Here is a 63,924-nt window from a genome sequence, read left to right on the forward strand (position 1 = left end):
TTAGTTGGCAGGTTTTTATCATAAGATGAAGGAAAAAATTGCCACATTCAAAAAAGTAAAACCTTTTTCACTGCTCAGACTGGTCAGACTTTGATAGTTTTAAAGAGGTTTTGGTCAATTGTCAGCAGATCAGCTAAACTGGCCGAACACCAGCTTGGACAAGCTGGGAGATCATTTTGTCCTGAAAACCACCTTGGTCAACCTCGGAGATCAGCTAAAACAGTTTAAACCAAGCCAGCAAATCCACAGGCTGGTCTTTTCGACAAATAATTTTCAAGTTTGGTCTGAATAGGCCTTGAGACTTTCATTTATCCTCACATTCTCACAGCACAGCATTCTATTAATGACCTCAGACCTGTCCTAACCAGAAGACTCCATCAGTGCTAGTGCAGATTTAAACCTATTGAATGAAGAGAATGTGTTGTTTGTGTTTGATTTGTGTCCCTTTTGTTCTGTGTCATGACATTTTCTCCAGATGATAGGAAAAATACATTACAGGTGGCAGTAATGGCTCTTCACCCATTCTTTGACCTCCTTAAACAGTCTACTAAAACACAAACATTCGGGGAAGTTCACTCTTCTTCTTGGGAACCTATCAATCAGTAAAAGTCTGAGTTCTTAACCTGTAATGAGTCATTAATTATCAGCGGCAGCGGCAGATATGCTTTTAAAGATAAACACAAACACTTAACAGGACAGAAACATTGACTCAAATCACTTTGACCTCAATGTTACCAGCATACAGTGTCTGGATAAAGGATCTGATTATGACATTTTTCCAGAGAAAGGGAGGGAGGAACATGCAGGTGTACACCTATTGCACGTCCTCACAGTTAATGACTGCTGAAAGCTCTGTGTTTTTCTGATCACCAATTATCTTGGATGAGGTTTTGAGTCACATAAGTTTGCAAATGTAATGAGAAGCTGGTGCAGGCTGGTACTATCCAGAGTGATGCAGTCTCAGCAAATGAATGATTCACCCATGTCAACATGGTCCTGAAGGGGCGACCTGTTTCTGATGTCAATGCATAACACAACCATTTTGAGAATCTATTTCTGTTTTGGAGGGGAAAAGAGAGTGTATTCTGTTTTTAAGGATTTTTAAAATAATCGATTACCCAAGATGACAATTCTGTCTTCATTTACTACCTTGCCACGAAGACAAGCTTAATTCCCAGTTGCAATTCCCATGCTGGTCTAGGCTGGTTTATGCTGGCTAGTGCTGGTTTGGTGCTGGTCTAGCTAGTGGATCAGCAAAGCCATGCTCTTCACCAGCAGAACCTTGCTGGTGAGGCTGGTTGACCAGCATGTTCTTTCTGATGAAGCTGGCTAAGCTAGTTTAAAAGCTTGGTGGGGACATCAGCATACCAGCATCCCATGATGGGGGACCAGCACCCAAAACACAACACAAGCTGGTGACCTGCAGTGATGGTCTTTTCAGCAGGATAACCCTGATGTTGTTCGAACCCCATGCAAATTTCTGCCTTCCATGGAACACAAAAGGAGAAATTGTACAAAATAAAATAAAAAATTCATTTATGCTGCCCCGAATACTAACCCCATCTGCAATTGGTTGTACAGTTCTACAGTTTGTAAACTAGCAGTCCTTTCCCATTGGTTGCACCAATGTTGCTATGTTGTGCTGGTTGGCATGCTCAAATAGAGAAACTTTTTAATAGTGCCACAGGGTCACAGTGTTTACACTTTTGGGGGAATCAACCTACAAATGTTTAAAACTGGGATAGGAGGAAGTATTTAAAAATGTATATGAAATGCTTTGAATGCTATTTTTTGGTGCAAGTGTTACCTGTTTTAATCTGCATCTCTGCTTGTAAACAGACCATCTGGTTGACAGTGACAGTATTTTGAGTGCCCCAAGATACAGAATACAGAATGTCAGCTGGTAATGAGACTAACATGCACACATTTCACAGGCCTGGTGCCAACTATTTAGAGGCTTTTATTTTGATAACATCACACCCCTGATGGAGGCATTCGCTAGTGGAAATGTTGACCTCATGGACACACAAAACACATGCATGAAACGCATACAGCATAAATGGAATTAAAAGAATTCAGTGAGGGAGGAATAGTAAAGGGGAGAGAGAGAGAAAGAGAGAGAGAGAGAGAGAGAGAGAGAGAGAAAGAGAGACATTTCTCATTACACACAATGACACACAGGACCCCCCACCCCAAACAAACACACCTCATTTAACCTGTAACTTTATCACACCCAAGTATTTCTTTCCTGTAAAAAGGCAGACGTGCAAGACGTTCAGTAGACACACAGCCCCTGCACCCAACAAAATAACAGTGCCATTCTTGTTCTTCAGTGCTGAACCCTGAAAAAGTACTGTGGTGGTTCCATGGTACACTTAGGGTGTAATACCACAGCGATTAATGCATTTACTGTTAATACAGCATAAACCAGCACTGATTAAATGATGGGGAAAAGATCTCTTAATGCTAATTGTTGTACAAAACAAGCCTAGATGGAATTTTTGACAGAAATCAAGTATTTTTTAGCCTAACTAAGGTGCATTTTAATTACCACAGAAGCACGTCAAGTCTTAACTATCACCAAAGTGCAGAATGACACGTTTTTGACTGCAAGTGCTTTTCATGGTGAGTTCAAAGTGACTCTTGATGGTGATGCTCTGATGTGAATCATGAATGCGGCTTCACGATTGCTGTAACAAAGGGGATAGCCATAGCCAAAGGTGTATGTCTAACACATGTTTACATAAAAATAATTGAAAACAGCACAGACAGATGCAAAAATATAGTCGGTGTGAACAACCCCTAATACATTATTGAGAATTTCCATTGAGAATAAAGGGAAGTACTAAAAGCTCAAAATTAAGATAACCGGACACTTTACACTGTAAAAAGTTGTAACCTCCAATTGCTACCATAAGGAGCTATTTCTTCCAGATCTAACCCTTAAAATTTGTTTTGTTGGTTTATCATTTTGATGGTATAACATTACCATTTTTTTCAGTGTATGATGAGAGATTTGGGAAAAATGTGTTTAGTTTTCATGAAAATAATGTCACAGCAATGTCAAAATATCTTAATGGTCCTTAAAATAGGCTTCATTTTCTTACTGAAATGTGACCAGGACATGTTTTCGTGACATTCACCCATATAACAAGAGCTCTCAAAGCTTATGTGCACTTAACACACAGGTCAATTTCAAAAAGATACATTAATAGAAAGTGTGAAAATGGAGGAATTAAAGGTGAGAAACAGAGAGAGAGAGAGAGAGACAGAGAGAGAGAGAGAGAGAGAGAGAGAGAGAGAGAGAAGTCAAGTGTTCTGTAATAGGACTAGAGTTGGGACTGACTAACATAACCATACACAGAAGAACCTCCTCCCCCTTCACTTCCAGCCTATAACAGCCCACTATGAAGCCGGAGTCCACAAACAGATGAGTGTTCTTCCACACCACTAACACTCTGGACACCCTCTGGCTGTCTGTGTCAGCCTAATTTTAACCTCTCCATGCTGGATACTATCTTCTGTATACTTTTGCTTTCCTGTTTGGCACTTGTGCATGGATTACTGATATAAAAATGTGTTTCCAGCAGTTGTTGGATGAATTCAGCCATGGTAAGTTATTTATTCCCACCTCACTAACTTGCTGAATCTTGCTGCTTTTGACACTTAGTGGAAGGACACTGATGAGGTGACTCTTGCAAGACCACACTCACTTTGAAGGACCTTTCTCATGGTGTCCTTCTCTCTTTGAGGACATGTAAAATAGACGTATAGAATGTCAGGCCGATTTATGATGACAGGTTGTGTAGAGTCCTGGGAGCAGGGTGCACACAGACAGCTTCAGGATTTAGGAGCTGAAATGAATAAAAATTCTGTCATCAATTTACTCACCCTCATATGGTTCCAAACCCATATGAGATATTTAGTAGACTGTCCAAGCTGCTCTTTTTCATATAATGAAAGTGGATAGGGACCGAGAACAGTTACAGTCACCATTCACTTTCAGATAACTTCTTTTGAGTTACGCAGAAGTCATACGTGTTTGCAACAACATGAGGGTGAGTAAATGATGACAGAATTTCCATTTTTGGGTGAACTATCCCTTTAAAACTCCCCTAGAACAGCACCGATGCACTGTTGCAGCTTCATCTGAACATTATTAAGTGAACACTTTTGCCCTGCGTATTTCCTAATGTAATTATAGCACATAATAATCAATGATTTGCTATATAGAGCCCTGTCTTCCTAATAAGAATCTATTAACAGGTTGTTTGACAGCATGTATTCACAGACAGTAAATAGAGCGTGGTACACAGGGCTGTTGGATGGAGCTGTCCAATCATCTAACAGTTATGTAATTGATGGTGTCGATGTTGGTAGTCTATTGTTTAATGTTCTGGGCTGCTTACACAAAGGTTGCAAGTTTGATACCAAGTAGGGTGACCCAAGAACTATAGAGTCAAACTATCAACACTGTGCCCTTGATCAGTGACCCCTGATTGCCCCAGGGAGACGTCCCCTGCAATTACTGTCTGTACTGGTTGCTCCGCATAAAAATGCTTGTTAAATGATGTGTAAACGTAAATATGTTACACATTTCTTCAGATTTTGTGTTTAGATTGTGGATGGAAATTGATTTAAAAACTATTATACATTTTGAATGGCCATAAAAATGATCTAGATTTTGACATTTTCACAAGAAAATGTAAGCGGTGGTTGCCCTTGCAGACCGATGTTGGAGTTGGCCTGACAACTGTACCACTATTTGTTAGCCAATAGCCCATAAAGTGGTTTCTAGGGCATTGCTAGTGTGTTGTGGGGTGTTGCTAAGGAGTTCTGTGTGGATTCTAGCGCGTTTCTAGGGAGTTTAGTGGAGTGCTGTTGTGCAAGCGTCCACAAGCCCGAAGAATACAGAGAAACCATATATTAAATGAACTGTCTATTTATTGGCAGCATGTTTCATCTGTCCTAAACATTCCTTTATGTTCTCCATTTATTAACAAAAATTATAGAACATGAATCAATCATTTCACAACGTATGTAGTTCTAAGTTATATAAAACACCACAAAAACCTCTTACTAACTCTAGATGATGTTTCTCTGTGTGTTATTCAGATTTGTTCAATGATTCGTTCAGTGGCAATTTTTGTAAATCACACCTTAACCAGTAGGTGGCAACAAATGAACATATTTAATGTGTTTTAAGAAAGTCATTAAACCACTGACCACATTTATATGCACTCAAGAAAACGGTTTATTCCAGGGTTTTTGCCGAAAGCTTACGCCGTTTAAGGGATTAAGAGAAAGCGGTTTAACAGACCTAGGTTTCTCCCGGAGAATGCGGCTTAATGTGGCCATGTAAACACATAAGCGGCTTTCTAACAGGTTTTTGAGGAGTGCGCATGTGCATGGAACAGACTGTGCATGGAACAGACCGTGCATATGCATGGAACAGACCGGATAACTAGTCATAGGATGGAGCCCCAATACAAGTCAACACAGCAGAAAGAATTCAACATTTCTGGGACTACAGTGGGAAAAGCACATACACTATAAACCATACCAATTTAGACACACCTATGTAAAATATCGACGGACCCTCATGTCTGTGTATATGCGCTCATTCATTGAGGGAATCCCGGAGTTTTACGTAAGAGGGAAACCCCACTATTACAGCGCAATTCTGCTGCAGGTTGCGTTAAAAAGTTAAGGAAACAAACACAGCAACAACTCTGGAATATCTGGAAATAAAGCGAAGCAACGGACAATAACATAGTGAAGCCTTCCTCGGATGCCATGGTTTTTATTTACACTACAGTCGCAGGGAAATTACGTTGCTGTGGAGAAAGATGCTTACTGACCGAGCTGCATGTATACAGGAGTAAATATTATGCAGCTTATACAGTTCATTTAAACCGGAACATTGCTTTCTGGCAATAAGCCACTTTCTGGTGTCCATGTAAACGTAGTCACTGATAAAGCACTGAGTCATTCACATCACAACCGGAACAACTGAGCAGATTTGTGTGTCTACAAATCTACTCAGAGAATTCAGCAGAGTGTTAAGCATCATAAGCGTTTTCCCCACAAATGACAACAAAGCATAGCTATAATTTTTAAACTGCTGTGAATGACTATACAAAAAGGACAACAATATTACCTTAAAAATACAGTAATTATAAGTGATACAATAACGTCCTGATGTCATTGTAATGTCATCCAGTCTTTTTTTCTCCTTGTAGAACGAGATTACCAAAGTAAATGAATGACAAACTGAACCTCTACCTCTCCTTCAGTCAGTCAACAGATCCTAATCCTCATTCAGTGAAGGTTTGCATTTGTTCAGTAGGTAAAACCAATGATATGCTCCTTCACAGCCCACACTTGAATGCTACTGGCTCACGCTGTAGTCAGTCTTTACAGTAATGAAAAGCCACCAAAGCAATCTCGTGCTTCAAACTAGAGCTCATTGGCTTCGAAAAGGAGAGACGTCAATGAATGTGAAATATGTGTCAGTGTATGGAGGTGAACAAGAATGATTTGTTTACTTAAAATATTCAATTTATAAGACAGAACAGTTTACATCTGAAACAACACCACTGCATGGAGTGTAAAGAAGGCACTGCTGATTGGGGCTAGCAAGTGTTACATTGCGTCAAGAATATTTATGAACTATATGAAATTTCAGCAGCTGACACATAGGGGAAACACTGTGTTGCTAAGGTGTTTTGAATGGCTTCAAGAATGTTTCAAGAGTGTTTTAGCTACAGTAGTTACTAGGGTGTTGCTTAGCGGTTGCTAAGGTATGACTGGTTTCTAGTTTGGGGTAGTTGCTTGGGTGTTGCTAGGCAGTTGCAAAGGTCTTCTGAATGGTATATAGAGTGTTCTAGCTGGATGCTAGGGTGTTGCTAAAGTCAATGGTTTCTAGTGTGTTTCTTGAGAGTTTTGAATATTTGCAAGGGTATTGCTAGGTAGTTGCTAAGGTTTTCTGGTCTTATAGCTAGTTGCTATGGTGGTGCTAAGCGGTTGCTAAGGTCTTCTGTATGGTATATAAAGGTGTTCTGAGTAGGTTCTAAGACATTGTTAGATGGTTTCTTACTGCCCCAAGACAAAAGAGCCCAACACCAAATATATATGATATTCTGGTCTCCAGATATTGCTCGGGTCCCTCTGTCGATGTTAGTTTATGGGAATTTTTTGTTTGCCAGTTTTATCTGCTGGCAGGCGAAAATCAAATCTGATTGCATTGAGAAGAAATATCACACCTCCTCAACAAGGCACATGATTTCATTCATGTATCTTTCATGTCCTTAGAACAAACGACGTGGGACAAGTTATACTTCAATGTTTAATAAAGCAACAGAAATATGCTTGCCTTAACGGATATATATATATATATATATATATATATATATATATATCCGTTAAGGCAAGCATATTACTGTTGCTATTATTAGTATGCTAGAAAGTATTATTATTTTATTAATTTTTTTTTTGTATTTATTTTTTTGCCTGGTAGCTTCTATTATATCTATAAAGTTGAACCAGGAAAACCACATGTGGGATTTTGGGGAAATGTCATCACTTTATAAATGATAAATGGTTGGTTGTGAAAGTGGGTTATGAGCACCTGTTTGTTTAAGACAGTCTGATGACAGTTAGAGGGTCATAAACCTGCATGTTTGAAGTGAATGAGGGAATGGCACACCTCTGTTACCCAACGTGTACTGATCTCCTTCTGCATGCTGCAGGTAGATACAAAGTCTACATTATCACACCTATTTGTGTTTATTTTTATCGACATTAAAAGACCCTCTCCAATCACAATGTTTGCAGAGGTCACACTTGTGTTGTGTGGGTTCATCTGGGCTTCTAGGGTGGCTGACCTATAAGATGTTTAGTGTGAAGCAGGGCTATGTGAAACTCTTCCATCATAAAATGTTAATCAGGAGAAACGCTATACGTCTGTGAGTTACACAACATCTTTCTTACTGTTGAGATGGATCTTTATTTCCACATAAGAATACATTGCAAATTATATTAATACATTTTTGACAGTTTGATATGGCACAGATTTGGAGGAGCATCATATAATTACTATATGCAGTACATTTTTAAACCTGCTATAAAGACACACATTTGCAAAACCTGAGGGACAGACAGATCAACAATCAAAGACAAGTATATCCTACATAATAGGGTCAGAAATGAACCATAAGATAAAAATGCTCCATGCAATAAAAACTTTTATAACATTAAATAATTATTTGTAACATCTGATGTATTTCTATTGTAATTCTGTTCTGGGAATAAATAGTGTCCTGGTTATTCTCATTATTCACATGGAGGTTTTATTTTAATTAATTGATTAAACATTTGATATATAGTAGTTATAAAAAAGCATAACATACAGTATGCCCTAATAAGTTAAAACCTGAAAATCAACTCTAGGAGGCAAATGTTGCCCCTTAATAATAATAAGAAGAAGAAGTAGAAGAAGAAGAAGAACGAAGATGATGAACAACAACAACAACAACAAAAACAACAACAGCAATTATTTGTATTAATATTAATATTATTATTTAATTGTATAATTATATAATAATTGTAATAATAATAATAATAATTATGATTATTATTTAATTAATTGTTACAATAAAAATAATGAATAATAATTATAATTATAATAAATATAATTGTTATTGTTATTGTTGTTGTTGTTATGATTATTATTATCATTGTTACTATTATTATATTTAAAAGGTTAATTGCTGACACTGCTACAGTGGACCATGGATATTTTTTTGTTAATACCTCTGAGACCATACAAGCCACTGTGGGTTAGTTCACTCAAAAAAGGAAAATTGTTGTCAGCATTTCTAGGCTGTTCTTTTGCATACAATCAAAGAGGGTTGTGACAGGTGCTCTCTCTAGGTCCAAAAAGGAAGGAAGGAAATGTTTTTAGATACTTCTGACTTAAATTTCTGTATTTTACTCACACAAAGCAATTGTATGGCTTTACAAGACTTGGAATATTGCTCATGAGTTTTTTGGGCTACATTTATTACCTTTTTATCCTTTGTTGCACTTTGATAGCTGCAGTCACCATCCATTTTCATTGTGTGAAAAGGGCCTGGACATTTTGCTTGATAACTTGTATTATTATTATTATTATTCTACAAATAATAATAATAATAATAATAATAATAATAATAATAATAATAATGATTATTATTGTTGTTGTTGTTGTTGTTGTTGTTGTGCAATCATTTTTTGAGATTTTGGGGTGAACTATTAAATCATGATGTATCTTACATGGGACATACTGACATTGTTTTTAAAGCAAATGTTTTGTAATAATAAAGTTAATTGAATACTTACATAATGTGTTAGTAATTTTATAATAAATTAGTGATAAAATATGGATAAAATAAAAACAAAATCTTTCTAATAGCCCTATGTTAATGCACCTAACAAGATGCAGAAAATTCAGCAAAAACATTTTCATGCTGGTGGTGAAGAGGATATAGTACATTGTGTAATATATGATGGGTCGGGCGCACATGGCAGTGCTGTGGTGTGAGTGCGCAGTCGTAGTGCGGCACAGACACGAGCACATGGGGATTCACATGATGCTGATGCTGCGCCACAATCCATCCATTCAGCACTAGCGCAGGACATGCAGTCCTGATTATTCTCTTCCAGCTCATGTAGCTCTGCTTAGCAGCATTTAGTGTGTCTGAACCGTGTTTGGTGACTAATCAGTCAGTGGACATATTGGACAGCGTTTTGGACTTTCAGATGGCTTTTGAACAGCTCTTATGCGCTGATGCAGCAGCATCCTGCAGTCTTCTGATGCAGTCCTCTGCTCGAAGCCATATGAAGATACTCGGATAATTTATAATAATTATTATGATTATTCTGCAAGCGAGATGGGGAATGCAGAGCAATTAATCGACCTAACTGCAGTAAGTAGAGCTGGATCACAACATGCAGTCTGCATAACAGATTTTTTTGTCTCTAAAGGCTATTTTAACCCCCTGTTACTCTCTTTTCAAATACTTTACAGTTGACGATGTTATCTGAATATTAAACATTATTTTGTAATTCCCCTTGGTGCTGAAAGTGATGCAAAAAAAACCCCTGCATTTTAACCCCTGTACAAATACTGACCAAAGAACTCCAAACTGACCTGACTAAAGAACTAATAAAAGAGTGATTATGATACATAAAAAAGCCTATCATTCCTGTGGGAAATCAAGTGTATTATTAAAAACGACATTTCGATTCAAATAAAAAAAAAATATTCTGAAAAAGAAAAAAAGAATACAATAGGCTACTAGTTCTGTGACAGGAAATATTAGGAAATGTTTAAAGCAATAATTGTGTTTCCTGGACTGTTGCAGAATTAAAATGTATTTATCCCTCTATGGCATATACCTTTTTGGACCTCACACCGCCCCTTTAATTGTTTTTAATTTTTTTTTATTTTTTAATTAAAAAAAATAAAAAAATAAAAAAATATATATATATATAATATCACCTGACATGTCTGTGTTCAATGAAATGAGGGGCTCAAGTGGGTGTGTCCTTTTGTCTGGGGGTGGAGCAGGCCTTTCAGGAAGCAAAGCCACATGGGACACAGTGCCACCAATTGGTAAGATAAATATCACTTTTTAATATGTTTAAATTGAAATAACTTTATATAAAAATAAAAAATTAAATTTAAAGAAGTATGTTTAATTGTTTAAAGACCTTTTTTTATTTATATACTAAAACTGTGTTTTTGGTTTGTTGCCTCAGGGCAACATTGTGCAGTTAGACCATTTTTGTTCAAGCAATATCATGCTAAAGTGTGGAGATGTGCTCGGATGCATAATTAGGACCATATGGTGCATTCAAGTCCTCCTGGGAAGTTCATTTTTATGAGCTCGGAAGTTGTAATTACGGCATAATGTGCGTTCAAGTGATTTTGGTTGGGAACAATTATGCACTGGGCAATTTCATATTTCTGTCTTATTTTCCCCCACTTACTGACAAATACAGGAAGCTTTTTAGTGCTACTGCACCAACATGAAGAGCAAAGAATGCGCGTTATGTGTGTAATTGTTGAATTATGTTTTTTATTATTCTTATACTGTCCCAATGGGTGAGAAGCTGTCTGTTGATGAGCAGATGGTCCCATTCAAGGGAAGAAATAGATTGAAGCAATACCTGCCATCAAAACCAAAGAAATGAGGCTACAAGATACTCGTCTTGGCTGGCTCTGATGGTGTCCCACACAACTTAGAAATCTACACAGGGAGAGTTGTTCAACCCCCTGAGCTATCAGATGTGGGAGCAAGTGGCAACGTTGTCCTCCGTCTGGCCCAGCCTATACCCAAGCAAGAAAACTACAAGCTTTTCTTCGACAACTGGTTTACGAGTGTCCCTCTTGTGCTTACACTGGTTCAGCAAAGAATTCACTGCACTGGTACTGTTCGTGGCAACAGACTACCAGGCGTCGACTTGATGTGCGATGCTGAGCTGAAGAGAGCAGGATGTGGATCTTTTGAACAGAAGATGGCCATGGTTGGAGAAACCACCTTGCACGTTTTGAAGTGGTATGATAACCGCTCAGTGACCCTTCTGAGTGACACTGGAGCCCACCCAGTCACCGAGGTTGACAGGTGGGATCGCAAGCGAAAGATGATCACCAAAGTCCCCTGCCCTGCTGTGGTGAAAGAATACAACAAGAATATGGGAGGGGTGGATCTGCTTGACTCACTGATTGCATTGTACCGGAACAAAATCAGATCAAAGAAGTGGTACCAACGGCTGGTGTTCCACTTACTGGATATGATCATCGTGACCACCTGGCTGCTCTACCGAAGAGATTGTGAAGGCACTGGCATAAGAAAGAAGGAACATATGAAGCTGTATACCTTCAAGTCATACATCGCTGAAGGCCTATGCAAAAGTGGAAAGAGCCTGGAGTGCAAGAAAGGTCTTCCCAGTCCACAATTGCTGGTGAGTATGAGGAGAAGAGGAGAAAAGGACCCGCTGCTCCATTTCCAGTCCGTGATGTGTGCCAGGATGCCACAGCCCACTGGATGATTATGGCTGAAAAGAAGGGGAGATGCAAGGTACTGGGGTGCACAGGTACACCAAAAGCCAAGTGCCGGAAATGTGATGTCCACCTCTGTTTCACATCCACTAGCAACTGCTTTCTGAGGTTTCACACAGAATAGGAATAGGACATTTTATGATGGATATATTATCAGGGACCCCCAAGCTCCCAAAAAAATGGGATGAAATATTTTTTTCCCCCCAAAATAAAAATTCATGCCATAGAGGGTTATTTAACTATTTATTTATTTACTGTGTAACATTATAATTTAATTATTCAAAGTGCTCTGGTTCTCTCCATAGATTATGTGGTAATAGAGCTGTTCAGCTTGTAGTCCAAAAACTCGGAATAGAATTCGCCATGGGTTCCCTCTGGATTTTCCTATGGGGTTTTTATAATGAACTTATGAGTTAAATAAGGTCTGTGGTAAACATTATTTTGCGATAAGTGGATGCTTTGTTCTACAACATAAATAACACACCGTCATACCTCAAACATGGCAGTTTAGACTTCACGGTTCGCCTACAAATTGACGTCACAGCTGAACAGCTCAATTCAAAGTCTTTCTAGCAAGTCAGTCCACTGGCGGCCATCTTTGGAACGCTCCTGGGTGACTGTTTCCAGTCATGACAGTGCTCCTATCTACTTAAATGGGGGAACATAAAAATTTCAAAAATGGTTAGTCAAGATTACGATAAAAGAACATATTTCAAATCAGCAGTAAAATGTGACAACGCTAGTATCATAAATTGTGCTCCTTTGCCTCAGATAACGCTGAAAAACGCAATTTTCCTGGCATGTGCGCTCTCTAGATGATTGACAGGCGATGTCTGTATCTAAAAGATAATTGGCTCTTTTACCTGTAAGGTGGGACATCCTTTCTTCATCCGTTGATCTTTGGGCACTAGAGCTTCTTGGTTGGGCGTTCCAGTTTCTCACATTCATTTCAATAGAAGTGGCCTGTCTCTGCTGAATAGTATGGCGTCATTTTTATATAACCAGAACTTGAATTTGAAAAAGCCTCCGAATTCATGATCTTGAAAAAAGACTGGGTGTAATTTGATGTTATCGAAAGTTAATTTTAAATATTTGAAAATATTTGTGTGAATTCACCTAAAAACAAAATTCAGGTTGTGAAATTCAAGTTTTTATTATTCAAGTGGTGGATTTCAGCTTGTTGAATATGGGTTGAAAAATTCAGGTGGCAAAATTTGAGGATGACATCCGGGAATGCAAGGAAGAGCAAACGAGCGTCAATGTAATCCATCTCTCTCTCTCTTGGACAATCGCAAAGCGATGGAAACAGCTCAAAAATAATTTTAAACAACTGTGACAACAACATTGTAAAAAAACAAAAAGGGTTACAGACCTATGGCTGACTGAAACAACAGCCACCATTACCCATTTTGTAAGTGTGTTGCATGTCTTGGCTGTTTGATAATAATTATTATATTTATTATAATTATATTTCACTTTCTCTTGCACATCTGTACTAGTGTTGAATGAAAATATAGTGAACTTTGAATGTACAACAAACATTCTGTTCCTAATTGTTTACATCAGTCTGGATTGCTTGAGTTAGCATGCCATCTGGCTTTTTAATATTTTTATCCAAATTCTGGATAGTCGTACCTCATATGTAGATTTGTACACTACTGATGATTTGTCAGTGTCTTATTTATTATGTTTATTTTCAGGCAGACCACGTTACCTTCATGATAATATAAATCTGGGCTCCATCTATATACTTTACAGAAGTATTCTGAAGTATGTGCATTTGCATTGTACACTAAAATCAGACAGCAGTATTCCGTTATAGTTTCTTTTGTTTGGCAGGTAATGCATGCGTGAAAGATCAAAAGTGATCATCACACGAGTCATTTAACCTTAAATGTCAGTCTTTTTCTTCCTCACATTTTCCTTTCAGGTATTATTATATTAATTTCCTATACACTCAATTCGTACATATACCAAAAATAAAATGCATGAGCAGATTGATCTGTTGCATGTGACATCACTGTCAAAAGCCAGCAAAATTTTTGTTTTTATTTATAAATCTTGAAAAAGTGATACTGCTGTTTACTTACCAGAGCCAACATTTTATTTTTCTTTCATTAAAGTTTTATCTTTCAGGTGACACGGCTTCATCTCACCCAAGTCAAGCAGCGATGAAGAGGGAGAACGGAGATATAACACTTATATGTTTCTTCTTTATTTAGACATTTCAGTTATCTGTGTATCAAACACAGTATATACGTTCATTCATGTATATAAGTTCATAACACCCAGACTATGGTATGTCATGATTGTAACACATTATAATAATAATAATAATAAAAGCACTATAATGTCAATTTACAGTATATTATTTTATGTGTATATACTAATGTTGGTCATGTTATGTACAATGTTGGTAATGTTGAAGCACAGACTTTATTCACACCGCCAGATTACAATGTAAACATTAGTCATAAACACTGCCTCGATTGCTTTCACTTATCAATGTATTCTTCATGAGCTAAAAGCAGCTCTTACATTCATACAGACGTTTTGTATTTTAATCAAACCACAAAACAACACAAAAACTTCTGAATGAGAGATGTTTACGTTGATGTACCGCTGAGATTGGCCGGTTATGGATCAACTGGGGATCACGTGTTATCTGTGCACGTGCACGTGAATAATTTTATTTGCCTTTTCAGCAGATTCCTTCAATGTGAATTGCCAAGGAGCAAAGAAAAGACGTTCTGCACACTATTAAAAATGTATGCTATATATATTTACAGCTATATATGTATAATATACTGTATATATATTCATTAATTCATTTAAAATGCCTTTTGAGCTGTTTCCATCGCTTTGCGATTGTCCAAGAGAGAGAGAGATGGATTACATCGATGCTCGTTTGCTCTTCCTTGCATTCCCGGATGTCATCCTCAAATTTTGCCACCTGAATTTTTCAACCCATATTCAACAACCTGAAATCCACCACTTGAATAATAAAAACTTGAATTTCACAACCTGAATTTTGTTTTTATAGGTGAATTCACATAAAATGTTTTCAAATATTTAAAATGAACAGCAAATATTTTTGATGACATCAAATTACACCCAGTCTTTTTTCAAGATCATGAATTCTGAGACTTTTTCCAATTCAAGTTCTGGTGATATAAAAATGACGCCATATAATAGTCTCTGGCTCTATTGCAGTGAGTTTTAATTTATTGAGGAAGGGAGGAGCGCAAAAGCTTTCAACACGCATGCGTATTAACGCATAGCAGCTCAAGCGGTTAGTAATAGAAACGAACAGTGCGCATGTGCGTCAGGCTTGAACACTGCTGTTCACACACAGAGCAGTCTTTAAGGAAGGCGCGTTGGAAGCGCACAGATGCCTAGCCAAAAGCGGTTAGGATTAAAGCATACATGACACCCGCGAGAAGAGTAAGTTAATGTATATTGTTTTGGTTTTATATACGAATATGTCTGGAGAGTAAATGTGATTGTTTTGCAAGGTTAAAAGGGGTTATTCTAACAGTAAAGGGCGGCGCGATGATCAGACGCGGTCAAAAAAGCTTCTTTGTTCAGGTGACGCGCCGAAGCGCCCCCAAAACATACAGATTTTACACTTGAATCGTGTAAAATTTATAACACGTTAATTTGTCATTTTAGTAGTTGTATTTTACAATTAGATGGTTTATTAAGACGTTTTCATCTGTTTAGGTGAAATAGTGTTGACGTTGGTCCTGGTTTCTATTTGTTGTTGTTTTTGTTTTTATTTTAACGTCAGTATGATACTGCTTATGTATCTTGTATTTTTCCTGTTTCACTGAGTTATTGGTCGTATTTGTGTGCTATGAATATATACAGTGACTCTGAGCATGACAGTAAAATGGAGGACAACTGATCACCACCACCTTAAAAACACACAATACTACCAATATTACTAGTTTATTGTTACTTAAGTTTACAGCATGATTATTAATGTCATTTATGCACACATATATCTGATCCTGTCAACTTTAATATTGAATAATACATTAGTCTGTGCTGTTATTCCTGGGTATTCATGGTTTATTCAAGTCAGTAGTGTTTATTTGTGAATGAATAGAGTTTGTATGTTTTGGCCCATAACAGAATCATGCTCGCACACAGAAACACTTTCTCTTTGTTCAAATATGATTCATAGGTGGTGTTATTTTATCAGTACCTGATTAATTTAGTATCTGTTGGCTCCCTCCTTTAGTTAACAAAACCGGTTGGCCATCATATTCCTCTCTCACACACACACACACTACTGCAACGTGGCTGAATCATCAACTGGGACATTAATCCATTTCACGTGTGTTACAGTCAGTGTGTGGTGTGTTTTACTGTCTGTGGAGGACAAACAGGAACCCATGACATCAGAGCGTAGGGACATCATCGATATAGTACACACAGGAAACATTGCCCAAGGTTGCTGTCTTAACCGCGTAAGCTGGAACGATTTCATTCAGAAAGTTCATAACTGAATGTTGTGTCCACTTCGGTATCCTTTAAACAGTCTTGTTTGGCTTGAACGTGGCTCGAATTCATTCCAGCTTGGCAAGATACTTTTCACAGGGTTTGTTGAATTGAAAAGGAAAAGTGTATAGTAAGTGCTTGTGACGAATGGAATTATAATCAGCTTTGTGTTTTGGTCTTCAGAGATGCAACAAGTTGCTAATCTGTTGTTTTTCTGCTTTGTTTTTTAGGGTACCCTTGTGTAAAATGGAGGATAGTTTCGATTGCGACTGTGGTGAGCTGGAGCCACCTGATCATTGAGAAGGAACTGTCTCACTGAGAACGGCCATCCCTTCAGATTTCCCCACATCAGGTGCTTGGAACAGTAAAAAAGGAAAGAAAAAAAATATAGAATTATCATCATTTATTTGGACCGTCTCAAAATGCTGCTGCTCAGGGCCAGTCATACACTGAAATTTTCTGCACTGTGACGATGGTTTTATTGGTAGTTAGTTTAATTATATCAGTTACGTTCAGAGATTTTTGATTGGCCTCCAAATTCATTATATTACGTCCCCAGTAAACGTTGAAATAAAGAAGAAAATCTCCCACAAAATACGTAAAAAGCTGCTGAAGACATTTTGGATGATGACAACATATCTAAGTTGCATATCTCAATCAGTTCCCCTCATCTTTTTGAATACGCTGTGACAGCCGGATCGGATGCCGCTTGAGTGCTTATTTCTTGTAAGTTAGGTTTCTCAACTAGCTATAGTATTTGCAAATAAGATCTGCTGCATATCAGTGAAATCAGAAATCCTTCCTGCCAAATATCGGAAGAATGGCAGAGAAATTCGAAAGCCTTATGAACATTCACGGCTTCGACCTGGGCCCGCGCTACATGGATTTGAAGCCGCTGGGCTATGGCGGAACTGGCCTTGTGTTCTCTGCTGTCGACACCGATTGTGACAAGAGGGTTGCCGTGAAAAAGATCGTCTTGACCGACCCTCAAAGCATCAAACATGCGCTGCGTGAAATCAAGATCATCCGCAGGCTCGACCACGACAACATTGTGAAAGTTTTCGAAACGCTGGGGCCTAGCGGTCGGCCATTGACAGAGGACGTTAGTTCCTTGACGGAGGTTAACTCGGTCTACATCGTACAGGAGTACATGGAAACCGACCTCTGTAAAGTATTGGAACAGGGCTTGCTGTCTGAGGATCACACGCGGCTTTTCATGTACCAACTGCTGCGGGGACTCAAGTACATCCATTCGGCAAACGTGCTTCACCGCGACCTGAAGCCCGCCAACCTCTTTGTCAACACCGAGGACTTGGTACTGAAAATCGGGGACTTTGGACTTGCCAGAATTATGGACCCCCACTATTCCCATAAGGTATTTATTTTTCCTTAATATTTGTTTATTTCAGTGTCTATTCCCTCCCTTCCAGATGGCGTCTTGTGTTTGGCTGAGATATGAATGAGCTTCCATTCACTGATTCATTGTGTCTCAGGAAGTAAAGAGTAGTGCTGCAAGAATCCCACAGTTCTCGAAATAACCTCTCAACATCCTGTTTCTGTAAAACCCTTTCCCGTACGTTAACTTCCAGTGTGGTTTCCGCATGCAAGAAGTTGTATTCCCCAACTGCGCTGCTGGTATGTGCGTGTCTTGTGTATTCTGAAAGGAAGCAGATAGGAACACTTTAGAAACATCATGAAAAGAACGCCACAGCTGTTCCTTCATCATACACGATGGAATCAGAGTCGAATTTCTGATGTTTATTTCACATTCTGAATTTGGAAATCTGAATGGGGTTTAGAATTCGGCAATCTGCTTTACCGTTCATGTCAGTGTGTCTTTTATTCTCTCTGTAGTTTTTTTTTTTTTTTTTTCCTATCTTCTGTTTTTTATGGACGTTGTGGCGAGAGCTGGCAGTAATTTTGTGGCTGTATCCAAGTGTACACGTGTCTTAAATTTGTCATCGGTTCTCCTCTGTGGCCTCACGTGATCCATATGACAGCCAGATCTCCTCTCACGCATGTACTCCCTCACCTCCTCCGGAGCCTTTTAGAGAGAGAGACGGAGCTGTTCCTGCTTAATTTCTATGAATAGCTGCTGTCTCTCCACCACATATATTTTCCTTATGGGTTTATGGTATTAACATGGTATTTGTAGTAAAATCCATAGAAAACACAACCATAGTTACTACAGTCATGGATACTACAATGTTGCTATAGTAAAACCATGGTAAGTTTGGTAATACCATGGTAAAAAATTTAACATTTTGTTTTAAAAAGGTTGAAAACATTTAATTGAACAAATTCATACTTAATATAGGCCTACATAAAGAGCAGCAATACCCTAAATATTTCGCTTAAAGTCAAAAGTGGGAACAGATTTTCCAGCCATCTGGGTTCTTGAAGTATTTTTCCCCATTTATTTCTTCCATCAACTTGTAATAAAATCCTACATTAAAGAGTTGTAACGCATGAACCAAACCGACCAGCTCTGAGGTGAATTGCAACAGTACAGACTTTGTTTTAAGGCAAAAAATTATTTTAAAATTTTATTTCTATCCCTTTTTCTCTCTCCCTTTCTTGGACATCATTCATAGAGTTAATTTTATAATGACATAATATTGTCAGTAGTGATAAGCGTACAGGTGCTATAAGGCTTTATAAGGCAGTCTTTTATGTTACTGCTGAACACATTTGACCTGTAATATTTAAATTAATATTTCCATTAGTTTCAGATTACAATGTCTATGAAGAAGGTACCAGTGTGGGACAAAAATGTATAAAGTATTGCCATTGAAAGTGATATTTACTAAAGTCCAACACTATATTTTATATTGAGTGGAAACTTTTCATTCATATTATACATTTTAAAAACTATTGGCCGATTAATGGGCTATCGGCCTGTTTTCCCACCTTAGTTATCGGTATAGGCAAAACCCACTATCGGTCGAACTCTAATGGGTAATGTAGTTGTTCAACAGGAATTCTGCTATTAAAGATGATTTTTAATAGGGATGCTCTGATCAATAGGCCACTGATCAGTATTGGCCGATATTCATGTCCTATGACGTGATCGGTAAAAATAAACCGATCACTCATGTTGCAAGAGATGCGTGGCTCCTTTAAGACTTCAGCAACACTGTCATGACATCACGGAGTGTGGGGAAAACTGGCATAGTGTTGTAAGACGATAATCTTGATTCAGCAAAGATGCAGTGGGAGAGGTTTGGCGAATATGAAAAGTTTGTGTACAGTACTGTTAATGTGGCGTTTCACACGTGACAAGGCGAAGGAAAAACAGTGCGAGCTGTGAAACGGTCCTTATTGTCGTTCATGGCAGCAGCTTCTCAGTCTCCCAGCTCAATAATAACGCGAGTTACACGATGTGATGTTATTCAGACATCTTTATTAAATATCTCCCGATTAAATGGCATTAACAATAGTAGCACCCTCATTAAAGTTCAAGCAGCAACAAATAAAAAAGAAAATATTAATGCAGTCATCCAACTAAATGAAAAGGCAGGGAAGGAATTTATAAATATAATAATTCTTTATACAATATTAAGATATCATAATATAGGGGGCCTGGGTAGCTCCGCGAGTATTGACGCTGACTACCACACCTGGAGTCGCGAGTTCAAATCCAGGGCGTGCTGAGTAACTCCAGCCACGTCTCCTAAGCAACCAAATTGGCCTGGTTGCTAGGGAGGGTAGTGTCACATGTGGTAACCCCCTCGTGGTCGCTATAATGTGGTTCTCGCTCTTGGTGGGGCGCATGGTGAGTTGTGCGTGGATGCCACGGAGAATAGCGTGAAGTCTCCATGGTAATGCGCTCAACAAGCCACGTGATAAGATGCGCGGATTGGCGGTTCACTACGCCACAGCGAGGACTTAGAGTGCATTGGGAACTGGGCATTCCAAATTGGGGAGAAAAGAGGGAGGAAAAAAAGATATCATAATATAATGTATTCAATATATGCAAAAATAAAATAAAGAATAAAAATAATTATATGAAATGATGACAGTGAATCAATAACCAAAAATGTCACATTAAGTTTTATTGCACTTATGGGTTATTAGTTTGTATTCAGTTTCACACTAAGCTTTTTTAAAAAATTTTATAGGGCTATCTATCTTAATATAGAGAATATTTTGTTAGCCTATACTTGATTTAAAGTCTTTTTTTAAAAAAAGATTTTTTAATAAGCTTTTTGAACTTTTGAAAACTTTTTTTTTTGTCAGCAAAAACTAGGCAAAGTGATAATACTGGGAAGAGGAAAATTCAGTTTAAAGTGACAGTGTGCAGAACGCTTGCATATAGCCAGTTATGACAGATATCTTGATAAAAGGTGAAATGATCGGGATTGGTATTGGCTGATCAGGTGACAAGACGATTGGTGATCGTATCGCCTGTAAAAATCCTGATCGGTGCATCCCTAAGTTGAAATAACACAGACAGATGGATTCGCCCCAATGGTCCCTTTAAGGCTGCTCTGGGCTCAGGTGAATCTGAATCATTTATATGAACCGTCTGAAAGAAATTATGCATTTAAATTATTTGGTTTTCCCAGCGCTACACGAGAAAGGACGGTTTAGGATTGATTACTCTCTCAACTCCATTGCTGCTTTCACAATATAAAGTGACTAATGTAGCGTTTTGTGAAGCTACTCATAGGAAAATCTAGCTCGTTATTGGAAAAGCTACACTATTGTGAAAGTAGCTAAGCTAATGTCATGCTACTGAAAAATGTAGTTAAATTGGTAGTGCTGCTACTTCTAGTTAACTACTTCCCAATATTGGTCTGTTTTATCATCCACCAGGCGAAATTGTAAGTCTGATTGCTTAGACAAGTAATTTAGTAGACTTCTCAATTAGCCACACAATTTGAGGTTTAATTCATGTTGGTGGCACAACCAGTGCAGGATAAGAGATGCTGCAAAACGTATTTCTTAGGCTTAGGGAACACTCAATTATGCACAATGGTAATATGATGCTTTTCTTAGAAGTACCTCCAACAAATGGTCCAGTCTCTCTTTGCTACTTCCATTTCTCTCTCTCTCTCTCTCTCTCTTTGCGGCGGTGTATTGTCAAACTGCTGTGTGCCCACTTTTGCTGACCTGTTTAAGCAGTTTTGTGCATTGATAGATGGAGAAAGGGAGTGTGTGTATGATGGCTCTGCGAAAGTGACCCATTCCTTCAGTCAGCCATTTAATTGTGGCTTGTGGAGGTTTGTGGAAAGCAAATATCAGCCCTAATGCTGTCTCTAGTATTATTTTCACACATCTTACTGCCAATGCATCTGTTTTTCAATTGCAATTCCTAGAATTCCTCTACATTGGGAGATTAAGGAATAGTTCATCCAAAATGAGAATTTACTCGCCCGAATATCATTCGAACCCATCTGACTTTCTTTCTTTCATGGAACAGAAAAGGAGATGTTTTGCATGGAAAGAACAGCCAGGACATTCTGTAAATCTCCTTTTGTGTTCCTTGAAAGAAAGTCATACAATATCTATTGTCAGTTTGAGATTTAGATAAAGATGTAATTAGATAAAGCCTGTCTTCTAAATGGCCAACCTCCAGGTGGCATAATTTTGAAGGGTAAATATGATCTATAGGCAAGCTATAAATTCAGACAGGCCATTTAAGTGCTAAACATATGGTAAGGCTCTCTGGCTAAGAAATATTCCTGCTTGGAGCATGGCAGTATGGTTGCAGTCAGAACTGGTGAAAATGTAATGAAAAAAAGTTTCTAAGACCTGGAGAGAGGTAATAATTCACCTATAAAACCCTTCCATGTTCAGACTGTGGGATATGGGAAAAAAGCGAATTGATGTGTGTTGGATGGATCAATGTATAATGTGAAAGAATGTTTTATAGTTGCATCCATATGATGTTTTTTGACTGTCTGACTTTTGAAGAGATGTTTTAAGAAAATGAATTTCCTGTGCCAAAGACATGAAATGGTCTTATAGGTCATATAGGGCTGTCATTATTATGAAATTTGGCTGACAGTTAATTGTCAAAAGTAAAAATTGCGATTATGACAGTTCCATTTGGAACCCAGCCAACCTGAATAGCTTTTATATTAAAGCAATATCACATGAGCAAGGGTGCTGTATGTACATCTATCAGCACGGCTGTGATTGTTATATTAAAGTAAGCAATAGTAAAATATCTGTCCTAAATTCTTCACTTTCACGTGTTATTTTAAGCTCTCCGATTAAACCCACGAGTCCTTATTTCACATGAAGACCGTTTGAGATTCTTTGTTTCTTCATTCTATCATCTCCACAGAAATAAAGTGGGTGTCTTCTCCTCTGTGTCACTGTGTATCATTAAAAATGCATGTATGAACCCCAATGACCAAGTACATTTGACATTACATGAACGTTGAATGAAAGTGAAACCGGAGCGCTTTGCGTTCACTATCAAAATCATTTGCGGGAGTTTGGCGCGTACCTCCACAGACCGCGCGTGCATCAGAGCACACTTCTGACGCAATTAATCATCACGCACTCCGAGTGCGGTCCTCTGTGCGGCTCAGTGAGCCGGTCGGAGTTCAGTTGAATAAGGCACAAACGCTCCGCTCATGGCATTTATATATTTGCTTAAAATTCCCTTCATTTAGACAGTAAAATGTGATTGGTATTTAAAGTGCACAATAATCGCGGTTATCTCAAAAATAACAGTTAGGTCAAATAACCACAATCAGACGATTATTTAATAATCGCGACAGCATTGGGGTCATATCATGGAAACCAGGATTTTTCTTACTCCTAAAAAGAAAAAAAAGAGTTCTATGTACTATGTAGACATAAGCTCTGTCCCTAAACATAATGAGCTGCCTTGCTGTCTACTGCATACATAGTTGGCTACAAGAGAGTAAAATATTGCCCTTTTTAATAATGCGAGAAGGTTCCTGTATTGAAGGGCAGCTGCTTGTTTTTTGAAGGTCTTTTTGTGTTTAGCTGCTCTGCTCTAGAAATCCGACCCAGTCTGAGGAATGTTTGGAATTCACATTCGGAGCAAATCAACCCCCCACTTCCCTTCCCCCTCTCTTCTCTTCTCTTTGTCTGGGTTTAGCTAAGCGCTCTGGATTCTGGTCTTCCTCCAAGTGCTGTGTTTGATGTTTTGTGTGTCATTGGGTTCAGACTTGTTCTTCCTCGTCATTGCTGCTGTTTAAGGAGAGTTTTTGTCAAGCTACCAGAGTAAAATAGAGGCTCCTCTGTTAGTGTGCACGTGTGTGTGTTTAATGTAGTTTATGAAGACTTGATGTTTGACATACACAGCATAAATCAGGCCTGGCATGTCACGGACAGTATTTCAACTATTTTTCCCACATTGACCTCGTTATTTTACAGAAGATCGGTCTGCAACATGCACTGAAACCAGTCTCAATCACTAGACCTAGAGTCTGACCCAATTTTGTGCTCTCTGATGACCCAAACAGAAATGGGTTTTGTATCTACAGTCTACGTACTGCTCTCTCATGAAACACCAGATCAACAAAAGGAGGTGTTACTTCCTTCCTTTTCTTTCTTTTTATGAAATAAAGTGTTAAAGGGTAGTTCACCCAAAAACGAAATTCTATCTATTTCTGGATGAGTTACACACAATAGTTTAATAGTTAGGTCAGGGGTTTGTTCAAAACCCTAACAATAACTGCGAGCAAAAACAATAGTGATTCTTGCCACTCATGTGCTAAATATGAAGTGTGTCATGTCTGTCTGACATTTAAATGTCCTGCTGGTTGGTTAGGAGCCCATATCACGGTCTGTGTGAGTCATATGCCACCTCACGCCAACAGCGAGGGTGGATTTAACATTCAAATGAGTTGCCTAAAATGTGTCATGACTGGTTTGCTTCTGGTTCTCTGGAAGCACACTCTCTCACAACAGTGTCTCGCTCACGTTTGTATTTCAATGAGATGAGAAGAGGGTCACCTTGTTAAACTTGCAGATTGTGGGACTAGCATCACTTCCTGAATGAGCAAATGTTGCTCTCTGATTGTTCTGTGCCGGTGTTGTGAAGTCGGTGAGAACCATTGACAGAACTGTCTGGAAATAAACCTAATTTACGCTCTCTTCATAAACATGTTCTCCAGGCCCGTTGTTCACAGTTGGGTGTGATCTAAACCATTTCAAGACGGTTTAAGGAAGTTATGTCTTTTTATTCCTTGAACATTTCCTGCTAGTTGTCGAACTCGGACTGCGTTCCAAATGGGATAAATCACCCTCCAAAGGGCACTTGGAAGGGAGAACATTCATGGTAGTCATGCTGTAATTTCAAACCAAATTTCCAATTAAAATGACTTAAAGTTCTGAATGACCCTTGTTTTTTTTTTTTTTGTTCCACACCTTCAAAGCTCTCACAGTGGATGGTAAAGTCTTTGAAGGGAATGTGGCATAGGGATGATCACTTCTGAATGGAACACACCCTCATTCAAAACAACAGTGGGAGGCACTTCATTCGTAGTGACTTTAATACGATTAACTTTAACACGGTTGTCTCAAAATGCCATTATTAAAATATGGAGCATGTTGTTCATGGTTGCCTGGAACGAACGGAAATTAAAGCGTTTAAATCTCCGAAAGAGCAACGACAACAGGCGCATGAACCGCTATAGTGAAGTGAGACGGCTGGATGGATACGTGCAGCACTAACAACTGTTAAAATAAAAAAAATCCTCGCCGGCCGCGAAACAGGCATATGGGCCAAATGGGCTGCAATAAGCTGAAATGGGCCACCGCGTTATGCAGAACGGGCCATAAAATGGTGCCGCGATATGCCACTGGGGCAACAATATGCAGAAAAGGACAGGAGTCAGTTGAGAGAGGATTCAGAGCGTACGGTCTGCTGTGATATGTCTTTTAACCACTCGACAGACATTCTGTAAATGAGAATCAAAGAAATAGCCCTCATACTGAACTGTGGGCATATCCGGCTTGTGGAATCACTGGACTTTCAAGTCTGTGTGTTTGTTTTGGGTCACTGGTAGCCCTTTTCCACCAAAATTGCGATGGTTCTCGTGCTGAGCTTGTGCTCCACTGGTTCACGGCCGGGGCAATCTGGAGCCTATCGTAAACCGGCCATGCTTTTACACTTACCTGAGAGCTGAATGGTGACGTAATGGGTTACTGTCTATGTGGTAGATACAATTACATTTATTCATTTGGCAGACGCTTTTATTCACACAGATTCAAGTGACTACCACAAATATAAACAAACATGGCGTGTCACAGTGTGTTTGTATACAGCTTTTTTTGTTTTGGAGGACATATTTAAACATACGGATTAATGCAATCCATCATTATTACATTGCTCAACAAGATTGCCAGAGACAACACCTACGCTAAAGATGACAGATAATGTAATTATATTATTTTGTATGAACTATGGCTTAACTTGCTAAGTTCTGTAAACTGTTACAGTGGAATCATTTTTGCCATAGCATATAATATTATTGATTGAGAATCCCACCGTTTTACTCAACAGATAGCCGCAATCTTCCAAATGTAGTGAGTAGCTGGTCAAAAATCCCCTTACAGAACAAAACAATGCACAAAATAAGATGATATCAATGTAAGGAAAGTTATAACAACTTACTGAGATCAGCTGCAGAGGACACCGGCGATTCACTGTTTATCACGAGCATTAGTGGCTGAATGCCCGGTTAGTTAGCAGGCTGGTTGGTGTCAAGAGTCCAAAATATCATTGCTCCGTCTACTGTCGCTTTTGCTTATGTCTATTTTTTATGGTCCCTGTACTCCCTAAAGTGTTTTTCAATTTGTTTATGATTTGGTCATTTGTCCATTTGAAGGCGGCGTGCATCATTTCGTGCTGTATCTGCATTCTCAGAGTATTTTTTTTTTTCTTTGCGAACTCTCTAGTTTATATCGGATCTTCATAAATACCATATCGCATGTAGAGCACTCGTTTCGTTTTTACCTGAACGTTTTTGATTGCTGATAAATTTGTGGGTTTTTTTATTGTTATAGAGCGAAGTACTCCTGGCTGCAGACGGTAGCTAATGTTGTTCTTTGGGAAAACTTTACCGTGGTGACGAAACATTATCCTGCCCTCCGTCCCCTGACATAATCAGCTCCTGCGTTAGAGACCAGCAAGCTTTTGGGGCCGGTGCGGAACCAGGTTTTCGGCCCCGGAACGGTCTTTTCTGCGGTGAAAATGCACAGAACAGTTTGAGAATTCGCACCAGCCCAGGAACCCTAACCATGTCAGTGGAAAATGGCTATGGATGTACACTTTTGTGTGTTTCTTTGTTAAGAGTGGTCCAGAGGTGCAGATTGGTGTCACTGTCTTGTCACACAACACGAGATTTTGTCAAGATGGACTGTTTCTTATCTGTCTTCATCTGTCTGTATGTCTGTCTACTCCTTCAGTCATTAAATGTAACTTAATGTCCTTTTGCCCTTTAGTCCTTGATTTCTTGGTAACAAGAGATGTAGCCATATATGAATTTTCTGGGCAGATACCAATAACCGATTATATTACTTTTTTGCGTTCACTGTGTTAAACTGAGGCTTCTAATTAATTAATTTAAAAAGTGCTCACTTTAAACCAAATAGGTGTCAATTAAAAGCTCATATGATCATAATCATACTGGAAATAGGTAAAAACATACAAATTGGATAGTCATGTCATTACATGGGAAAAGTCTCAAATCGTAAAATACAAGGACATTCGTTTCACATTCAAAGTGGTGTTTGCATGTAGCTCAGCCATTTTGATTTTTTTTTTCAGTGACAAAAATGTCATGTGGTGTAAAAAAGAAAGATGTTGGCATTAGTAGTGCAGAATAATCTTTCAATGATTTCTTAAATAATCAGTGAAAATTGTATTTTAAAATAAGCTGAATGTTTTGAAAAACATAAAAGGAATAGTTCACCCAAAAATGAAAATTTGCTGATAATTTACTCACCCTCAGGCCATCCAAGATGTATCTGAGTTTCTTTCTTCATCAAAACAGAATTTAAGACTTTTAGGATTTCATTTCAGGCCTCCTCCTTTAAACAATGCAAGTGAATGTACTCCATTTTATGACAGTCCAAAATGCATATTTATGGTGCATCAAAATAATCCACACGACTCCAGTCGACAATAAAGTTCTTCTGAACCCAAACAATTTATTATTTTTAGAAACAAAACAATACTTATATACTTTAACTACAGATGTTCACTTCTGTACATCTGTGATGTGTGCTCATGAGAGGAATTTGTATCGCCTCCGACCACCTTATTTATCAGTGACCCAAGTAGCGATATGCCATTTCCCATATTTTGTTTGTTTCATGAAGGAATGAGCATGGTAATGATTGCCCCCAAGTAAAACATTTTTGTTGTGTTTTGGGTTATTTCTTTGTTAAACATAAACAGAATATGGAAAACGGCACATCTTTTCCAACAGCAAATGATCCTGAATAAAACAAGCCACAAAACAACGTAATGTGGTGCATAGATGTAGAAATAATCCTCACAAAGCCTGACCTTGCCAATGAAAGAGATGAAACATGAGGAACATGAATTATTAATATCTTTTGCTCATAGAATAGGGGATGTTATGTCATATTCAAAGAGATTTTTTTTTTTTTTGTACCTGCTGTGTTTAAAGGGCCTTCGTCTGGAACTGTAACATTATGTGAAATAGTTATGAATTTGTAATGACGATGGTTATCTCTCTCGTAGGGGCATCTGTCCGAAGGCCTGGTCACTAAATGGTATCGTTCTCCTCGTCTGCTGCTTTCCCCTAACAACTACACCAAAGCCATCGACATGTGGGCCGCTGGGTGCATCTTTGCTGAGATGCTGACTGGAAAAACACTCTTTGCAGGTACTTAAACATTGTGTGTATGAATAAATCTTGTAGTCTGGTTGTTTGTCTCTGTCCTATCTGTTCAGTCACTTTTTTTTATTTTTTTTTTTTAGTTTATTTCACCGTGACATAATCTCTGCTATCTCACACACGATTAGGTAGTGGAAGGTAATTTTCTGTGTTCTCTGTACTAGGGCTGGGCGATATGACGATATAATGTGTCAACCGATAGAGATTTTGCTATATCTTGTATATTGTGAAATGTAAATATTCATGTGCCCAGCGTGGGCTCATCTGTCAGTGGGCAGGGCTTCACGTGAGACTGAGAGAATTGAAGGGTTTTTCCAGCATTTAAAATTTTTCTGCGTCCGTCCAGGCAAAATTAATGCCCTTCATCGAGCGTTTGTCGCTTTAAAAGTGCTAAATATTCTTCTCATCTGACATGCAAATGTTTCACGTGACGGTGGTGTGCGCTGCCTCTGGAGCTCCGAAGTGCGCTCAAGTCCAGCAGGCTTTCCAATATTTGTACTCCAGAGACAGGAGAGCTCAGAGCGGGATCACTCGCGCTACTCAATCATTTTTTACCCAGGAACACCCCAGATGGATAATGAAATCCCCACAGAATGGGACGACTCCCAAACAGGTCAAGAAAATGAAGAGGAGCTTGTTTATTAAAACAGGTGCGACATCTGTGGTTTGTGTGATGATAATACAAGCAGTCTGTTTCACCACCTCAAAATGAAGCATGCAAAAGAATATTATGAAAGCCAAAAGATGAACTCTGCATTAATTCAGTCATTTATTTATTTTGCCAGTTGTGATATTTATTTGATGTATTTATTCTTCAAGAATTGTTTATTTTCATTGGATATTTTTTACTTATGTTTTCTTTTCTTTGTCGCATTGCTTTGAAAACATCTTAAGTTTCTTGAGCAAAATTTATAGCTAATGATAATAATATTGGTCAACAACATTTTGAACTGAAATGTTGCATACTGTTATATTTAGCATTTTGTTGTTATTTTTTTATTTGTATTATTATTAACAATTTGTATTGATTCCATTCACAAATTAAATAAACGTAACAGAAAATACGGAATCAAATTATATAAATTAAACCCCTCCCCCCGAACATTCTTATACTTTCAAAAAAACAATAAGAATTCACACACACATTTAAAACTACAAATTTCTCTCCACTGCCCCTCCCCGAGAACCCTCCAAAAAGGCCAAATATCTACCCCACTTCTTATTAAACAAATCCCATTTTCCCAGCCTTCTATATGTCACCTCCTCGAATGCCGCCACCACGCCCATCTCTGTGCACCACTCCTGAAATGAGGGTGCTCCAGCACCTTCCATCCCCTAAGAATAATCTGTCTGCCGATTGTAACTCTGGCTAGGACCCAACTTTTTATATATCTGTCCCCTATATTAATGACTGCCCCATCACTTAAAATACAGAGTCTGGGGCAAAATGAAAATTGAGTGTCCAATACATCACACATAAAACTCTGAACCCTCAACCAAAATTCCTGGATCTTAACACATCCCCAAAAAAGCATTTTGGTAAGGTTGATTTTTCTTTGACATTGTCTTCCAAATAAAGAGGAAGCAGTTTTAATTTGTAAAGTATTTAATTCACTGACTGGAGTTCCAAAAATAGGCATTACAATATGGTTATTTAATATATAAACCAATTTATATATTTGTATAGATTTTCCAGAAAACTTTGACTATATCATGATATATATCATCGTGACATAAAATTACTCAAATCGTGATATAAGATTTTGATCATATCACCCAACCCTACTATGTACTAAAATAAACTTGGACAAGGTGTTTGTTCCACAGTATTTATTTTTATTTTATTTATTTATCACACATTATACATTTGCACATATACATTGAAGTCTTCTTTTCACATATCCCAGCTAGGCTGGGGTCAGAGTGCAGGGTCAGCCATGATACAGCGCCCCTGGAGCAGATAGGGTCAAGGGCCTTGCTCAAGGGCCCAACAGTGGCATCTTGGCGGTGCTGGGGCTTGAACCCCTGACCTTCTGATCAGTAACCCAGAGCCTTAACCGCTGAGCTACCACGGCCCCTCTGAGAATGGAAACTAGGACAAAATTGAAGGTTATCATGGGTTTAGAAACCTGAAAATAGCTGGGAATTTTAAAATTGTTATTTCCAGGCCTGGAGAAGACACGAATAAAATCTTAAAGTCATGGAAATTTCTATAGGCACTATACTATTTTTTTTTTAGTTATGATGAGCTCCATTTTATCAGCTAGAAATTGAACAAGAGCAATCTCTATAAAACATTTTTTATTTTAAATCCTTATCCACTAATTACAAACAACTAAAGTCATGCAAAATGTGTGTGAACACTGTGGGTTAATATTAGCCTTCAACCTTCCCTCTTGAAGACCAAAAAACACGCACACTAAAACGGTCTTCTTTTAGCATAATGCTGTTTAAGTTGTTAAACTGGGCAGTGCATTTGTCTTGACACAGATTTTCAAAATTACACTTGTGTGTTTGCAGGAGCTCACGAGCTGGAACAGATGCAGCTCATTCTGGAATCCATTCCGGTAGTTCATGAAGAAGACAGACAAGAGCTTCAAAGTGTCATACCTGTCTTTATCAAGAATGACATGTCAGAACCACACACGCCACTCGCCAAGTTACTGCCTGGTGTCAGCCCTGAGGGTTAGTTACACAAGCATATTTGCAGAATGCATACATTTCCTAGAATTCCTAGAAACTCCTCTCTCTCCCTTGTTCTCTTCCTTACTCTCTCTCCTCTCCTTTACCATGGCCCAGTTCCTCACCAACCAATTGCGTTCTCTATCATTTAAAACAAATATTAGGGGAGTGTGGTTTGGCATCAAGAGTAACAGAATTTAAAATCTTGATCTAGGGAAAAGGGAGAAGTAGTAGCAGCCTAAATCTAATCCCTTCGTGCCTATTTTTTTACTCCAATACAGCTTTGGATTTCCTGGAGAAGATCCTGACCTTTAACCCCATGGACCGGCTCACTGCAGAAGAGGCTCTTGCTCACCCGTACATGAGCGATTACTCATTCCCTCTAGATGAACCTGTGTCCACACACCCCTTCCACATTGAGGATGAGGTGGATGATATCTTGCTCATGGACGAGAGCCACAGTCACATCTACAGCTGGGACAGGTGAGCTCACACCTAATGAAAAATTCCAGTTTTAGTTTATCCATCAGTGAGATCTTGGGCTAAAAGTTGATTTGAGACTTAAAAGCAGAGCAGTCCAATGAAAAGAGTTTTCTTGAAATGGCAAGCTCCAATCTGATTGGCTGGCTTTTCACAATTTCCAGGAGTCAGGGTGCACAGTTTTTTATAAGTCTGCTAGGAGACAAAGTTGTCTTGACAAGACTGCTACAGTGAGCAAGGCAAAACTTCAATGGAAAAACAATAACTGGGTTTTGAAGAACAAGCTTTTGAGGTTTATGGTGTCAAATCTTTGAAAGATGTTCAAGAGATTTGAGATGGCTGCAAGTTAACGAGATGATATTGAGCACAACTGTGTTGGAGGTCCTGAGTGTTCAAAATCAGATCAAATCACTTTTATTGTCACACAACCATATACACAAGTGCAATAGTGTGTGAAATTCTTGGGTGCAGTTCCGAGCAACATAGTAGTCGTGACAGTGATGAGACATATACCAATTTACAATAAACATCAGATTAACACAACACAATTTAAAATCTAATATACACATAATTACACACAACACAATATACAAATAATAACATTCAATGTACAGTATACAATACACACAACATAGATACACATTATACAATAAAAAAAAAGTATATATAGTATATATAAACTATACAGTAGGTTGTAATGTACTGTATTGACATTCAGGCTGTCGGTTGATAGTTAGTTGCCAGTGTGTTGTTAATAGAGAATATCATATAATAATAATATAATTTATGACAGTCCGGTGTGAGATATAGGAGTAAGAGTAATAAAGTGCAGTGCTGATGTATTTTGATCGTGGGAGATCAAGAGTTCAGAAGTCTGATTGCTTGGGGAAAGAAGCTATCATGAAGTCGGCTGGTGCGGGTCCTGATGTTGCGATACCGCCTGCCTGATGGTAGCAGTGAGAACAGCTCATGGCCCGGGTGGCTGGAGTCTCTGATTATCCTCCGAGCTTTTTTCACACACCACCTTGTATATTGTTGGTGGTCCTGAGTTTGCGTGTTGTTGATGGTCCTGAGTTTGCGTGTTGGAGCACTGAGTTGTGAAAGTATATGTCTTGGTTTATACTTCTGGTTTTTTATAGCATTTGTAGAAGTTAGACATATGATGGACAATGAAATGGGTATGCTGGCTGTCATGTTTTCTGACGTTGGCTATTATCTTCCTGCTGCAGGTATCATGACAGTCAGTTCTCCGATCAGGACTGGCACCTGCACAGCACCCATGAGGTGGAGGATGTACAGCGTGATCCTCGAGCCATGTCCGACGTCACGGACGAGGAGGTGGTCCAGATCGACCCGCGCAAATACATGGATGGAGAATGCGAGAAGTTCCTTGAGGATCCTTTGTTCGACCTACCACCAGAGTGCTCGTGGCAGCTAGATGATCACCACGAGAACAAGTATTGTGACCAGGAGTGCAGCTACACTTGCAACTATAAAGCTGTGTCCCCATCCTACCTGGACAATCTGATCTGGAGGGACAGTGAGGTGAACCACTACTATGAGCCCAAGCTCATCATCGACCTCTCCAACTGGAAAGAGCAACAGAGCAAAGAGAAGATCGACAAGAAGGGCAAGAGCAAGTGCGAGAAGAACGGACTGGTCAAGGCCCAGATTGCCCTGCAAGAGGCGTCTCAGAACAACAGCGTGGCCGAGAAGGACTTCGAGCAAGAGAAACACCACTTCGACTTTGACTCGTTCATTGCCGGCACTATCAAACTCAGCCTGCAACCGGAGCCTGGTGATGTGGACCTCCTGAACGAGCTGAACACATCATTTTCTCAGCTGGACTCCCATGTCCCCAGCAGCTCCATTTCAAAGTCCATCATTCAGGAGAAAGAGGAGAAGTGTCTGGTGAACCTGGCACAGCTCGGTGTCCGAGCGCCCTGTCCTTGGGAAAGTTTCACGGACTGTGGCGGCGACGAGAGTAGCCTGATCGACGAGGCCTGCTGGGATGTCCGCAAAGACGAGCAGCTCCAGAAGGAGAACACCAGCTGCCAGAGCAGTTATCTTGACCGGCTTTTCAGCAAGCGTGAAGAGGTGGAGTCTGAGATCCAAGAGCCCATCGAAGTGTCCGTTCCGGTGGACAACTTCATTTCCTGCAGTGGTGAGATCGTCTTTAACATGCAGCTGGAGTCTCTGGCCATTCCGGGATTTGAGGGAGCTGACGACATTCCTCTGAAGTCCATCCAGGCCACACTAACACCCTCTGCAGTTAAACGCTCCCCTCAAATTGCCCACAAAACATACAGCAGCATTTTTAAGCATTTGAATTAAAAAAAAAAAAAAAAAAAAAAAAAAAGAAACACACACACACCAATTCAAGCAGAGTCCAGCATATTTTTTATAGAGTTCTGTATTTCTGTACTTTTTACATATGGGTAGTTTTTAAGGAAACTTTTGTTTTTTATTTGTGGATTAAACGTAGATGAATTCTGTTCGTTAATTCGTGCTGGACTGTGCTCCCACACATGAAACATGTTTTGGCCCCTTTTCAAACTCTGATATAAATAATAATTAAAAAATAAATAAAAATAACGGCATAATGTTTGCACACAGTGTACTGTAGATTCAGAAACATGATATGGAAAGACAGAGGAACGACTGTTAAGCAGAGAAAATAGATTGTTTATTCAATGTAGGCAAAGGAATAGAGGGTGGAAAAATGCACTAATCGTGTGGGAGACGTCATCCCTGACATCATATTGTGACCTTCTGACTGACAGCCAATAGGACAGATTTAAGCAGTGCATCTTTGCCTTGTTTTATTTATTGATTTATTTTTTTCCACCATTTTTATTAAAAGCAAAGCCTTTTGCCATTTTGTTGATACTGTAAACTTCCTCAAACGTGATGCCAGCACAGCAAGCGTTAACTGTAGGTTTGCGATACGTTAACTGTAGGTTCGTAAAGGCGTTATCTACCTCAAGGTAACAGCAGAAGGTTCCGTCTCCCAACTGTAGTGCTTTAACCAAACACTTGCCCTCTCAACAATGACTTCTGTTGTTTTTCATTTTGCATATGCCATAGTGAAGTGTTAAGATCATTATTTATTTTTACCAGCTGTGAGATATTTATTTTAAGAACGTTGTAACTTTTTCAATGTGAGGCATTGGACTTCCATTCTGGTCTGTTTTGGCGCTCTGTGTTTGCTCATCCATTTGAGTTGTACAGAAATTCATGATGCTTTTGTTTCCATGAGGATTCACCATTAGGATTTTATTTTTATTTAATTTTTTAATTTGTAGGTGCTTTTAAATGAGTGGAATATTGCTTTACTGCATTTTATGCGCCTGAAAGTCTTAATTTTTTTAAATATATATATATATATATATATTACACACACACTGTTAGAATTGTGCATGGAAGAAAAACAATGGAAGGTGCATTCAAATGAATTTAATGCTTAAGTATATTGTAAGTCATTAATTTTATTTTAATTGTATTTTTTATTAAAGTTTTTTTTTTTCCTAAGCAAGCATGGTTGAATTACGTTCAGATATAGCATGTAGATTTTTTTTCATGTAGATTTTTTTTTTTTTTTTTGGCTTTAAGTGCTGGTTTCTGTTCTGTTATAATTGGTTCCACTGTAAAATAACATCAATAAAATGGCAAGCGAATATTTTACTGACTTCTTGACGTTCATTTTTTTTTTTCATGGGGAAAATCCACATAGACATAAATATGTAAATGTTTTATATTTAGACAAGGACTTTCCCCACTGTTAGTGTACACTTGTGCAGCTACAGTTATTACACTAACAAACCTGCTGCCTTCAATAAAGTCATTCACTGATCTGGAGTCTACTGCTGCTGACTTTTGACAATAAGAGTCCTTTTCTTGAATCTCCTAATATGGATATGATCTTATGCAAGTGGATTCCAGATCACAAATGTTTCACACATGTAAACTATTGTGAGCATTGTACATCCAGATATCGCAGGGAACACATAGTACTAATTGTACTTTTGTGAGAGCAGATCAGGACACCATCAGTTCTTTTCCTACCCTCAAAAAGCCTAAAAACATACTAATGTGAAAGCACAATCTGAATTCTGCTACTCATTTTACCATGCACACACTGCATACTGTGTACTATTTATTGACATTAATACATGGAATTTTGGATTATGGCCATCTGGGTGTTAAATGTATTCAAAAAATGGCAGAATGTGCACAGTATACATACAATAGATGTTCAATATATTAGAATTGCTGAATCACATTTACCATTTCAGTTCTAAAGAGCTCCGATTCAGATAAGACCATCAGAATGAGTTAAGTGCTGACCGTCAGTAACAGCATATGTTTGCATATGTCATGTTACCAAGCCAAGATCTTGTGATCTGGGGGTAGAGAAGGTGTAGCCCTTGGATAGAAACCCAATCTCCTTGAGAATTCTGTAATTAGCACACTACCGTAATTAGTTAATTTTTTTAACCAACATCAGCCCAGAGCATAACTACCAAATATGTATTAATTTTCAGGATTTTAACCTTTTAAATGGCAGGTTGTTTATATAATGTCACTTTTGTTTTTTATGAAAAAAAAAAAAAACAAACACAAATAATTATTTTCCATATACTAAATGCTAAGGGGAACATATTTGCTGGGATTATCACAGTCTGGGATATGTCAATGATTAGCAACAACATTGCACAAAAAATAATAATGCATCAAAGTCAGTGTCAAATTTAAAAAATAAATAAATAAAAAACACACTCAGAGGACCTTAGAGGACAAAAATGTCTGCGTCAAAAAATATTATATATTAATATTATTTTCCACTTTCAATTAGTTAATTTTTTTAACCAACATCAGTCCTGATCATAACTACCAAATATTCATATTTATTTTCAGGATTTTAACTCTTTAAATGCCAGTTTGTTTACATAATGCCAGTGTTTTTTTTTAGACACACACATTTCTCAATACACACATACCAACACACCCACACAATTTTAGCTGCATCATTTATTCAATTGGCCTGCAGTGCTCTATAACACAGAAAATAGGAAAAAAGCATGTATTTGCTCCATAGGCTAAACATGAGAAAAATGCCGCCATCTGGTGGGAAATATTAAAAATGTAAATTTTGAAGCCAGGGCTCCAGAATGAAAGCATAATATCACAGAATTCATGATTTTATGCTTTAATGGCACTGGGATCAAATATTGCAGTTTTAATGGGTTTCAATGGGGATGTTTTTGTCCTGAAGGTCCTGAGTGGAACTATTTTGTGTACACAGTGTATTATAGATGTATTATAGGAACTGAGGCTGAAATATCAAAATACACACCTTTGGAAAAATGTATGCCGTTGGCATTAACACAGACAAAATTATTGAAAAAATTAAAATGAAAAAGACAAACATATCCCGAAGGTCGCACAAGGGTTAAAAATAGCACAGAGGGAAGTAGGCCAATAATAGGGTTATGTTCATGATATGGAAATAAAGCAAATGATATTTGACTTTTAAAGACAATTTTTGTATTGTAGAAATGCTTAACTTGACTGTTGCCACAATAAGATGTAATGTATTTGAATTGTCTGAATTATAATATTTATTTATAATTATTTTAATTACTATGTTCTAATCACCCTAATTTGGGGGCCTTTCACAGTAAATATTGATATGTGATAATTAGATTAATTAATCGGCACATCATGTAATAATTTGATTAAAAATGTTAATCGATTGACAAAGTCAAAACATAAGCCAGGAAATATAAGCCAGGAATACTTTGTTTTATAGCAGTATCAAAATGTCTGCTGACTACACAGCAATCCAAAATCCTTTATGACATATCTATTCATAATGCATTTTGTGATAATGTTTAAAGTCATTGATCTTTATAAGTGTCAGCTGAGAATCTAAATACAGTTCTTACTTTATTTGACACAAATAAACCACAATCACGTCCTCTAGGTTCTAGGAGTGTAATGGCTTCCCTCACTGCTGTAATTGGCATGCTGTGAAAACGAACATTTGTGACCTAGAGTTAAACGAGTACTTCGTTAAGCTTCTGTCAGCTGACTACATTCAAAAGCAGCTTACCCTTTTGTTCACTCAGCTCGGCTGCCGTTATTTTTATCCAAACTCCATCTGACAGTTTCACTGTCATTGTCACTGAGGGTCACTGTGCCCATCTGTGAATGACACCAACCTGGTTTGGATCTGACACACACACACATTAAAAAAGCAGAGCATTTTGTAATAGGCTCACACATGGGCTCAGTTCACTAAAGGTCACAGCAGAGATGTGTTGGTTAGTTGAAATGGATCCTCTTTATGGGAAATTGAAGCAAGTGGCACTTCTGTCACTATATACCCTGCTGTTGTTGATACATGTAGCATAGCAGTGGAAACGCTAATGGAGTGCAAGTCCTAAAGTGTGGGGTGTGAAATTCAGCTTGTCGCTTAAAGTAACAGGTCACACAAAAATGAAAATTTGGTACACTTAACATTAACTGTCCCTTTGATAATGGTCTATAAAGGGCTTTTTTAATGACTAATAAGTCATTTACAAATGCGTTACAAATTATTGAGATGCAGTTATAACAACATGAATAAAAATGGTGACTTTCATGCAATACTTGCCAAATAGTGAACATTTTAACCTATAAAGAGCGTTATCAGTGACTAATAAATCGTTTACAAATCAGTTACAAATTATTGAGATGCAGTTATAACAACATGAATAAAAATGGCGACTTCCATGCAATACTTGCCAAATAGTGAGCATTTTAACCTATAAAGGGCGTTATTAATGACTAATAATTAAATTACTAATGCATTACAAATTATTAACAACATGAATAAAAAGGGCAAATTTCATGCAATACTTGCCAAATAGTGAGCATTTGAACCTAGCTGTTATAAATGCTTAATAAATACACTTATTCATACTTAAATTATTCAAAAACATAAAATGCCCTAATTCATGACTAAGGCCACAAAATAGACTATTATAATGATATTAAAAAGAGGGATTATGCCATTTAGTGTTTATATTCATTACTGTAATGTCTTGACTCACTTGTGTCACTTTCCTTGTCCAGCAAATGTGGCAGCTGCGGAGCATGGCCGAATCCGCCGTTTCCGCTGCGTCCCCTCCGTCTGGGCCTCCACCTCCCGCCAGCCCCCCTGTCCAGCGGAGATCTGAACCGCGACTCAACCTGCCTCTTCCCTATAATGGCAATCCCATGTCGTGGCGCCCCTTAATCTTCTCAATTCAACCGCCATCGTTCCTCACCGACTCCTCGAAGATCCCCTACGTCATAACCCACCTCACTGGATGGGCACGCGAGTAGGGAACAGAGGTGTGGGAAGGCCAGTCTGCCTGCTGTTCCAGCTATGGGGAGTTTGCGTCTGAGATGAAGGTCTTCGACCAGTCCCTGCAAGGAAGGGAGGCAACTCAACATCTGTGTGATCTCCACCAGGGGGAGCGATCTGTGATAGACTATGTCATCGATATCCGCACCAGTGATTGGAATGAGGGGGGCGCAGTGGGAACGCTTCCTGCATGGGCTCTGTCTGTACTGTGCTAAACCCGGACACTTCTCCAACACATGTCTGGAAAAAGCAGCCGCTCACCAGTAGATGGGGCATACTGGTGAGCACAATGTCTGTTGATTCTTCCCCTGTCTGTCGCACTCTCCTATTGCCTTGAGCATTGTCTGAGAGCTGCACTCTCTCCTGTCTTGTTCTCTCCTGTGTTTTAGTTTGAACCGGCAGATCTGACGAGGGTAACGGCCGATTATCACGACCAGTCAGGGGTGTTCAGCAAGTCCCGGGCTGCATCTCTCCAACCGCATCGCCTGTATGACTGTGCTGTGGATCTGCTGCCAGGAATTTCTCCGCCACGTGGCCGTCTTTACTCCTTGTCTGGTCACGAATGGGAGGCCATGGATAAGTACAACGAGGAGTCTCTGGCAGCGGGGCTCATCTGCACTTCCTCATCCCTGGCTGCCGTGGGATTCTTCTTTATGGGGAAGGACGGTTTGCTTCGCCCCTGCATCGATTATCGTGGGCTGAATGACATCACTATCAAGAACAGGTATCATTTACCTTTGATGTCTTCAGCCTTCAAGTTGTTGCAGGGGGCGACCATCTTTACAAAGTTGGGCATGCACAACACCTACCACCTTGTGCGGATGAGGGAGGGGGATGAATGGTAGATGGCTTTCAACACCTCTATGGGGCATTTTGAATACTTAGTCATACCCTTTGGCTTGACCAATGCCACAGCCGTCTTCCACATCTTGGTGAACAATGTGCTGTGGGACATGGTTAATCAGTTTGTCTTTGTGTACCTGGATGGCATACTTATTTTCCCCTAGCCTCTCCAGGACCACACCCAGCACGTACGGCAGGTTCTCCAGAGGCTCATCGAGATCCAGCTGAACGTTAAGGTAGAGATTTGTCAGTTCAACACGTGGTCAGTTCCGTTCCTGGGGTTTGTAGTCTCCTCTGAAGGGATTCGCATGGATCCTGGCAAAGTAAGGGCTGTTTCCAGTTGGCCAATCCCTGATTCCCACAAGGCCCTGCAAAGGTTTCTGGGAATTGCCAACTTTTTTAGACACTTCATTAAGAACTACAGCCAGGTTGCTGCTCCTCTGATGGATTTAACCTCCACCAAGAAACCTTTCTGTGGTCGGCCCAGTCCCATGTGGCTTTTGATGAGCTTAAAACTTTATTTACCTCAGCGTCCTTTCTCATTTTCCTAGACCCATCTCGTCATTTCATGGTGGAGGTAGATGCATCAGAGGTAGGCATCAGAGCAGTCCTTTCACAACAGTCTCCTTCGAATCGTTTGACTCACCCCTGTGCCTTTTTCTCCCACCATCTCTCGCAGGCTAAACGGAACTATGAGATTGGCAATCGGGAGCTCTTGGCGGTTAAGCTGGTCTCTGAGGAGTGGCGCCACTGGTTGGAGGGAAAAAAGGAGCCGTTCGTGGGCTGGACCAACCACAAAACTTGGAATACATCAGTCAGCTAAGAGGCTGAATTCCCAGCAGGCTCATTGGGCACTCTTCTTTGGACAGTTTGACTTTATTATCTGATGCGCTCTCGAGTGTTTTCTGGACCCAAGCATCCGGTCTGTCCTGACCCCATCGTCCCCTACAGTCAGGTGGTGGCAGCGGTCTCGTGGGAGATTGAGGCTTGGGTCAAGAGAGCACTCAGGATGGTACCCGCTCAGAGGGGGTGTCCGGGGTGTGTCCAGGGGGTCTGCTGTTTGTTTCCAAGTTGGTCCAGTCGCCTGTCCTCCAGTGGTGCCATGCTTCCAATGTTGCCTGTCTCCCGGGAGTCAGGCGCATGCTGGTGCGTCAAAGGTTCTGGTGGCCAACAATGTCTAGAGACACCCGTTGGTTCGTGGCGGCCTATCTGCTCTGTGCAAAAAAAAAACTCCAGTCGCCCACCTGCCAGCATCCTCCAGCCCCTTCCCATTCCTTCCCGCACTTGGTCCCATATTGCCCTGGACTTTGTTACTGGTCTTCCCCCATCCCTGGAAATACCATAGTGTTAACAGTGGTGGACCGTTTCATCAAGGCTGCCTATTTCATTCCCCTCCCTAAGCTTCCCTCTGCCCGGGAGATGGCGACTGCTGCCGTAGACCACATCTTCCATATCCATGGCCTCCCGGTGGATGTGGTCTCCGACAGAGGCCCGCAGTTTGTCCCCCATTTCGGAGAGAGTTTTGCCGGCAGTTAGGGGCCTCCGTTAGTCTGTCATCTGGTTTCCATCCACAGACTAACGGGTAGACAGAGCAGGCCAACCAGGACTTGGAACAGATGCTCTGTTGTCTGGCCTCCCAGAACCCTGCCTCCTGGAGTCACCATCTCTCTTAGATAGAGTACGCCCACAATTCTCTGCCGGTGTCATCTACGGGGATGTCACCTTTTCAGTCTTGACTGGATTATAAGCCACCCTTGTTCTCTTCCCAGGAACCAGATGCTGCCATCCCCTCAGCCGTGGTGTTCATCAGACTCTGTCGTCAGACCTGGGCTCGGGATTGGAGGGCTCTACTCCAGACTAGGGACCACACCAAGGCCCGTGCTGATTTGCGCCGCTCTGCCTCACCGGTTTATGTTGCAGGCCAAAAAGATTGGTTGTCCACCAAGGACCTTCCGCTCAAGACACCTACCCGCAAGCTTTACCCCCCGTTTGTGGGTCCCTTTTCCATCTCTAAGGTCTTGAGTCCGGTGGTGGTGCACCTCAAACTTCCTCCCTCCCTGTGTAGAGCCCATCTCTATGTCCCATTGATCAAGCCTGCAATCCATTCCTCCCTTAATCCCTCTGTCCCTCCCACTCCTCCCCCTCCCCTTGTGGTTGACGGGGCTCCTGCTTACACGGTCCGGCATCTGTTGGATGTCAGGTGGAGGGGACGGGGCTTCCAGTACTTGGTCAATTGGAGAGGCTATGGTCTGGAGGAGAGGTGTTGAGTCCTGGCCCGGGACATTCTGGATCAATCCCTCATCGATGATTTCCACCATCGTCACAGGTTGAACCATCAGGGAGCTCCAGGTGGCGCTCCTGAGGGGGGAGGTAATGTTTGGATTTCCGGTTGATCTGGTGGTGAGTCGAAATGTTGTGTTGTGCTTCCTGTTTCCCCACGTGTCTCAGTGTGTTTGTTTACAGGTGCCACGTGCTTGTCGGTGGCTGTGGGGTTTCCTCACAGGGCCAGTGGGCTTGTTATCCCGATCAGTGGCACCTGTTCCCCATTTCCCTTTCCCTTTTATAACTCCTTTGTGTTTTCTGTCTTGTGCCAAATTGTTTTGTGACTCTCCTGTCTTTGTAGGTTGGTTCTTGCTGTTTTGTTCCTGTGTGTGTGTGTTCAGCTCCCAGCCGATTCCTCTTTGTCATTGACGTACTCACACGGTTCCAGCTGTCATCACTCTGCTCACCTTCCTGCCTTGGTTCTTCCAGTTCCCTCGTCCTCTCCATTGGCCGTGGCTCTCCACATCTGCCCTGCCGCTCTCCGCTGACGTCACCTGGACGGATATTCCCCCTCAGTACTGCGCTTCAGCTGCCGCCTGCTCTGCTCTCCTGAGTGTTGGTTTTGTTTTGACTATTTGACTCTGTCGCTTATTGGTTTTTAATAAAGCATTGGAATTTATTTCCCTGGTCTCTGGGTCCTCCTTTACTGGTCCTGACACATGCTCATTCACAACATATATCATATAATATAGTGTAATGACCATTAAACCACACTTAACTTTATGTTCATAGGTTCAAATATTGTTATTAATGTACTCCTTAAAAAATTCTTCATACAATATACGTCCAGTTTACATTAAGGTATATTTTCATAGGTTATTAATGTTGAATAGGTGTTATTAAGCAATTATAACATATATGGCAAAATGGCACAATATTTGACAGGTATTGAATGAAAGTCACCCTTTTTATGCATGTTGTTACAACCGCATACAAATGATTTATAATGCATTTGTAAATGATTATTAGTCATCAACGAAGCCCTTTATAAACCCTTAACAAAGGGAACATTAATATTAACTGTTACCGAAAATTCTGTCATTATTTACTCACACTCATGTCGCTCCAAACCCGTATTACTCTTACTTATGTGGAACACAAAAGGAAACATTTGAATAAATATGTCAGTCCTTGCAATACAATGTTGATAGTTGCAGTTAGTATTGACTCACTTCAAAGCTTAAAAAGCACCCAAAAGTGTAAAACAAAGTAGTCCATGCGGCTAGTGCAACATATTCCAAGTCTTCTGAAGGCATACGATGACACGTGTATTGGTGCGTTGTTTTTAGCACTTAACAACGCAAGTTCTCGCATGAACGTGCAAAACACTGTGAACAAGCCTCTCTCATAGCATTTATTAATGTGCAATAAATGTCAAGATTTTCACTAAAAAATTACTTACAATTTGGTTTGTTTCTCACCAAACCTATCGTTTGCCTTTAGAAAACTTGCAATATACGAGCCACATGGACTACTTTTATTATATTTTTAGGTCCTTTTTTAAACTTTAAAGTGATCACTATCAACTGCTTTTGTGTTGAATAGACAAACACAAAAGGAAACATTGTAATATCCTGGTCTCTCATATGAAAGGAAGTCATAGAGGTTTTGAATAACATGACGGTGGGTGTATTATGGCAGAATTTTCATTAACCTAACCCCAAACCCTCATTTGTGCTATTGACATGAATGATACCTAAAATTGTGCAGCTTGTTGAGGAGATATGTACTACTTTTCTAACCAATCTGACCTATGATGTTTACCTTAAGCATGATAAAATGGGCAAAACAAATTCCCCCAGACTTACATTGGAGGAACTTGAGCCATATCTACATACCAGAATGTCACAGAAACTTGGAGGTGAGCTCTTTTGACTTGACTTGACTTGGTTGCTTTCTGAACCAAGTCATTTTTATTTGTATAGCGCCTTTCACAACACACATCATTTCAAAGCAGCTTTGCAGAGGATCAGGCATTAACAGAAGATAAAACTGTAATATCTATAATGTCTTAGAGTCATCATTGTGTAGTTTGATAAAATACGATTGTGAATTGTGTTTAAAAATAATTAATTCAATAATAATTGTATTTATAGCCCCAGTGAGTAAGCTGAAGGCGACTGTGGCAAGGAACACAAAACTCCATAAGATGTTGGTTAATGGGGAAAAATAACCTTGGGAGAAACCAGACTCACTGTGGGGGCCAGTTCCCCTCTGGCTAACATCATGAATATAATGCCAATATTACTTATGTATAGTGCAAGTCATGGTTTAAAATTATTAAACTAAGCAAGTGTTAAGGGTCAGTGTTTAAACAAAGATTTTGTATGAACTGTAAGATGAATGACTAATGTCTTTGAAGTTCATCCTGGATTAACTGAAGAAGTTCACATAGATGCAATTGCCCTTGTTAGTTGGCTGATAAAGGGTTTTGTTGGCAATTAATTGATAGCATGTGGCAATATTTCTTAGGTGGAAGAATGTTGTTCTGCAAACATTGGAAATTTGATTTTCAAAGGACAGATTGGTATCAAATATAACACCTAAGTTCTTCGCTGTTGAAGATGATGTAACAGTACATCCATCAAGAGTCAAGTTATATTTTAGCGGCTTATTTTTAGAGACCACCCAAAAACACCCTAGCACCGCATTGCAACATGCTAAAAGCCTTCAGAATATATTTTACCTCTTCTGTTTATGCTGTTTCATGATTTATTTGTGTTTCATAATTGTTTTACAGTTTAAATGGCTTTATATTTCAAATACAGATATGTTGTGGAAGACAGCTTTTTACTTTAGGTAGTATTTCATATGTCAAAGGTTTTTCCTATAGGGCTTTGCTATAGGGGTCAACAGGTGTTAAATTAACTGAATCTTATTTTCAGTAACATAGCAATTTTCAATAGTCTTTTTGTGGCATACAGAAATTAACTTTCAAAAATAAACCTACCCTGAGAAATATTCACTGAAGTAAAAAGTGTGACAGCTAGCCCCGGTCTCCCTTATAATTACTATCTCTCTCCATGTGTATCAAGACCAGTGCTATTATCATTATTCACACAGGCCTTCCATAACAGCCTCTCAAACAGTCTGTCCCGTGTATGTGTGTACAAACCCAGTTAAATATTATTGTTCAGTGTTAATAGATATTAAAACTGAAGCACCATGTTGAGTAGCTCTATTGATGCAATATGATCTTGTGTTTGCTCTGGTCTGAGCACTCAGCAACGGCATACAACAACACAGAATCACTGAATGTCGTGGAAAGAGTATCATATGCAGGCTGAAGCCCTGAGCACAAACCATCTTTATTGTCAAGTACCACTTCATAGTAGCAAAAAACTACTAATGCAATATGCATAAGAGCACACTGTCCTTATCTCATACACAATGACAGACCAGTTTTACCCTCATTTAATAGATATCTGTAGCTTTATGTGAATGAGATTTAAAAGCTACAGTGGAGGGAAAGTTTTACAGTGAATATGGCTTAAATTCCAGTAAATTCCTCATACAAAGCTATCGTATGGCTTTAGAAGTCTTAGAAAATAGCTCATGAGTCATATGCACTATTTTATGATACTTTCATGCTACTTTTTTGTCTTTTTTGGAGCATGACAGCCCGAGTTGGTCCCCCCTTTGCAGCTATAACAGCTTCCACTCTTCTGGGAAGGCTTTCTACAAGATTTTGGAGTGTGTCTGTTGGAATATTTGCCCATTCTTCCAGAAAAGCATTTGTGAGGCCAGACACTGATGTTGGATGAGAGGACCTGGCTCGCAATCTCCGTTCTAGTTCATCCCAAAGGTGTTCGATAGGGTTGAGGTCAGGGCTCTGTGCGTGCCAGTCAAGTTCTTCCACACCAGACTCATCCAACCATGCCTTTATGGACCTTGTTTTGTGCACTGGGGCACAGTCATGCTGGAACAGAAAAGGGCTTCCCAAACTGTTTCCACAAAGTTGGAAGCATAGAATTTTCCAAAATGTCCTGGTAAGTTGAGGCATTAACATTTCGGAAAATTCTATGCTTCCAACTTTGTGGAAACAGTTTGGGTTGACTCATGAATCATTCTCAGAAATCAAAGAACACATAATCACCAATGCCTTAAACATCAGTTTCTATAACAACATGAATACAAAGGGTGACTGTCACGCAATACTTGCCAAATATAGTGGGCCATGTTACTTCACACGTTATAAATGCTTAATAACTCATATTAATAGTGTTTGTTAGTAATCTATGAAAATGTACCTTAATTTAAAGTGGACACATAATAAGGGCTTGCCAATATTATTATATGATATCTGCTGTGAATGAGCATGACAACCTGAAAATTGTGTTGCAGAGGATTTTAGGGATCTAGAACTAGGTAAGTAGGGACAGCAATTGGAGTAGCACCATTCTTTTGACATCAACGTGACAAGGAAAAGACAACACAAGTGAGTCAAGGCATTACAGTAATAAATACAAACACAAAGCAGACTGAATCCCTTCTTTTACTCTCACAATAATAGTCTATTTTTGCGTTTGTGATGCATGAATAAGTATATTTATTAAGCATTTATAACATGAAAGTTAAAATGCTCACTATATGGCAAGTATTGCATGAAAGTTGCCTTTTTTATTCATGATGTTATAACTGCATGTCAGTGACTTGTAATGCATTTTTAAATGACTTATTACACATTAACGAACCCCTTTATAAAACATTAACAAAGGGAACATTAATGTAAAGTGTTACCATTTCTGTCTTATACAAGCTTCACATAAACATTGCAATGTATCCATAACTTATGCCTTGCAGAATACAGAGTAATATACTGTACTATGTGACCCATACATACAATATTGCATATTGCCAGATTACTCTGGTGTATGTATTATTGTAATGATGTATTTTACAATACCATGAACAAGTATTCAAAATTGTAACCAATCCTGCATTTTAAAAGAAGACTAAAGAACATTCCAGTAAAGTTAAATAAATACATATAAGATGGATTAAAACAAATCTATAAAATTATTTAAAGGTTACAAAACAATATTCAAGTATTTGTAACCCTAGTAGGCTCTGTTGGTTCAGTAATCATGAAGTGGAAGCAACAAACAACTCAGATGCTGCCAAGTTCTGTCCCTCAAAACACTCTGGGAAATTTCAGGCTTACATCATTCGTCCTTGCATGTTTACGCAATGTCCGTAAAGAAAGAAAAGTAGGTCTGGTACTTTCTCAGAAAACATATTTTTCAGACTGTGCACTTTATTAGGGACACCTGTACACCTACTTATTCATGTGATTATCTAATCAGCCAATGTGGCAGCAGTACATTGCACAAAATCATGCAGATACAGGTCAGGAGCTTCAGTTAATGTTCTAATCAACCATCAGAATGGGAAACAAGTGATCTCAGTGATTTGAACTGTGGCATGATTGTTGGTGCCAGATGGGCTGGTTTGAGTATTTCTGTAACTGCTGATCTCCTGGGATTTTCACACACAACAGTCTCTAGAATTTACTCAGAATGGTGCTAAAAACAAAAAACATCCAGTGAGCAGCAGTTCTGTGGATGGAAATGCCTTGTTGATGAGAGAGGTCAACAGAGAATGGCCAGACTGGTTCGAGCTGACAAAGTCTACGGTACCTCAGATAACCGCTCTGTACAATTGTGGTGAGAAGAATATCATCCCAGAATGCACAACATGTCGAACCTTGAGGCGGATGGACTACAACAGCACAAGACCATGCGGGCACTTTATTTGGACCATAGTGTTCCTAATAAAGTACTTAGTGAGTGTACGTCTTGTGGGACTTTTTTCTTCTGATCAGCGAAACCTTTCAAAAGAACCATTTGATCGCATAAATGGGGTAATTTAAGCTCACAAGACTTTCCCAGCCCAACGGTTCCCTTCTAGACACAACCTATGATTAGTCCGAAGGGAACTGCAAATGACATAGGGAACAAGTGTACATCACATCACTTCAAGTGTAGAAGAAAATGTACTCAGTGCTACATAAAGTCTGGATGTAATAAGTTGCAGGTCTGTCGTTTTACTCTGCTTAATTTATCTCAGGAGTGGTTACAATGCAGTTGTGCGTGAAAATAAAGCACACAAGATACCAGCGTTACAGCCATTATCTTGAACTTGGATCACACTGTAAGAGTTAAGAAGACACATGCATGTTTTTTCAAACATTGATTTTCAAACAAAATATCTTAACAGTCATTTTTTTGCTAAATTTGGGGGTTTAGGGTGTGATAAATCATATTAATGTAATATACTATAATAAATATTTAACATACAAATGTATAGTATTTATACAGTATATGAAAGTATGGTATTGTATATGATATTAATTTACACCAAGTGTAAGACAAGTATATGACATAATCATACCAAAACCCAGTGACTGATGACATTGCAGGGCATTCCAACTGAACTTCTACAGATACTACCTGCTCTATGGCGTCATTTTTATATCACCAGAACTTGAATTTGAAAAAGTCTCAGAATTCATGATCTATATCTAATATTTGCTGTTCATTTTAAATATTTGAAAACATTTTATGTGAATTCACCTATAAAAACAAAATTCAGGTTGTGAAATTCAAGTTTTTATTATTCAAGTGGTGGATTTCAGGTTGTTGAATACGGGTTGAAAAATTCAGGTGGCAAAATTTGAGGATGACATCCGGGAATGCAAGGAAGAGCAAACGAGCGTCAATGTAATCCATCTCTCTCTCTCTTGGACAATCGCAAAGCGATGGAAACAGCTCAAAAGGCATTTTAAATGAATTAATGAATATATATACAGTATATTATACATATATAGCTGTAAATATATATAGCATACATTTTTAGTAATGTGCAGAACGTCTTTTCTTTGCTCCTTGGCAATTCACATTGAAGGAATCTGCTGAAAAGGCAAATAAAATTATTCACGTGCACGTGCACAGATAACACCTGATCCCCAGTTGATCCATAACCGGCCAAACTCAGCTACAGGACATGACAAAGAATATTTTATAGGCCTCTGTATTATTATTAATATGATTTGTGTGTGTGTGTGTGTGTGTGTGTGTGTTAATACTTAAAGGAAAATGTGAGGAAGAAAAAGACTGACATTTAAGGTTAAATGACTCGTGTGATGATCACTTTTGATCTTTCACGCATGCATTACCTGCCAAACAAAAGAAACTATAACGGAATACTGCTGTCTGATTTTAGTGTACAATGCAAATGCACATACTTCAGAATACTTCTGTAAAGTATATAGATGGAGCCCAGATTTATATTATCATGAAGGTAACGTGGTCTGCCTGAAAATAAACATAATAAATAAGACACTGACAAATCATCAGTAGTGTACAAATCTACATATGAGGTACGACTATCCAGAATTTGGATAAAAATATTAAAAAGCCAGATGGCATGCTAACTCAAGCAATCCAGACTGATGTAAACAATTAGGAACAGAATGTTTGTTGTACATTCAAAGTTCACTATATTTTCATTCAACACTAGTACAAATGTGCAAGAGAAAGTGAAATATAATTATAATAAATAGAATAATTATTATCAAACAGCCAAGACATGCAACACACTTACAAAATGGGTAATGGTGGCTGTTGTTTCAGTCAGCCATAGGTCTGTAACCCTTTTTGTTTTTTTACAATGTTGTTGTCACAGTTGTTTAAAATTATTTTTGAGCTGTTTCCATCGCTTTGCGATTGTCCAAGAGGGAGATGGATTACATCGATGCTCGTTTGCTCTTCCTTGCATTCCCGGATGTCATCCTCAAATTTTGCCACCTGAATTTTTCAACCCGTATTCAACAAGCTGAAATCCACCACTTGAATAATAAAAACTTGAATTTCACAACCTGAATTTTGTTTTTAGGTGAATTCACACAAATATTTTCAAATATTTAAAATTAACTTTCGATAACATCAAATTACACCCAGTCTTTTTTCAAGATCATGAATTCGGAGGTTTTTTCAAATTCAAGTTCTGGTTATATAAAAATGACGCCATACTATTCAGTGTTTAGGGAGCAGATTTGCCCAAAATCACAATGAAGACCTAATTGCAATGTGAGACAAGATTTTGTGGCCAGAGGAGACCAAGACAGAGCTGTTTAGCCAAAATTCACAAAGATAGGCATGGTACAATTGTAAAAGTGCCAACACCTTAAAATCACGGTATAGGTACAGCAAAGTTATTGCTACTAGTATCACTCATTCAACATCATTCATTCATTTACACCTACAACTAAGAGGTTTAAATCCTGCAAGTGTGATCCATGAACTATGACCCATTGTGCCCTTGAGCTAGACACTTAACCACGAACCATGGTTACTCACAGGGCTCTTTATACTTTTGCAAGGCAGTGGCACTGTATATAGTCAAGGATCTGACAGTGCCATGAGATTAAGATCCATGAGCAAAATGATTTCAAAAGAAAAAGCGAAAGTACAAAGGAAAGAGACGATACTGTATAAGCATCAACATCAAACACACAATAGCACAAGATGAGTAAATAATCTACACCTCAAAGGCAAACAACATGAAAAGACAAGGCAGTAACAACCAAGCCCAGTACAACAGGAGATATTGCAAACATTCAGAAATGCAGTAGGTATCGGCAACACTTCACAAAGAGCTTTCGATTAGTGAGACTATACATACTGTACAAGAAAAAGGGGGAAATACTGGTTTCAGAATTCTGGTGATGGTGACCTCTGTTGGTGAGGCAGTGTAACTGCAGATATCTCAGAGGGCAGTAGCAGGTGGGTAGAAATTATAGGATACAATAGACAGAATAGAAGTTTTTGTTGCAAGCTTCAGAAGACTTCTTTTTAGCACACAATCATATGGATTACTATTAAGGCAACTGATTTCCTTCATATTTCCTCTCACATAATACAATTATTTCAGCTTAAATCATTATTTCATGTCCATTTATTGATTTATTTGTCAAGCAGTCGTGTAATAAGAGGGATAAAATACTGTAGAGCCGAGGAGGGCAGGGCCGGGCTGGAATGAGACACACCCGGTCCCCAATCAGCCTGATGGGGCGACCGGGATAAAGGCGGCCGGGGACGACAGTTCGAGAGAGAGAGAATTGCAGGCAGCTGTACTGTGTGTTTTTAGTTGTGTGTTTTGGTTGTGTTTTTTTTTTGGTTAATAAATTGTTATTTAAGTTGTCAAGCCGGTTCTCGCCTCCTCCTTTCCACTGAACCCCCTTACACACAGTACAGCTGCCTGCAATTCTCTCTCTCTCGAACTGTCGTCCCCGGCCGCCTTTATCCCTCGCGCGCCCCATCAGGCTGATTGGGGACCGGGTGTGTCTTATTCCAGCCCGGCCCCGCCCTCCTCGGCTCTACAAATACAGTCAGCCAGTCATTAAGGATAGTCCACAGCTAGGTGTGCGATTTTAACGCACAACGTGGAGGAAAAGTACCACCCGACATGAAGCAGGGTGCGTTTAAAATTGTTTAACGCACACCTAGCCATGGATAATCCCGCCTATACCATGGTGACCTGCAAGCATGGAAAAGTTAAAGATGTCATTGATTTCTGAAGTGCAAATTTTGATTAGAAGAATAAAAATAATGGTTAACTTTATCCATGGGTCATAAGATCTAGAGTTCTGCCCGTTCTAAATACACAGCTCTTCTGATAACATTAGGCATTTCATCAATATCATGTGGTCAGTAGTGAATGATCAGACTCCGGTCGCTGCCATCTCACTTGACACTGAAAAGGCATTTGATATGGTAGAATGGGATTATCTTTTTAAGATTTTGGAAATGTACAGGTTTGGGAGTACAATTATTGGATGGATTAAGTCACTTTATAGACACCCTGTAGCAGCGGTACAAACAAATGGATCAATTTCAGATTATTTTACTCTGGATAGGGGCACCCAGCAGGGTTGTCCTCTTTCCCCATTATTGTTCTGTATTGCTCTGGAACCATTAGCAGCCGCGATAAGAAAAGAGGATGATTTTCCAGGGGTGATAGCAGGAGGTGTGGCGCATAAGCTTTTGCTTTACGCAGATGATATTTTATTATTCGTCTCCGACCCCACTAGATCTATACCTTGCCTCCACAGAATTATTAATTCCTTTTCTAAGTTTTCAGGATACAGAGTCAATTGGTGTAAATCCAAAGCTTTGGCTCTGACAGCGTACTGTCCAGTAACGGCTTTTCAACTGGGCGCCTTTCAGTGGCCCAAACAGAGCATTTGGGTATTTTATTCCCAGCAAATTTGTCTGATTTAGTTAGAGTTAATTTTAACCCTTTAATAAAAAGATTTTCGAGCGATGTGGGCAGGTGGGCTTCATTATATTTATCTATGATTGGGAAGGTTAATGATATTAAAATGAATTGTATTCCAAAATTCAACTACCTGCTACAGTCTCCCCCTGTAGATGTCCCCCTCTCTTATTTCAAACAATTTGATTGCATAGCAAAGCCCTTCATTTGGAATGGTAAACGTCCCAGATTGCATTTCAATAAGTTACATAGGCCGATTGACAAAGGTGGACTAGGCCTACCCAAGATTTTGTTTTATTATTGTGCATTCGGTCTCAGACATTTGGCTCATTGGTCGCTTCCACCTGAGAGAGCCTCTCCCTGGTTTTGTATTGAACAGGAAGTTCTTGCCCCTATTTCGCCATTGCAAAGCCTTTCTATCAAACTAATAGGAGAAGTTAAGTTACACCCCAATACATGATACTTCGCATTTATAATCGGTATGGACAAAAGTGTCCAGAGTGTTTAATTCAGACATTTATTTAAATGTTGCCTCAAGCATATGGCTGAACCCAAAATTATGTATTAATAAGTCCCCTTTCTGCTGGTCAGAGTGGATTGGGAGGGGGGTTACTACACTCGGTGACCTATATGAGAGTGGAGTGTTGAGATCTTTTGAGAATATGGTTCAACATTTTAGGATTCCCAGATCTCAGTTCTATAGGTATTTACAGCTGCTCTGTACTGTTTTTGGGAGTAGGACACACCCATCTAAAGCGGTGTATTACTCCCTGCTAATTCAGAGTCTGGGGGACGGAGCTTCAAATTCTCTCAAGAGATTATGGGAGAAAGATCTAAACTTGGTATTGGAGGAGGGAGTGTGGGCTAGGATTCTAAAAAACATCAAGTCTGCATCTAGAGATGCAAGGGTTCGCCTTATGCAATTCAAGATTTTACATTGATTCTATTGAACCCCCTCTAGATTGTATAGGCTTGGTCTTAAAGACACACCCACCTGCTGGCGATGCCAATCAGAAGTTGGAGACACAACCCATGTCTTTTGGGGGGGTGTTAAGATCCAAGAATTTTGGTTGAAGGTTCAGAGTTTGTGTGATGTTTTGGGCACTCAAATTTTACTTTGCCTCAGACGTTGTATTTTGGGCAATGGGGCAGTCATAAATTTGGGGGATAAACATATAAAAAAATTGGGTTCTGACCAGTATCATGATTGGCAGACATTATTTTAAGGGATTGGAAGTCGGACGGAGTGCCATAATATCCGGAGTGGTGTGCGGAGATGGGGAGGGTGGCAGCTTTCGAGGAGGTGGCAAATAGAAGGCAGGGGTTTGAGGACGTGTTTGTCAGGAAATGGGGTAATTATTTCGTGTTTTTGGGGGACTCTCAGGGAGGGGATGGGGAGAGAGAAGTCTAGTTTAATTATGTACGTTTATTATATATTATTATTATTATTTATTTTTTGTGTGTATATTATTATATGTGACCACAGGAGTGTTCGCTGGGGTGGGGTTGGTGATTGGGGAGGGACATTTGTGGGGGTTAAATGTTGATTCATTGTGTATGTGTTGTGTTTTTCTCTGTTGTGTATTTTTTAATCAATAAAAAATGTTAATTACAAAAAATATAACATTGATTAAAACCGACTAGAACCACCTTAAGCAGTTTTAACGCACACATTCCAGCCAATAAGAATTGAGTATTCAGATAGACCATGGTATAAGGCTAAATAACCTGTTTCAGTCCTGATTACCCGTTATTTATTTTGTGACAATTACCAGCTGACTGCACAGTATACCTTACATGCTTTGAAAAACATAAACATTCACATCTGTCTTGAACTTGATATTGTGATGTTGTGTCGGATTTTAATCAGAAGGAAGTTTCCGGCAGTGCTGATCCATGTGTGGATATTAATATCAGTGTGAGCTGACGGATAAATATGTGTTATGCTCTCAGTCATTCACTATCAGTTACCCACAGGAGTAAATCATCTCACTTTCCTTAACATGTAAGGGCAGGGGATATTTATAACCCATCAGCATTCTCAAACACATGAGAGTCAAGGAGCAAGCAGTGTCACAGAGCTAAACGCATGTAAATACAGGGCCTGTGAAATAGCGGATGTTTTTCTCTCTTTAAAACTAAAGTCCTCTCAGCTGTAAGTAATGGATGTGATAAACCCCCCCTTCACACACAAACACACTTCTACGGCTAAATATCATGTGTACGTGTCAAAATACCACATGGTTTGTTCCCATTACCACATTTACACAATGAGTTCAGGGGTCAAGGCTTTTTCATATAGGAAGTATCATGTATTGACCTTACCTAACAAGTTACAGTAAGAAAGACATTTTGAGTGAAGACTTGTATAAAGTCAACATGAAACTGCCTTTGCAACCCATTATACATCCGTAAAATGGGTTTCTTCCCTCCATATGTATAAATGGTATGTGAATGGTAAATGGTATGTGGGACTTTATTTTATCAATCAGGATTTTAATGGATCATGAAAAGTGGTCTTTATATGACAGGAGGTTGGAGGAGGGGGCATGAAAAAGAAGAGGCTTTATGCTGCATTCACGTGCTATCGGAATTATGAGTTACTAGTCGGAAGTTGCTCATGAACGCTCCCTCAAGTCGTATAATTACGACTCTGAAGCTGTGAGTTTTCGAGTTGGGAGGAGACGTAAACTTTCAACATGGTGGAAGAGAACACAGATACAATACATTTTTCTAAATGCACCTACAATATTATCTCGCTTGCCACTTCAGTCAAATGCATTTATTTGTTTATTTGTATGAATATAGTACTCATTTATCTTGTAATAAACAAAGAAATAGATATCACGTGACAGTAAACTTAAATAGATATGAAATAATCATAACAAATATAACTTATGGAAGTGCGAGAAAAACAAAAAAGACACATACCTAGGGTCTCTAGAGTCCTTAAACTCTTTTGGTACTTAAACCATTATATAAAAAATTTAAAATAATTCTTGCAATTTAGATTTTTTTGTTTTTTGTGTGTGTGTGTGTGTGTGTGTGTGTGTGTTTCACACTATTTATAAGAGATAGATTGAGGAATACTACAGAGGTGTGGGCACAACTCCAAAAAATGAATGCAGTACAGGGGGTGGAATGAGGTCCCGGGTCTCTAAAGACCCGAAGTATGCATTTAAGGGTTAAAAAGATTAATCCGTTCATTTTTCTCAGTAGCGATTAATGCATTTACCGGTAATACAGCATAAACAGTTGTGTAAAGGGCAGAAACTTTGTAATGTGTCCGCCCGGAGTCATTACACTGATGCACACGTCACAAACACACACAATAGTGCTTCCCTGTCAGTGATAAAATGATGAAGAAAGGAGCTCTTAGTGCTATTTGATGTACAAAACAAGCCCAGATGGCACTTGTGATAGAAATGAAGTATTTTTCAGCCTATGTAAGCACGGCAAGTCTTAACAGTCACCAAAACACAGAATGAGACTTTTTTGTCTGCAAGCATGGAATACAAAGCGGTGTTTGACACTGACGTGGGCACTCTGGTGTGAATCATGAACACAGCTTCACGTCTGCTGTAACAAAGTGGATAGCCACAGTCTACCGGCAGATTAATATTGTGGAGGATGAGAGTTTAAGAGATTTAATGCCCATTACAATGAATATGCAACCAATGTGGGGACTAGTTCTTTCAGTTAGTCAAACTCCCACTTAGACTTTGGAAACGTTTAATGTTACTTTGTGATATTTTAGTGCATTTCTATCTTTATACTGTGGAAGGATGTGTTTGGAAAATGTTAATAAAGCATTATATTGCTACATATTGTTTTATTTCTTAAGATGGAAATAAATGAATTTTGACAGGAAAGAAGCATATATTGTGTCAAATTTCAGCACTTTCAACATCTGCGATTAATTGTGATTAACTACAAAAAAATTATACGATAAAATTGTGATTAAAATGCAATTGTAATCGACTGACAGCACTACTTATTGTACATTTTTACATGGAGAAAATAGTATGTATTTGATCAGAATTCAGTTTTCATCAGCCACTTGGCTAGCATGTTTTACGCTGTCAAAATAAAAGTTCCCTAAGAAATAGGCATGAATGAACCTGGTGCCCTCCATGTTTATGGCAACAGTTTGCAGTTTTTAAGAAAATGAACCTACGATTGGCTTTCTTATACTGTAGTTGTCTCTGCATATTAAGATGGGATAGGAGAAAGTATTTTAACACTGAAAACTATCCTATCCTTAATGTATCCTGAACTATACTCTTTTCTTTCCATATTACAATTTTTATCACAGTAATCTTTTACATGAGATTTTTTTGTCTTGATTATTAGAGGTAGACTTTTTAAAGTGTGATTTTCACTGTTAGTCAAGTTACAGTTTTTAAATGATGCATGTGAAGATCATGATCTTCGTATTTGTAAGGAAGTCTGAAGCTGTATGTTACACTCTTTAGTCCAGTGAATATTTACCAGGGTAAGTTTATTTAAAAAAAAAAAACTTTCCATGTAGGCACATACCTAAAATTTTGCCTGAAAAAAAAAAAAAAAAAAAAAAAAAAAAATTAAATGAAAAAAAAAATAGCATTACTTTTCTGGAAAAAGGATACAGATTATTTAACACTTTGACCTTTAGTGACACCCTATATAGGCTAAGTTGTCAGAATGAGAATCTGCTGCTTATTGACATCAGAGGATTAACTTTTTTTGAAATATGAAATACTACATAATAAACACCTTTTTGTACAACAGATCTGTATTTAACATGTATGACTACTTAATGGGTTTTCAGCTAAATCTTAACAGTAAAACAATTATGAAACAAAAAAAAAAAAAAAAAAAAAAAAAGATTCAAGCAACTGAACAATTCATGAATCAATTTGTATATAAAAATATAAAATCATAACAACGTCAAAAACAAGTGACATTTATGAAAACATAATTGAGAATTGAGAACACTAGTTCAACCTCTTGGTTAAAATCTACCTTCACTGTATAGTTCATGATGTAGTCTCTTGCATGAATGCCAGTGTGGATTTAAAAATCATTCTAATTTTGAAACAGGTATTTGAAACCAACATACAAAATCTCAGCTAGAGAAAACACACATTTGTGTAATTGGACTTTTGACGCAAATACTTCTAGTTACTGACATATAGCCCTTCCCCGTGTGAACTCTGCCCCACCGATAGAGTTTAATATAACAAAATCTTAAATATGAGATATAATGATATGATTACATATTATTCAGTAAAACAGTTGTTCAAAGATTGCTGTTAAACAATTCAGATCATTAAATTAATTTGCCCGATAGAGCCTATTCCTTTAACAATACAAGAGACTTAAAAAAAAAAAAACATATATCACATGACAGTGGTCTGATGAAACAGAGTGACTTGCAAGCAGACACCAGTGATGCAACCTCAAACTGCAATGTGTATCACACTGTATAAAGAAAGCGAGCTGAAACTGTGGTGACACTTCACATCCATGCAGTTGTTTTATAATAAATGAAGGTTTTGCGCCCTCTAGTGTGAGGAAAGCAGAGCTGCAGGGCATGATGATCAGCAGGCTTTTCACAAACTTGTGGAGTCCATGTCAGCTCCAATGGGTGCTTAACAAACAGGCCTACTAAGAAATGTTTACATTTATGTAAATTCAATGTTGACTTAATACATTATCCACATAACAATTTAAGTCAGTTTATGTACTGAAAAATGTGTATTAAAAAGAAGCATGTTCTGTGGTCTCAGACTTTTGGACCCCACTGTATTAAAGGTATAATTCACCCAAAAATGAAAATTCTCTCATCATTTATTCACACTCATGCCATTCCAGATGTATGACTTTCTTTCTTCTGCAAAAGTTTTTTTTTTTTAGAAGAATATTTCAGCTCTGTAGGTCCATACAATGTAAGTGAATGGTGGCCAGACCTTCGAAGGTCCAAAAAGAACATAAAGGCAGAAAAAAGTAATCCATATGACTCCAGTGGTTTAATCCATGTCTTCTGAAGTAATATGATAGGAGTGTGTGTGAGAAACAGATCAATATTTAAGTCCTTTGTTTTTACCTTAAATTCTCCTCCCTGTGGCGATATACATAAAGAATGCAAATTGTCAAAAAGAAAAGGAATATGAAAGTGAAAGTGAAATTGGAGATTTATATTAAAAAGGCCTTAAATACGTATTTATTTTTGGGTCAGATATCCCTTTAACATTTTCTGGTATGGGTCAGTGACAGATAAGGTTGTCTGAGGTGATAAGAATTAGAAATATATATATATGTAAAGAAATTGATTTAATGTCATGTGGTGTAACCATCAAGTAAAAGGTATTAAAATAGTTTCCTTGCACCTTGAATACATGAGAATGTACGCAACTTAATCATTAATTTGAAAAAAGTTTTCAAACATGTTTCAAGGTGAAAAATAGATGTTTTACGAATTTTACAAATATTTAAGTCAAGAACATCAAGAAGTTTTCTCATGGTTACACTAAATGACCTGAACAAAATGTACCTTTTCTTACTAATGTAAACAATTATATTTAATAATATGACAAGATAATGATTGGCTTGTGTTTTTTTTTTTTATTATTATTTTTTTTTACTTTTGGGTCTAAAGAGGTCTTCCCTGTTTTATGATTTTTGTCACATGACAACAAAATTGCTACATCCATGTTGGTTACACCACATGACTTTGATTTGGTGGACAAATGTAGTTCTGTAATATACAATTTGAAGTGTATTTCAGCAGGAGATGTAAAAAGGTATGTAAAAACAAACAAACAATAAAAAACATCTTCTGTATCCCCAATTGATGTGTTACATGATGTGCATTTATCACAAATAGTACAGTGGCATTCAGTGAAAGAGAGGGAATAGAGAGTGCACTGAAGTGTGGTTGCCTACATACTGACTGTATTGTGAGGATCAGACAGATCAGATCTCTCTCAGTCTCATGTTCCTCCAATGATTTTCATCTTTCTCCTTGCCTCTACATCAATAGAGCGAAATGGAAATAACCCTCAGATAGGAAAACAACTGTCTTCACGTTTAATCAAACATGACGCAATCTCATCATGTCTTAATCCACACCCTGTTTGCACTAGACACTCTTGGCCAGATTTATGGCATATGGGTAATGAATAACAATAAACAAATAAAAGAATGTTGATCCATGTTTTCTTGTTATGGTACTGGAGAGCACAGATGTGGACATGCCGGTTTGCCTTTGAACATTCTGAAAAATGATAACTGAATGTGCAACCGCAAATAGCTGGCACATCTCAACATGTCCACGCGGTTTCAATACCGTTTCTAATGCGCATTGGTAGTCTTCACTTTATTTGAAACCTTAAAATTAAAAGAACAATTCACCCAAAAACAACCTCATGGCGTTCTAAACCCATATGACATTCTTCTGTTCAGTATATCAGGATGTTTCAGAGAATCTCCATGCTTCTCTTTTTTATGCAGTTGGGGCAGATGTTTTCGAGCTCCAAAAATGACAAAAAAAAGCACTATGAAGGTATCATAAAAGTACACCATACAACTTCTGTGCTTACAAGTTTTAGCATTACTATAAATTTGTGTGAGGGAAAAGGCAGAAATTTAAGTCATTATTCGCTGAAAATATTCCCCTTCACCATAGTTTTCAAATAAAAATGTTATTAGTATACTTCAAATATGTTATGTCAAGACGCATTGTATGACTTTTGATGTCAATGATGCCAAATGGCACTGGTGTCTGATGAGTCTCATAATAAATTGTGACACACCAAGTTTGAACATGAGATTTGAGAGCTATGACAAGCATTCACAGTGAATAATGATTTAAAAAGTCTCTTCATAAGACTTGGAATATAAAACACAAATCAAATAAACCACTTTTATAGTGTTTATATGTCATTTTTGGAGCTAGTGTCAGCCCTTGTCACTAAATGCTTTCATTTTAGGTATAAGAGCATCATTATCATTCTTTAAAATTCCTCCTTTTGTGTTTTACAGAGTAAATGATGACAGAACTTCCATTTTTGGTGAAGTATTCCTTTAAATTCAGACTAAATTTTGCTCCTCACTAATGTTGTCTATTTTGTGGGGGTTTCATTAATAAAGTCTATGATGCTCACTCTCATTTTTATGTGACAGATGTTGTCAGGCAATTTCTACAGTTACTTGATGTTGTTCACAATCAGCTGGCCCAGTGAGCTCATAGGGCGGAACATAAGTGATGTCATAAAGGACGGTCCTGTCAGGGCTTGTTTTAATGTCAGGGTTAAATGTTTGTCTGGATCTCCAAACCCTCCCTTTCCCAGAACTAAGGTAATGCCCTCCCAGTAACCCCCGTTACATCTGAGACAGCTGACTACAGCGTCTCTTATAAAAATGCTTTTGCTTTTCCACTACCGGAAAAATTGCAGATAGTCCGGATTTTAAAATCCAACCACTTCTCGACACTGTGAAGGAAGGTTTTACGGAAATCTTGGAATTTCCAAATTTCTATAATCTCTCTCTAATCCCAAAGACAAACAACTTCATAACCAAGACTGAATATTATGACGGCCAGATGTTTTGAAGTATATTTTAGTGAATTAGACAAAAACAAGAACACACTGTGATGTGGTGAGGTAAAATTAAGGTTGGAGTCCAACAATGTCAATAGCAACAATACTCAATTCATGGTAACTGCCACAGGAAATGAGGTCAGTGCTGTTCACTATGGATTCTTGCACAATTAGCAACACTTAGTGCCTTTGTTTCAGAACTGTGTTGTCAGAACAGTTCACTCATATGAACACAATGGGTTAGAAACGTCTGGGTTTGACACTCAACAGGACTCATTACAAGGTTTTCTATGGTATTAATAAATGCGTCTTGCCCTTGGCTGCCAAACGTATTATGACATACAAGTATGGGATGCCTATTGTCCCGTATTAAAGTGGCAAAATTATTGAAGAGGGATAGAGCTCTGTATTCGCATGTGGTATGCCTAATTCCCCATATTTAAGTGTCAAAATGATTTTGGGAGATAGCAAAAATGTCCCATATTGATGTGGCAAAATGCTCAAGACTTCCAAATTAGCATATGGGAGGCATATTTTCCCATATTTAAGCATAAAAATGATCGAGGGAGATGGAAAAACCATTCCATATTGAAGTGTCAAAACGGTCAAGTCTTCCATATTAGCATACTGGATGCCTATTGTCCCATATTGAAGTGGCAAAATGCTGAAGCTTCCCACAGTTATGTGCTGAGCGCCACTTGTTATGTATTTAAGTGGCAAAATGATCGAGAGAGATGGAAACAAAGTCCCATTTTAAAGTAGCAAAATGCTCAAGCGTCCCGTATTCGTGTAAAGAATGGTTCTTGTCCTGTATTTAAGTGGCAAAATGAAAGAGGGAGATGGAAAAACATCCCATAATGAAGTGGCAAAATGCTCAAGCATCTCGTATTCGTGTTAAGAATGGCTTTTGTCCCATATTTAAGTGGCAAAATGAAAGAGGGAGATGGCAAAAACGTCCCATATTGAAGCGGCAAAATGCTCAAGCGTCCCGTATTCGTGTAAAGAATGACTCTCGTCCAGTATTTAAGCGGCAAAATGAAAGAAAGAGATGGCAAAAACATCCCATATTGAAATGGCAAAATGCTCAAGCATCTCGTATTCATGTAATGAATGGCTATTATCCCGTAATTAAGCGGCAAAATGAAAGAGGGAGATGGCAAAAACGTCCCATATTGAAGTGGCAAAATGCTCAAGCATCCCATATTCGTGTTAAGAATGGCTATTGTCCCGTATTTAAGAGGCAAAATGATAGAGGGAGATGGCAAAAATGTCCCATTTTGAAGTGACAAAAAGCTCAAGCTTCCCGTATTCGTGTAAAGAATGGCTCTTATCCCATATTTAAGCGGCAAAATGAAAGAAAGAGATGGCAAAAACATCCCATACTGAAGTGGCAAAATGCTCAAGCGTCCTGTTTTTGTGTAAACAATGGCTATTGTCACATATTTAAGTGGCAAAATGAAAGAGGGAGATGGCAAAAACATTCCATACTGAAGTGGCAAAATGCTCAAGCTTCCTGTATTTCTGTACAGAATGGCTATTGTCCTGTATTTAAATGGCAAAATGAAAGAGGGAGATGGCAAAACTTTCCATTCTGAAGTGGCAAAATGCCCAAGCGTCCAGTATTTGTGCACAGAATGGCTCTTGTCCCATAATTAAGTGGCAAAATGAAAGAAAGAGATGGCAAAAACATCCCATATTGAAATGGCAAAATGCTCAAGAGTAATGTATTCGAACACAGGACACCTAATGTCCCATATTTAAGCAGCAAAAAACTACCCAATTTGAAGAGGAAAAATGCTCAAATGTTCCATATTCGCATCCCATATTTAAGCGGCAAAATGATCAATGAAGATGGAAAAAACTTTCCATACTGAAGTGGAAAAATGCTGAAGAGTCCTGTATTTGAGTGCGGAACACTTACATTTTCGTTTTTAAGCAACAAAATGATAGAGATGGCAAAAACTTTCACATTGATGCAGCAATATGCTCAAATCCGTATTTGCATGCTGAATGCCTATTGTCCCTTATTTAAGAGGCAAAATTATCAACAGGAATGGCAAAAATATCCCATATTTACTTGGCAAAATGATTAAGCATCTTGAAGTATCGATTAAATATGGGGTGAAGAAACTACATCCTAGAAAATCTAGAAAATATGAGTGGTTCTTACTGCTAGTGTGTTCTGGGTTTGTTGCTTTCTGGCCCAAGTCAAAGATCCCACCCTCAAGTCTCTATAACATTCTGGTCCATAGATATGACTCATGACCCTCCTTCAATGTAAATTCAAGTGAATTTGAATCTGTTTTGCCCACCAGGTGAAAATCGTAAATTTGATCACTTAGTAAAGTAATAGCATATCTCTCAACAGGCTGCATAAATTGAGGTTTCATTCTTGTTCTTAGCACTAGTTTGATATTTAGTGTTAAAGGTTTATTTAAATCTCTAACCCCAAGTATGAGGAGTTTGCCATAGCAAACACCACTAATAACCTCAGTGTCCTCTATGACTTGACCCACCAAAGCACTAGAAGTTCAGCACCCCCACAGCCCTGAAAAAGTAGCATCTGTTGTTTTTAATAATGTAAATGGGGTCAGTGAATGTTTAAGCTTTAACCATCCCCAGATTAAACACTTCGTTTTATGAAAAAACGAAAAACACACAAGGGCTCTGCTCTAAAATCATCCCATATTGGGATCTCAAGGAGCTCAGTACATTACTTTATGACTGAAGCAATGGAGTGCAACAGTCAGGTTCCAGAAGTAAAATCCCACTTATTTCTTCTATAGGGGAATTGATTTTTAACTTATACATTTAAAGACAGACCTAACATGAGCTCCAAAGATGTTCATTAGATGCTTTTCCTCTATCAGG

The 63,924-nt window shown here is 38.6% G+C and overlaps 1 protein-coding gene across 4 annotated transcripts; it reads left to right on the top strand.

Moving 5' to 3' along the window:
• Window positions 1–3,477: 3,477 nt before the first annotated feature.
• On the top strand, window positions 3,478–33,998 carry LOC127456327 (mitogen-activated protein kinase 6-like). 4 transcript variants are annotated; one of them, XM_051724770.1, is made up of 6 exons: window positions 3,478–3,612; window positions 16,843–17,987; window positions 28,317–28,461; window positions 30,994–31,158; window positions 31,437–31,638; window positions 32,865–33,998. In XM_051724770.1, exons 2-6 carry the CDS (start codon window positions 17,433–17,435, stop codon window positions 33,967–33,969), a joined length of 2,172 nt encoding a protein of 723 aa, XP_051580730.1. In that variant the 5' UTR covers window positions 3,478–3,612; window positions 16,843–17,432; the 3' UTR covers window positions 33,970–33,998. The 4 variants fall into 4 exon arrangements, with proteins under 4 accessions (XP_051580730.1, XP_051580731.1, XP_051580729.1 ...); XM_051724771.1 differs by lacking the exon at window positions 3,478–3,612 and adding an exon at window positions 9,763–9,968; XM_051724769.1 differs by lacking the exon at window positions 3,478–3,612 and adding an exon at window positions 15,414–15,550.
• Window positions 33,999–63,924: the final 29,926 nt, after the last annotated feature.

Source organism: Myxocyprinus asiaticus, chromosome 18, assembly GCF_019703515.2.
Source record: "Myxocyprinus asiaticus isolate MX2 ecotype Aquarium Trade chromosome 18, UBuf_Myxa_2, whole genome shotgun sequence".
Taxonomy (NCBI): domain Eukaryota; kingdom Metazoa; phylum Chordata; class Actinopteri; order Cypriniformes; family Catostomidae; genus Myxocyprinus; species Myxocyprinus asiaticus.

Coding starts and splice junctions, on each gene's coding strand:
- LOC127456327 (XM_051724770.1), top strand. CDS start 17,433: ATGGCAGAGAAATTCGAAAGCCTTATGAACATTCACGGCTTCGACCTG. Junction 17,988..28,316: donor ACCCCCACTATTCCCATAAG/GTATTTATTTTT, acceptor TCTCTCTCGTAG/GGGCATCTGTCCGAAGGCCT. Junction 31,639..32,864: donor CACATCTACAGCTGGGACAG/GTGAGCTCACAC, acceptor TTCCTGCTGCAG/GTATCATGACAGTCAGTTCT.